This window comes from Miscanthus floridulus, chromosome 5, assembly GCF_019320115.1.
Source record: "Miscanthus floridulus cultivar M001 chromosome 5, ASM1932011v1, whole genome shotgun sequence".
Classification (NCBI taxonomy): domain Eukaryota; kingdom Viridiplantae; phylum Streptophyta; class Magnoliopsida; order Poales; family Poaceae; genus Miscanthus; species Miscanthus floridulus.
This window is the reverse complement of record NC_089584.1, coordinates 144,612,837-144,666,760: the sequence shown is the minus strand read 5'-3', so window position 1 is coordinate 144,666,760 and position 53,924 is coordinate 144,612,837. Positions and strand designations below refer to the sequence as shown.

The 53,924-nt window shown below is 45.3% G+C and overlaps 4 protein-coding genes and 3 pseudogenes across 4 annotated transcripts; 5 read left to right on the top strand and 2 right to left on the bottom strand.

Annotated features, from left to right (window-relative positions):
• Window positions 1–10,629: 10,629 nt before the first annotated feature.
• On the top strand, window positions 10,630–11,413 carry LOC136453972 (protein LURP-one-related 11-like). Its single transcript, XM_066454527.1, has 2 exons — window positions 10,630–10,911; window positions 11,008–11,413. Exons 1-2 carry the CDS (start codon window positions 10,630–10,632, stop codon window positions 11,356–11,358), a joined length of 633 nt encoding a protein of 210 aa, XP_066310624.1. The 3' UTR covers window positions 11,359–11,413.
• Window positions 11,414–14,782: 3,369 nt separating this feature from the next.
• Window positions 14,783–18,246, top strand: LOC136451062 (thiamine pyrophosphokinase 1-like). Its single transcript, XM_066451803.1, has 5 exons — window positions 14,783–14,793; window positions 15,023–15,098; window positions 16,309–16,403; window positions 17,794–18,044; window positions 18,131–18,246. The coding sequence occupies exons 2-5, from the start codon at window positions 15,054–15,056 to the stop codon at window positions 18,244–18,246; spliced, it is 507 nt and encodes a 168-aa protein (XP_066307900.1). The 5' UTR covers window positions 14,783–14,793; window positions 15,023–15,053.
• A 582-nt stretch (window positions 18,247–18,828) lies between these two features.
• On the top strand, window positions 18,829–24,134 carry LOC136451059 (uncharacterized; annotated as a pseudogene).
• Window positions 20,596–21,667, top strand: LOC136451219 (uncharacterized; annotated as a pseudogene).
• A 183-nt stretch (window positions 24,135–24,317) lies between the features above and the next one.
• On the top strand, window positions 24,318–29,374 carry LOC136455549 (uncharacterized). Its single transcript, XM_066455527.1, has 16 exons — window positions 24,318–25,050; window positions 25,148–25,292; window positions 25,396–25,590; window positions 25,685–25,941; window positions 26,050–26,078; window positions 26,617–27,012; window positions 27,130–27,206; window positions 27,301–27,416; window positions 27,501–27,618; window positions 27,749–27,865; window positions 27,954–28,045; window positions 28,207–28,273; window positions 28,374–28,455; window positions 28,564–28,655; window positions 28,739–28,882; window positions 29,090–29,374. The coding sequence occupies exons 1-16, from the start codon at window positions 24,698–24,700 to the stop codon at window positions 29,234–29,236; spliced, it is 2,427 nt and encodes an 808-aa protein (XP_066311624.1). The 5' UTR covers window positions 24,318–24,697; the 3' UTR covers window positions 29,237–29,374.
• A 17-nt stretch (window positions 29,375–29,391) lies between these two features.
• LOC136455548 (uncharacterized) lies at window positions 29,392–30,168 on the bottom strand. The gene has a single exon (XM_066455526.1). It carries the CDS (start codon window positions 30,166–30,168, stop codon window positions 29,392–29,394), a length of 777 nt encoding a protein of 258 aa, XP_066311623.1.
• Window positions 30,169–30,536: 368 nt separating this feature from the next.
• LOC136451061 (tropinone reductase homolog At5g06060-like) lies at window positions 30,537–31,809 on the bottom strand (annotated as a pseudogene).
• Between the last annotated feature and the right edge of the window lie 22,115 nt (window positions 31,810–53,924).

Genomic DNA, 53,924 nt, shown 5'->3' with positions numbered 1-53,924 from the left:
TCCTCCTCAAGGAAAAGCTCGAACTCCCTATGCCAGTTGGGACCGCCATGCCCCCAAAGATGGAAAGTGAGGGAGTAGCACTGGCAGGAGAAGGAACGCAAGTTAGAAATGTAGAATCCAACTTTCTTGGAGTAGACGAAGAACTTGAAAGTGCGGTTGGAGAGGAGCGAAACATGAAAGTGCAAAGATGAGCCCCCAATGGTGGCCTGAAGGATGGAGCTCATCGAAGCAGAGTCAGGACGGAACCTGCATCTACCAAAAGCCACAACTAGAGCAAAGGAAGAAGAATCTAGCATAGGAAGGGAGATAGGCAAGCCTAGTGAATGGCCAATGTCTTCCTGAACCTTAAGTCCTGAAGCAAAAGAAAGTCCTAGCAGAGCCATGGCAGAAGGAAAACCAGCAGAGAGAATGCAGACTCACTAGTAGGGATGAAGACGGAGGCTCAACACCTCGAGCAGGTCAAAAGTCCTAGCCGCCATGGTCGGTTCAAGCTTGTCACTAGAGTCAACAGCAGCTTGATTTAGCAACGGTTAGCCCTGGGCCATCATGGTGGCTGGCGGCGGCCACACGGCCAGGCGAGCCTTCCCCTTCTCTTTTTCACGACCACCAATGAGCGATAGGATGACACCTTGGATCCTTTTACCCACCAATCTGACTATCTGAGGATCATTCCCCTCTTTTTGGTGGATGAATCTTCTTGCATCCTATATGGTCATCAAATTCTAATGTTGTACCTATGTGTCGGCAAAATCAGATGGTAACAAATATACATATTTTTTAGTGCACACACTTGAACTTATATGATTGTTTTTCTCTTAAATAAGAGGAAAATTCATGGCCGGTCCTTCAACTTGGCACCAGGTGTTATTTTGGTCCCTCTACTATGAAAATGCTATTTCTAGGTCCATTAACTTGGCTTTGGGTCTTATGTGAGTCCAAACGAATCTTAGTCTATGCACCTGACATGTGGGACACAGCTGTTAATCACTTTTCCTCTCTTCTTCAACCTCTCATAGTCCAATAGAAGCGCTAGGCACACCACCACCCCACGCCAGCCCCACCACGCTGCCCCACACTGGCGGCTCGACGACTCCAAGGACCAGTCGGAGGATGACGAGGATGAGGACATAGGCACCATGGGAGCAGTTGCGAGCTACAGATGGTAACTCAGAGGCATCATGGGTGCCGGCGCTAGCAACGATGCGCACACGGGCGCCATGGTGGTGTGGGTGAATGGCTATAGCAGCCCTGTGGCATGCAGCTTGTGCTTGGTGCGGGACAAGATCGAAGTGATGCTGTCGACAGCGATGGGGATGAGATTGAGGCACTCACCGACCTTAGCTTTCCTCCCCATCAATAGAGACCGTACCGCTCCAACTTGGCCTCCTCCGCCGACCTCTGCTGCCAACGAGGACGACTCCATGTCCTCCATCGATGAGATCGACCTACTGCCTAATGGGTACGACCACGAGTGCACGATCTGCTATCCTCCATCGGCAAGATTGACTAGCTGCTCGAAGCCGTCATGGATGTGGGTTGCTACCGAGAACATCCCCCACCCATAAATCCTCCTCCATGGCTATAGCCTGGCGCGCAGCGTGCAGCGTGGCTACGGCGAGTGTCATGGCTGCCTGCAATGAGTGGCGCAATGAGCGCACGTCGGTAGTAGCGTAGTGCATAGCAGAGCTACCGCTAGGGCCTAGGGCCTCGCTGCCTCTCCACCTTGGGTGTGGTTGCCCTTGCGTAGGCCATCGACGGCGGGCGTGCTGCGTGCGGACAGAACTTGGAACAATAGCGCGACGATAGATGGCGGATGGGGAGTCTGAATCAATGCAGGAAAAACAAATAAAAATAAAATAAAGTTATACTCGACCTAACATTTGGGCCCCCAGTACAGTCAGCATGCCACGTCAGCATTCAGAGCGGGTTATGACCAGTTTGGACCTAGATGAAACCCAAAGCCAAGTTTATAGACCTAGAAATAGCATTTTAAGAGTAGAGGAACCTAGATGATACCTCTCAGCAACTTAGAGGACCATCCATGATTTTTTTCTCCTTAAATAATTATACAAAGGACTTTACTTCTCGGTGTGTGCTTCGTCCGGGCATGTCTGTTCGGACACCCTATTCCTAGGCCTAGCGCAACGATAGGGCATAATAAGGCAATGGGCCTGCTCCCCTCCTATGGGGGATATACCTCCGGTACCCACAAGACAAGACATGGGCTGCGCCCCAAAGGTGGCTCAACCCACAAGATCAAGGCATGCACCGCAAGGCTACAAGAAGATATGATTTATTATATCATACCAAATAGGATATTTTCCATATAACCCTACCCCTCCAGAGTATATAAGGAGAGGCAGAGGTCCCATAGTGGGCATCTCCACATATCTTAATGCAATACATCAGAACATAAGACGTAGGTATTACGTCATACTAACGGCCAAACCTGTCTAAATCTTATGTCTCAGTGCTTGTATTATCATCTAGTTCATATCTCGCATATCTCCATAGATTCATCTACTACCATGGGCATACCTCTCAGTAGACTGCCAACCAGATTTCATTGATAGTGGCGCACTAGGTAGGGGATGTGCGTGCTGATTCTATGGCAAACTAGATGGGAATCTTTTCTTCAATCAACGTCACCGGCAACTCAGCATTTGTGGGAGAACCGCCTAATCTAATGCCCTCTCAAGGATACTTGTCCTGCATTAGACACTAAGTACCCAAGAGAGTGCACTAAATCATGTTGTTCCATCGAGCACACCCCTAAGGGAGAACTCAAAAATCCACATTTTTCCATTAGGATCATAAATGAGAGAATAAAGCTTACAACATTCTTAAGCCATTTCTTACATCACTTTATTACAGTAGCATAATATTACCTCTATTGATTATAACAGTGGAATATAACAATGTTATCAGAGTTTTCAGCGAAAATGTATATAACGTCAAGTTTAAGCGCTAACATGAGGAACATTTATATACATGGAATGATAACAAGTTGTAAGTCTTTTTCCTTGCAAAACATTTTGTGAAAATTTTGTATAAACTCTACGTCAGCAATGTAAGGAAATCCTCGCTGAGCCCACCAGAAGGTTTTCACACAAAAGCCGCCTACCATCCCTTGGTCACCTGCAACAGGGGGAATAATGTAGCAGAACCGACCAATTTATAAAAGCACAAGTACAATAACAGCCCGTAAGCGGTCGCACTGTCATACTTGAGCCCATATGAACCCGGCAGTCCATCGAGTACCACGATGGGTCTCGATTAACCATCAACATACAACCAAGGTCGTACATGATTCAACATACATATCACATGTAACATAAGGTTCATAAATACAGTTCATTCATCAGAGTACGAATTAAGGTTATTACAAACCAAGTTCAGCCAATAGTAGTGGAAGCAAATTAAAGTTTGGAACTAACATTTGCCATCATAATTCAAATACAGTGCCAACTTGTGATCACACTCCAACAAAAGTATATAAGAAGGATTAATGAGAGATGCCTGCCCAAGGCTCACTCCTCGTCCATGGCGGGACAGAAGCAGTTCTTGCAATAGCCATGATAAACTATACCATCTACAACAATGGTAATAAAACCCTGAGTATGAGAAGGTACTCAGCTAGATTTAACCATCATAAACCAAAAATAAGGTGACTCCAAGGATTATGCAAGGCTTTATAAGTGAAGGTAGCTTGACAACATTTTGCATAAAAAGCGACTAATTCAGTTGTACAATTATACTTCGGTCATCAAGTTAATTATAGCTATTCATCTCTAGATTAGCAACTAACCTATGCCAAACATGTGGTATATCATTTAGTAGCATACAATAGTAACCATAGCCAATGTAGTAATTCCATGTTCATCCGAATCATCAAATTCTATAACACGGTTACTACGATGTTGGTACTAGCCAAGTTTCTCACTGTCCGGGAGAGACTACGATTTGAATTGATTTCAACCAGCTAGGAATTTATTCCTAACACAAACCTAGGCAGATCAGATCAACGGTCACCTTGGGTCATCTTTGGTACAACTCAGGTACACATTTCGTGGGTTTGACCAGTGCCGCACAATCAGGGATAACTAGCTGCCATGACGATCAGGACTACCCAGCCTATGGGCTCATGTCTGGCTCCCCGCACATCCTTACTACCATCTAGAGTGCACACTTTTATATAATAGGGTCCGACATGAGTTGAGCTACTTGACTTCGTGGTCGGAATGAGTTATCCGGCCAGCTAAGTGATAGGCATACGTTCAATCTTGTTAAAAGCACCAACAACGGTATGGTCCTTAACCGGCATAGACGGAATCATATGAGTCCACCTACACATAGACTCCACCCGGCCTCCATTTACATTACCCCATAGTTCTTTTCCACGATAGAAAATATAGCCAACCATGACTCGGTATCCACCTATATCTCGCAGGTGATAGAAAATCACCCGACTTCTATGGGTCTAAGCATGGCTAAGCATATATTCGGTTCTAGACCTACACAGGGTTAAAGGTATATGTAACTAGACAAGGTAGTTCTATGCATCAAGTGTTTCCAATCAACTCTTATAACCTAATGCATCAAACATAAATGACTCAAGTGATATTTTGTAAAACATAAGACTTAGAATGCTCTAGGGCTTGCCTTTGAGGAAAGAGATTGGCCGATGATCCAAGCACTCAGGGAGATCTTTGAGAGTTTGCTCCTCTTCTCCTAGAGCTGTGGCCTGAGGCATCTCCTGCTGATCCTCCTCTTCTTCTTCATTGACTCAAACAGAGTTATTTCTTCGGACGATCCTATATGCATAAGAATGAAATAAGATATCACGAATGCATACATAGTGACATGTATAATATGATATGATGTGATGAATGCATCCTCCCAAATGTTTTCAACGGCTTTGCATCAAGTAATAACAAGTTGTATCTTATTTTACTGAGTAGGTGCTTATCTCTTCTCTAATAACTAAACAAACACTTATGTAATCATTTTCTGGACTACAAGACAACAGCCATTTGTTTTGACCATAACTAGAGTTATACACAACAAAATAATATGATTATGGACATTATGGAAATGTTATGAAATTTCTTACAACTTTATTTTAATCATCTTAATTTGATTCAGCGGTTATCTAAGTCAAACAATTCAATCATTCAAATCTATCTAGAGAGCAAGCATTTCGGACAACAGACTTCTAACAGCCAAAATTCTTAAACTGTAAGGCCTATGACTACGAAAATTTAACACAAGGTAGATAAATAAGTTATCTATAACTTTGTTATTAATAATTTTTATAAAAAAAAGACCATTATCATCATGAAATTATCATCACAACTGAAACTATATATGCAGCCATCTAGTTGAATTATAAAGCAATAATTAACCAGTTGCATACAACCAAATGCTTTTAAGCCTAACTAATAACATCAACAGATCATATGCATCACAAGCATCACAGAAAACATCATGGTTAAACATAACTAAATTATTTATATCTATTTATTAATTTCCTTAGATAATAAGATGATTTAGAGGACAAATATTTTCAGTACTTGATAAATTCTGAGAAAATTACAGTAGCCCACAAATGACCTTAATAGTCTACTGTACAAATTTTATACCATTTGGATAAATATAACTACCTTTATAAAAATCATACATAGGATTGTTTTAGCAAAAATAGTTTAGCCTAGTAAAAAGTGTCAAGCAACAGATTTAATATTTTTCATACATTCCTCCAAGCATAAGAATATTGTGTAAAAATTTGCATGATCATATGTTATGTACTTTTACCCTAATTAATTTTACTAGAAACTAGCAATTAATTAGGATTAAATATGAAGATCATATTCAAAGTATGCTTACTATAGGTTTAATATTTTTTCTAGCTAGAGCATGTCAACACAAGATCAGCAAAATTGAGATCACAATTTTATCACCTTCCTAGCTCAAGTTATGCAATTTACAAGATAGAAACCAATTAAAAAGCATTTATCTAGCTATATTTTATTCTCCTAGGAAAATACCAGAAATAGTGTATCTCATATTTTTATCAAATACTACACTTTATGAGGAACCCAATAAAATTTGGTTCACCAAAATTAGACACTCCTAGCTTGAGATATGAATTTTTAAAACATGCATTCAAATCTGTGAAATAAATTCAGAAAATCACATCATATCCGACTGATAGTTGGGGCCCGCGGTCAATGGGGACCCACTCGTCAGCGAGTCCAAAACAGAGGATGACACTGACCGGTGAGAACTCATCGACGACGAGGTCTTCGGCGATAGCGTCTTCACCACTGTACTCTCCTCACCCCCGCGCATCGACTGGTAGTCTTAGTTCGCTCGGTGGCTCGCTAGAGCAAGCTCGACGGAGGCCATGGCGGACAGCGGAGGTCTGGCGGCGGTACGCCGGCCATCTCCGCCTATGACACACTCAGGCGAGGATGGCTACTCCATCTTGGTGACCTAGCGAAGCTACACGGTGCAGGTGAGGGTTCAAGGTGGCGTCGGTGAGCTTGGCCACGTGCATGGCCATGCGGCGGTGCACGGAGCACAGCGGTGCTCACGCTGTTCCGGCTAGACGGCGGCGAAAGGCGGATCTCTGTCATGCCACTAGCGAGGTCTAGAGTTACTCGAGCTAAGGCGCGAGAGAAAGGAGGAAGATGGTGAACCAACTCGACGGTGGCGAGCTCGAGTGCCACGGCGGCCATGGCGGATGCGGGTATTTTGTTTATTTATCTTAGCTCACTACTACAAAAAGGATTTGTAGCAACGCCCTTTTTTTATAGCCGCCCCTACAAATAGTGCCCAAACGAGCCGTCCCTATAAATCCATGTATAGAGGCTGCTGGTGTTATCATCCGACCCTATAAATGGCTCTATTTGTAGGAGCGACTCTATATTCAGCCGCCCTGCAAATTGGATTTATAAGGGCGGCTCAATATTGAGCCGTCCCTATAAATAGACGTGGAATAGTAAAATTTAAGCACTAAAATTTGAATTTTTCAAACGACCTCGGATGTAGAAATGATCAAAATAAAAGTTGTAGATCTCAAAAAGTTATGAAACTTTATTGTTTACAACTTTTTCATTTGAAATCATTTAGTACTTCAAAATATTGTTTAAAATTTAATTTTGAAATTGTTGAAGAACTCTGATTTCTCTTTTTAATCTCTGACTAAAACTTGTAACTAGTCTTTCTCCCCTATACTAACTTCAAATTTGATAATATTTTTCCTAAAATTTTCTAAAATCATGCTCTGTCAGTTTATTGTGTTGTTATAGCTATTATTTTGTCCATCTTTTCATGTGACTGTGTTTTATCTATTTAAATTTTAAATTTCAAAAAATAGCAACTTCAAACGTCATTTTAAAATATTAAATGATTTCAGCTGAAAAAATCATGAACATAAAAGTCGTAGAACTCATCAAGATCTACAATTTTTATTTTGGTTATTTCTTCATCCGATGAAGTGGTAGTAAAATTGCTCACAAAATTTACATATCTCTTTTGTAGTTACATAAACTATAAGAGGGATATGTAAAATTTATGAACAATGTTACTATCACTATGTCAGATGGCCAAATAATCAAAATAAAAGTCATAGATGTTGGAAAGTTATAGTGTTTTTCTCTCATGACAAATCAGCCATGGTACAGTGTTTTCTCTCACAACAAATCAACAAATAGTACTTTTTAGCATGGCTTTTCAGCGAAGCGAACATGGCCATATGGTTGAGATATCACTGCCATAGGTTGAAACTGATAGTGAAAAGCTTATTTTCCTTGGGATATCACTGCTGCCTTCAAACATTTTTTTAAAACAAGATAAGATTAAGTTTGGATTGCAGGATTGGCAAAAAAATATAGAACTATATAAATTGTTGTAATCTGAAGAAGGCTGAAACACTGCTATAAGCCGGAGATATCATAGACGTGGAAATGCACAATTGCACATATTTTATTATGCACAATTGCACAATTGTACTATTTATTTGCCTGATTCAAAGGTTGAGATGTCGTCTTCTTTTCATTTTATTTTATTTGCAAGAGAAGCTTGGAGACATAAATACTTTGGAGAGAATATAGAAGGGATGATTCAGTCAAAATCTTTGGCTACTTATGCATTATTCAATCTCAGCGCCGTATATATATATGCTGATATTCAATCCCCCTAAAGATTCCTTCTGCCTTGTACAAATTTTAATGCAAGCATGGGTTTCACGCCCAGGAGATAATATTCGTGCAAAATAAAATTTGAGAAGTCTTCCATCGATCGTATCCGGTACAGCTACATGTGCATTATTATGACCATGTTTGGTAGCTGTTGCTGATAAAATGCAAGCACGTACAGGTCTACCAATTTCTGCTAGAAATAATCCGTTGTTTAAGCTGGCGAATCATCTTATTAGATTTTAGTTTGTCTACTCAACGACCATGTGTTTTATACAGTTTCAACACATGAATTTTTTTCACCATAGAATTAAGATCCAACAGCCTTCATCCTTCTTCTACCTCCAGCCTTCTTCTACCTCTACACAATCACAAATCACAAGATTACAGATACATAGATCACAAGAAATATTTTTTTTTCTATGGAAGGATAAATCACAGATACCTAGAGCCGGATCCGTTCCGAGTCACTGCGCGCCAGGTATACATCGGAACTGCTGCCGAGTCACTGCACTGTGCGACGCCCTGCACCAGGCCCGAGGCGCTCACCTGGTACCCACCGATTGGTAAGAGAAAAAATCCATGTATTTTTTATGTTAAAACATATGTGTTGTATAGCATTTCTGTAGATTATATTATCTCGGCGCTTGATGGAAGCTATTTTAGGTAGCAAATTCAATATTCCACATACACGTATCCATTTTATTCCAAGAGCAGAGAAAAATGCAGTTCCCGAAAAGCAGGAAACGCTTCAAATCAAAGAAAAAGAAAAACAGGGGCAAGAAAGTAGACCTTTGCTCATTATAACAAGGGAGAAGTCTATTATGGCCATCCAATTATTATCCGAATTTGTTTTTCTTAACTATGTACAACTCTAAAACCAGAAATCTTTGACCATCAAGCTATTAATACTGGACAAATTTAGCCATCTAACCGGATTCAAAGGTGGTTTTGAAATTTTTTTACAAAATAAAAATGGATTATTTTCAAAATGCTCATAGCTAATTCATTTTAAGTGTGTAAGGTATGCATTCATATTGCGCATACCTTACTCCGATCCTTTCAGAACGCACAAGAAGCATGCATCCACAAATTAATCAAACTGTGTTCATCTAAAGCCATCCAGTACCATGCACCCAGGGACTATCTAGAACGTCTTGGGCTCTTTGGCATGCTTGCTATGGACAACCCACACCTGAAGTTCTGTGCGTGTCTCATCGGACGTTCGGATACTAACTAGGAGAACTAAAAATAAGCTAATTATAAAACTAATTGCACAGTAGACTAATTAGCAAGATAAATCTATTAAACCTAATTAATCTATGATTAGCACATGTTTACTATAGCACCGTATTGTCAAATTATAGACTAATTAGGCTTAATAGATTTGTCTCGCAAATTAGTCTCAATCTGTACAATTAGTTTTATAATTAGTCAATGTTTAATGTTGTAAATCAGTGTCCAAAACATCTGATGTGACAGGAATTAAACTTTAATCCCTCGAACCAAACGGGCCCTGAATTTCTGTCACCTACAGACCTACTGTGGCATTGTTAGATTATCTTTTTAAAAAAAAGATCTGGTTGCCCAGCTTTATATTATAATAAGTACAAGAAGCAAACAGTCACTACAAAGCGCGAGTAGCGCTGCTCCCCACAGACTAAGCTACGGGGAGTTGAAAGAAAAATAATGGTCTTATTAGAATTGTTAGATTATCAGTAGAAACTCCAGCTACACTTGGTAAACGTGACTATTAAGTTGATCATAGTGCTGACTCCTTTTTTTTAGAAAAATGGAAAATACTATATCTCACTAAGCGAATGAAAAAGGTCCCCAGCCTCTACCATAGAGCTGACTCCTGCATATAAATTAAAGCTCGCTAGCTACTTATCAACTAGAATTGGTATATATAACACTAATATATACTTATATCATATCGCATGACGCGTATGACGAGTACGATTAAGTACCCAGCTACACAGCTACTCCGTCCGTTCTAAATTATAATTTGTTTAACTTTTTTTACCCTAAATTTGATCGCTCGTTTTATTAAAAAAAATTATGCAAACATGGTCAAATTTAAGTTATTCTTGGAAAACTTTTGTTAATAAAGCAAGTCACGACAAAAGAAATGATGTTTAGCATAAATTTTTGAATAAAACGAGTGGTCAAACTTAAAATAAAAAAAGTCAAACGAACTATCATTTAAAACGGATTTAGTAATTTTTAATCTATGTCTCTGAAAGTGGAAAAACTGAACATCACAAACACATATATAAATATACACACGAGAGACCTAGCCACTTGCGTACCATTCTAGCTCATCATCGATCTTCACCATATGCATGATTTGAGCAAGCTATAGCTATTAGCTACCAAGGGATCGGAGGTGGAGCAAGTAGTAGTCAGCTCCTCCACCCCGTCCACAATGGCAAAGATCAAGCCATGGCCTGCAGGTTTGTCGTCAGCTCGTTCCTCCGTCGACGATGATGACGAGTGCCAAAGCTGGCAGTCGCAGGGCGAGCAGAAGCAGGCAGCAGCAGTGTACACGGTGTGGATGAAGTCGCTGGTGTTCAACGGCAACGGCTGCACCGTGTACGGCGCCGACGGCCGCGTCGCCTACCGCGTCGACAACTACGGCTGCCGGGGCGGCCGTGAGGTGTTCTTCATGGACCGCGCCGGCAGCAACCTCATCAGGATCCAAAGAAAGGTAGGTTCCGGTTAATTAGCTACACAACGAAGTTACTGTGTCCGACAATCGCCATTGTTTAAACTAAAAGCTCTGTCGCCATTGTTACGCATGCAGAGCTTTTGTATGTTTAGGAGATGGGAGGTTTGCCGGTGCTCCGACGACGGAGAAGAAGAGGCGAGGCCGTGGTTCAGAGTGCACAAGACATGGAAGGACGGCTGCGGCGCCGTCGTGAGGATGCAAGGCAGCGGGAGAACGTACAAGCTCGAGGGGTGCTCGCGCAAATCGGACTACAGGATCCGCAGCGCAGACGACGGTGCGATCGTGGCGGCCGTCGGGCGGAAGCGGACGTCGGCCGGGGTTGTGCTGGGGGAGGACGTGCTGGCGCTGACGGTGGGCTCGGGGACGGATCATCTGCTCGCCCTGGGCCTGGTGGTTGTGTGTGGCCTTATGAACCGCCGCTTGTGATGGGTGGGATCGCAACGGCCGATCAAGAACGGAATTAGTCTTCTTTTTGTGGGTTTTTTTTTTGGAAGATAGTTTGATCCTTAGGGGGGTGTACGTACATTACTGGTGAGAAGAAGAAAATTTATTATAGTATAGTTGGTGACTTTTGGTGAGCTAGCTAGAGTTTGTTCGTGGAGAGGGAACAGTTTGGAACTTTTTCCCAAATCAAACCGAGGGTAATTTGCACCATATTTGTGGAAGATTGTCCCTTTTCAATTAACACTATCAAAGCTGTATGTATCTGGATGTTTCTTCTGTGTCATGAGTAGTAATTCATCTTGTAATATCAAGTAAACTTAACTGCGGCTGTAGCTGGGTTCTCTATCTGGCCATGCTTTACCATGAGAACTGTGTAACTTAATACTCTACTTTCTCTTAGGTGTCGTTTGGATCTCTTTGTTTTAGAGGAATTGAAATTTACTTGATAGATTAGACCATTTGGCCTGGAATTTGATATTCCATAACTTTTTCAAACTCACAAATAAGCCTATCTCAAATTTATAGGGTGGAAGATGAAAATAGATTCTATAGATCACCATGATATAATTCTACTCTCCAACTTATAGCATATTTTTCAACTCATTTCCCTAAAATAGAAATACAACATATAAATATGTCCCTTGTATGCCTAACAATAAATATATAAATATATTCTATATACAACTATATTAGCTTAATTAATTTATGTCTAAATTGTAATTATTAGAATGAATTTAATTCCAAGAATCCAAACGGACCCTTAATAAAATATGTATCCATAGAAATGTGTAGCCTTTTTTTACTTTTGGAAAAGACAAATTCTAGTAACTAGACATTCCTGTCCACAAAATCCTCTGGAATAGCTATGAAGCTTACTTTTGGAAAAGACAAATTCTAGTAACTAGACATTCCTGTCCACAAAATCCTCTGGAATAGCTATGAAGCACGCGAGTAAATTTTGGTGCAATAAAAACTATACAAATCGATGAGCAACCGAAGACTAGTAGTATCATTGAGTGCCATGCTTGGGCTGACAAGCACGAAGGTGGGGCATCGGGCCATAGATCGTGCTAGTGCCAACTGCCAAGTAAAAGGGCTTATCATGTTGACAATGACACCACGTTTCTCATCTGTCTAGGCTCGCTTCGTTTAAAGTTATTTCTCTTGCTGTCATTTCACACATCCAAGCACCACACGGTACGGCGCAGATTTTGTTATAATCTACTGGATCGTGTAAGCTCGGATCTTTGTAAACAAATATATATGACAGTGACCTGTTTATACTATATGACAAAAAGTGCAATACGGTATGAAGGTGCATGACAATTACACATACAAAGAATTTTTGTTATACGTTGTTGGCTAATAAGAAGTTTGGTGTGAGGGCTTTTGAATGGAATTTTTTTTGATAATTCACGATGGAGGTGGTGATGTATTTATCTTTTATTAAATATACAATTGCCACCCCTGCTCTAGCCCTAGGAAGCGGTGTAAGTTGGCTCTCTAAACTCTCATTCCTCTTCCCCTAAAACTCTCATTTCTACGAAACAAACAAAAGATCTATAAACTTTTACATTCAAACTATCATTCCCTCTTTTCAATTACTTCCTAACTAAACTAGTGTAAAATTCCCGCTTTCAATTCCCTTAGAACAGTCCCCACCCAAAAACTATGAGATAATTTATATACTTGCCAAGTCATATAGAAACTACGTAATAAAAAAAATAAAAGAAATCATGTTTCCAATAGATAATATTCAAAATAGAATTTTATTCAATCACTAACAATGCTTTGCCCATATTTGTGGAGGTAGTGTGCACGCATCCGAAAACTTTTCATTTCTTGTACTCTCACTATTCAAGTCGTTCCAGCTATTATAGTGGTGCTATTCACGTTTGTGGATGTAGTGGTGCTAGCTTTGCCCATGTTTGTGGATTGCTACATATATAGAACTATGTACTCTCACTTTTCAAGTTGAAATATATTACTCAGTCTATTTTAGATTGTAAGTTATTTTAGCTTTTTTTTTCTAGAATGACTTACAATCTAAAACAGATTGAGAATGACTTATGATCTAAAACAGACTGAGTAATATATTTTTGTGATATCTCTTGTCCCCCAAATATTTTCAGTTTGTTTCTCATAAATAAAAATTTATACTGTCTCCAATAAATGACCTATAATAAGGACACCCAAACGCAAAATGGGTCTCCAATAGTACTGTATCGGTCTCCAACAGAGTACCTATACAGGAGACATATTTTGGATGCTAGGAGAGGTACAAGCTAAATCTGAGTATCCTCTCTCCAGCAGACCCATTTGCTGAAAGAGTTCTCTTTTGGGTCTTGTTATTAGATAAGACCAAAAAAAAAAAGATATTAAAATCTTTGTCTGTAATACTACCTAAACGTGAAATACATCTTGTATTTTGGTTTCTCATCGTTGGAGATAATCTTCAAAGTGTTTGAGAATCTCTCTCATTTCTCCCATTTAAATTAACAAAAAATGATTGGGAAAACCACTGCCACGTCAGACCAACGAAACGTAACACGCCTTCGAAGCGACGGGGCAGGAAAAAGCGGACTCTGACTTCTCGTTCCACGTTCGTCGTTCTCGAAGAAAAAAGGAGAAACTTTTGAGCCTGCTTCGCCAAAAGTTCCTATTCCATCGAATGTTTAGACACATACATAGAATATTAAATATAGATTAAAAAATAACTAATTGTATAGTTTGTAACTAATTTACGAGACGAATCTTTTAAGCCTAATTAGTTCATGATTTGATAATGTGGTACTACAGTAATATATGTGCTAATAATAGATTAATTAGGCTTAATAAATTCGTCTCACGAATTACCGATGAATTCTGTAATTTATTTTTTTATTAATATCCAAACACACATGATATGACACGTCTGCCTTCTTTAAATTCAGGTCGACTGGATTGTTCCTATTGTGCTCGATGGAATGCACCAGAAACAACGATGTATCCTGTTGTAGTTGTCTCCTTGTGCGCGGATGCGCCGCGAGAGCGACGGAGCTGCTCGCATGGCGCCAAGGGCCTTGCCTAATCCAGTTTCCAGTTGCGTTGATTCGGAAATATGTTTATTGCGTGCAGCATCTGCCTTGCCACTTCTTTGGAATAAATGGTTTAGCTGTTGCTGTTTTCACTCTTGATAAAATTGAAGACGCCCTCCCCATTGTGCTGTAGTTGCTATATGTTGCTATAGAAGGTCCTTTTTTTTTGTGCGTCCTTCCTCTGATAAGGAGTAGGAGACAAGCAACTTGCTCTTTCAGTTCAACGAAAATTTCTAGTGATGTTAAGAATTATGCTTGTTTTCTCATGCTATATATGTGTCTCAGAACGTCTTTATGGGCCACTCTTTTGGCTTTGGTAGTTTGCCATAAGTTTGAGAAACCTCTATGCATTTCTTCTCAGATTCAAAATAAAATGTTAATCCAATCAGTATTAGTCAGCTGAAGATATTGTGTATCTGGGAATATTCTGTCAACTAAAGGAGCATGGTTGGTTGGTTTACCAAATTACCATGCCTGTATTAGTTGGCATGAGATGTATACAGTTTGGTTTGTTGGTACAGTTTGGAAGGATTCAGGGCAGTTTTAATTTAATGTATCTTATCTTCTTGCAGGTACAAGCCAGATGTAATTAAAGGGGACATGGACTCAATAAGGCCAGAAGTGAAGGAGTATTATTCCAATTTGGTAACTCTTGTCTTTTTAATATTTAGCATTCATGGATGAAAATGACAGGCTAATGCTTGGTAGCTCGTACATGAACCATATAGTCCTCCTACATTTAACAACTGTCAAGGACAGTTTCGAGTGCACATGTATAATGCTATCAAAGTTTTGCCATCTGGGTCCACGTGAATATGTTTGGAAGTTCTCCTTTTTTTTTTTTGACATCATTGGAAGTTCTCCTGGGCTGCTGCTTTTGGCAATAACAGACTGTATATCAGACCTTGATCTCTGCTCCCTCTGGTTTCAAATGCAAGTTGTTGTAGAACCTCTGTTTGTCAGATATTCAGTTTAACCATCAATATGTCAATGATTGTGTAGATTGAGAACATAGAATTAGTACTCCTAGATACTTTATTAGAACATAGAATTAGTACTCCTAGATACTTTATTGAAAATACCATTGCATTGTGGGAAGGTTATGTGGCTGGCTGGTCACAGGAGGCAGGTTATAGTGCTGCTCCATGAGGTTGTGAGTTGGTTCAAGCAGGTAGCAATATTTAAGACTTCTCCAAAGGCCAGGGCTCTCTCCACTCCTACATTTAAAAATATATATATATATATAGCATATATTTTTTATTGAAATTACATATGTTCTTACAAATCACAAGTCAAAATGTCACATTTAGGACTGTGTCAATGGCCTAGATGACCTACGTTTGTAATTGAGGTGTTTGTTAAGATTGCTTTATTAATTATAGTAGTATGTGCAGTGAAAGAGAAATGCTGAAATTACTTGCATAAGTTAGGCATATCAACTGTCCAAACTTCCTAATCTGGAATAATATGTCTTGTTTTGTTTTAGATTCTTGTCCAGAGAATCTGTATCTGGAGAAAGAAGTATATAAGACATGCAAACATAATGCTCTATTGTTTCATTTGTTGATTGTACTTTGAATACTGCACCTCCGTTATTCATGTACTTTGAATATCCTTGGGAAGCTCATGGGCTAAGAAATTAGGCACTTTGATATCCCCTGTATTTTGTTTCCGATTTACTGCCTTTGGAGAAAATTCACAGGAGCCATTGGTAAACTGAGTGTGCACACGCTGCTTTTAAGATTCTGCCTCCCGTTCCTGCACCCTTGATACTGCCTTCATACTGGAAGTTCTTTTGTTGACTGGGACTGGAATCTTTCATGACTTATTGATAGTCTTCTTTGATTGAGTGCAGAGCACCAACATAGTTGATGAATCGCATGATCAGGACACAACTGACTTGCACAAATGTGTATCATTTATCACAAGCAATCTCCCTATCCCAGAGAAGTCTAATGTAGTCTATTTATATTGATTAGAAAAACATCCATTATAACTAGGATTAATTGGATCTGTGCCATTATAACTCTGCTGTTTTTGAAACACACCATTACTATTCGCGAAACTATGCCAGTGCCATTATAATTCTTACGAAAGCCGATACATGTCATTATATACGTATGTCGCGTCTTCGGGCCCATGTGCAGGTGTATGGACAGTTTTGTATTTCATATAGACTAAAATACCCCTCTACTCTATCTCACTTACAGGTGGGCCCAATGTGTCATCCCCTTCCTTTCCCATGTCATCCCCTTCCTCTCCCCTGAGCTGCCGATGTCCAACGCAGCCGTCGAGGAGCTCGGCCTCGGCTGCTGTTCCGTGCCCCAGCTCCAGCGCCCTCACTCACTTGTGCTCTCCCTCTTGCTCGCCCTCGCCGCTCCCCATCGCCTCCCTCGCCCTCTGTCCGTGAGCGCAGTCACGACCGCCATGGCCGTGTAGTAGAGCTTCACGACCATCGTTCATTTCCCCACCACCGGCCTGTCGCGTAGCCCCAGCCACCACCACCACCAGCTCCACGACCCTTTCCTCTCCCTCGCGCACTCCAGTTCGAGCCGGCATCACCGTGCTGTGGATTTGGCTGCCCCTGTCCATGGTCGCCAGGAGATGTTGTGCCCCTGACGGGCGCGGGCGGGCTGTCGCGTCAGTCCAGCCGAGCCGTCGCGGGGCGAGCGCGTGCACTCTGCTGCGCCGCCACCGACGAGCAGGCGACCGCACCATGGCCGGCAAGTGCACGCGGGTGGGCCGCTGCGCTGCCGCCGGGTGAGAGCGCGGGGGCTGCCTCGTCGGGCGAGGCTGTGCGCTGCTGTGACGCCACCGGACAAGGAGGCAGTCGCGCAATTGCCGGCGAGCGCACGCGCTGGCGAGCTGCTGCTGCCGTCGGGCTTGCGCGTGGGTGGGTTGCCGCTGGCGAGGGCGCAGGTGGGCCACCACGCCGCTGCTGCACTGCAGCCAGGCGAGCGTGTGGGTGGCGGAGTCGCGCGCCCACTGCCAACAGGTGACCGGAGACGAAGAAGACAACACAGAGAGAAGGTGTGCAAGGCTGACGAGTGGGCCTCATGTGTCAGTGATTGTGAGAGAGAAGAGGAAGGGGGGCAATTTTGTCCATACGGATATAGAGTGCTCTTCATACGTCTGTCAGTGGGCCCAAGTCATCTTCAAGCGTACATAATGGCGTATCTCAAACATCTGTAAAGTTATAATGGCAGTGGCATAGTTTCTTAAATAGTAATGGTGTGTTTCAGAAACGATAAAATTATAATCGCATAGATCCAATTAACCTTTATAACTATGCTATGCAATGTCAGCTTAACAAATTTTACTCTGACTTCTCTAACTGCAGCTTGTGTATTCTTGTTCTTGGTGCACTCGGTGGAAGGTTCGATCATGAGATGGGGGAACATCAATGTATTGTACCGCTTTTCAAACATCAGATCCTCCTCCTATCAGATGACTGTTCAATCTTTCTGCTCCCCAAGACACACTCTCACGAGATCCATGTTGAGAAATCGGTTGAAGGTCCTCATTGTGGTTTGATTCCCATGGGTGGACCGTCAGCTATCACCACAACCACCGGGCTCCGGTGGAATTTAGGTAAAAGCATCACACCCAATAAATCCTTTTTCTTGTATAGTTGTAATGGCAACGTCTAAAATCGTTATACTTCACTTCCTCTTCAGATAATTCGAGCACGAGGTATGGTGGATTGATAAGCACATCTAACATCGTGGATGACGATAAAGTAACCGTGACTTCAGATTCTGATCTGATTGGGACCATATCGCTTCGGAATTGAGCTCAACTTGCATAATTTTGCATGATTCCATGCCCTAATTTTGTCACCTCAGAGTCGCATGTATTCAGTTCAAATTATTCTGTAACGTGGTGTGATATTGTTTCCCCCTGCATTTTGCAGCTGGATATGTCCGTATGTGTGAACTTATTCGGCCTGTTCGCTGGTTGGTTTCTGGGCTGGCTGGTGCTGGTTTATTGTGAGAGAAAAACACTGTTGGTTGACTGATTTGGGCTGACTGAAACCAACAAGCGAACAGAGTGATTATTGCTCAGAATTTAGGAATCCATATGCCCCCAATCTATTCTGCTGTTTGGGCATCTGATCACCAACTTTGTCGAAGTGCATGATTGCAAAAATCTCTTGCATTCCTAGGCCGTTTTGGATGCATTCGGATGTTTCTAGATGAAGAGCCACCATCAGCTCCTGGGACACGCTTTTGTGAGCTACTAGTAGTCCTTATCCAATCACAGCTCGGCTCCATCCTCTCACTGTCACCGGGCCCAACTATTGCATCAGGCTGGACCCACCCTCATATTTTCCGGTGACTCTCGTCCTCTGCACCTGGGTCCCACCACCTTTCCCTCCCGCGCTTTCTTCCTTCCTCCCCAAGACCGCGATTAAAATTTCGCCTAATTCGATTTCACGCAGCAGCAATCGCAAGCTCGAAGCTCTAAAATAATATCTTCACGACGCCTCTGGAAGGTCAGCAGCTAAACCCAGCTAGCCTCCAGTGCTGGAGCCGTACTCGAACCCTAACCCTAGCCCCCAATGGCGGCCGGCGGCGGGGCTCCGTGGGCGGAGCGCGCGCGGGTGGTGGGGACGCAGATCCGCAACAGGTTCCGCGTGGCGCCCGTGGACCACCGGTCGCTGTGGCTGCGGGCGGACGGCCGTGTCGCCACTGAGGCGGTCCGGCGGTGGTCGGATCGCGTTCGGGCCCTGCTGCAGAGGGACCGGGGCTCGGATCGGAGCTCCACATCGACGGAGACATCTCCTGAGGCGGCGGCGAAGCCTTCGTCCAGTGCTTTGAGATTCTACAGAAAGAGAGGTATAGATAAGTGGTTCAATGTGGTGTGCGGCAGTTTTGCACCTGTGAGTTGATATCGCAACTGTTGGATCGTCTTGACGCTAGTGTGCCCACTTCAGTATTGTAATGGTCGCTGGACATAAATGTGTACAGCTTCTTTTAACATTTAGTATCGGTCTCGACTATTGGAACTGCAACTACGCAAAATCTGGTTGCTACAACTTATGTTCTAAGCTTCGATTATGATCTCATGATAAAAATAAAAGGAGATTGTACTGATGAGTTCTTTGTTATTTATCAGTGGGCAAAGAAGTTAATGGGATTGAAGACTCTGTTATTTTCTGGTCGCTTCAAGCATTGGCTGTTCCTCTTATTGGCAGTGCATGCTATGTTTTTATGCATGGCCTTAACTCTGTTCAGGTATCCTAGTTAACAAGAGAACATTTGAGTACTCTGGTCTAGTTGTTTCGCTTTTTCTAAACTCTGAAGATGTGCAGGTTTATGGTGCAGAGAAGCTTCATTAGGCATTACAAGGGAGACCTAAAGGCAAGGCTCTTCTAACGGTATGGAATATCTTTATTGCAACACATTACTCTTATGCGTATCGTAGGGATGTAGCTAGTAAATCTAAAGGTTTTCAGCTATGCTCCTAGTCATGTAATTTTTTATCTTTGTAATTTTCGTTTTCAGGTCAGCAATCATGTGGCAGCAATGGATGATCCATTTGTAATTGCCTCCCTTCTACCACCATCTGTTATGCTGGAAGCACAAAAGCTGAGATGGACACTGTGTGCGACTGATCGTTGCTTTACAAATCCAGTTTTGTCTACATTCTTCAGGTCTGTTAAGGTGTTACCTGTTTCTCGTGGTGAAGGCATCTACCAAAAGGTATCCATCTTATTGTTACCAAGAATTTGACTGTATGGTCTAAACTTTTTAATGTTGATGAACCGATTTATCCGCGTAATTCATATTGTGAAAGCATCAGTATTTTAATTGGGGGAATTATTTATTTGGCACTGAAACAAACCAGTGTTTCGTATTTGGCACTCGAAAATTTGAACTTTCTTATCTGGCATCAAGTTGAAATTTCCTTTCGTAAATGGCACTGCCGTCCATTTAGGACAATAACGGTGTTAAGTGGCTGGCAAAAAGACACGAATACCCTTGTTTATAGTAGAAACCCACGATGCCAAATAGGGAAATTCAAGTATTTTCGTATGGACGGCGCCGACGAGAAGGCAGCGCACCATGGCCGGCGAGCGCGCGCGAGCAGGCCGCCACGCTGCTGCCGGGCAAGCGCGCGAGCGAGCTGTTGAGCCGCCGCCGGTCTTGCGCGCAGGGGCCGGGGGCGCTACTGTCGCGCAGATGGTGGTCGGCCTCGCCCCCGGCTGGCCATGGCAACGGCGAGCGCACGCGCCTGGAGCTCCGCTCCGCCATGGCCGCGCGAAGGTGAGCATGGCCTACATGAGCACGCCTGCTCCACGCCCTTCGTCAGCGCGCCATCCAGCCCCACCCGTGACCGGGACCCGTACCCGTCCCCGTCCCACTTCTTCTTCAGCGCGCCGACCAGCCCCGGCGGCGGCGGCAAGGACACCATCCCCGGCGTCCTCGACTTCGACTTCTCCTCGCGCTTCCCGTCGCCCTCCGCCGCCGCCATGTCCTCCGCCGACGAGCTCTTCCACAACAGCCAGATCCGCCCCGTCCGCCGCGCTGCTGCAGCCGCACCCGGACCCGGCCTTGCTGCTGGACTTCCCCCACGCCGCCGCGGACGCGCGGCGCGCTGACGCCGAGCGGGTGGAGGAGGAGGCTGCCGACGACCGCGGCCGCGTCCGGAGCCGCTCCCTGCGCCGGAAGGCGCGCTCGATGTCCCCGTTCCGCACACACTGGCGGACCGCGTCGCACGCGCCTGCACAACCCGTGCCGGAGGCCGAGTTCGCCGACGAGGCGCAGCATCCGGCGGCGGCGACCCCCGCGGTGTCGCGCTCGTCCTCGTCCTCGTCCACCGCCTCCTCTGCTTCCTCCACGTCGTCCTCGTCCTCCCGGGGATCCCGCCGCTGGGGCGGGTTCCTCAAGGACCTGCTCCACCGCAGCACGTCGGACGGCGGCAAGACCACCCACCACCTGCAGCAGCATTCCCACCACGCTGCTCCAACTGCGCCAACCGCGGCGGCGAAGCCGAGCGCATCGTCACCATCTCCGTCTCCGTCACCCGCGAAGGGGAGGGGTGGGGCGCCGGGGCACCGCGGCGGCAGGAGGAGGTCCGCGCACGAGCGCCTGTACGAGGCGCGGCGCGCCGCGGCGGAGGAGAGCCTCGCACAGTGGCACAGAGCCGGGGAAGAAGGTCCGGGATCTGGGATTACGGGGGCTCGGCCAAATTTCAGGTTTCGTATCTAGCAGACGGATACATTGGACATACAGAGAAAAAACTGACACGGTCGAACCAGTCAACCAACAGATGACCGATGAAAACGGACGGTAGTGCCATTTACGAAAGGAAATTTCAACTTGATGCCAGATAAGAAAGTTCAAATTTTCGAGTGCCAAATACGAAACACTGGTTTGTTTCAGTGCCAAATAAATAATTCTCTCATTTTAATTTAGTGAGTAGTGTCGTCTTGGGATTTGCAAAGGGCAGAGATACTCTTATGTGCCTTCACTTGTCATTTTTTCCTGCTATACTTCTGGGGAATAACGGTGGCAATACATAATAAAATTCAACACCAGGCTTTGCTACATTTTGAATAGGGAAATTGCAACAGGCAGAGGTGTGCTATTTTTTAAACAATTAGCATATGTGGATTTGAGAATTATTCTTAGATAATTCCTTGGTTTAGTAATTAGATGAGAAGTCTCTGGTAGTTAAGGTACTATAGTGAACCCTAATAAGGTATTAATATATTGGTATTCCCTGCTGCATGGGTTCACGCACTTCCTTTTGCCCTCTTCTCATTTATGCAATCATACAATGTTATAATTCCTTCATGCTTTGAATATCATAAGTCATCTTTTTTCTGATCTAAAATCATGGAGTATGATTGATTACATTTGGACCATTGAATTGGATGCATCACTGGATTCGCTCTTCACTTGTTGCCTTTTTTTTTCTTTGTTCAGGGAATGGATATGGCACTTTCAAAGCTTAACAGTGGTGGATGGGTTCATATATTTCCTGAAGGAAGCCGTTCAAGGGATGGAGGGAAAACCATTGCTCCTGCCAAGAGAGGTGTTGGAAGGTTAGAAAATTATTTCCCTCCTATACTGTCCTTTTTCTAAAGAATACTGGACCACAGATCACCATCAGTTTGCTTCTGTCCTCATAGCAAAACCTGCACTCTGTTTAGACATATACATTATAGCCTTGTGTTTTAAGGTTCTTACTTATTGATCAGTTTTGTGTTTTAATTAGTTTGATTCCCTCTTGTTTTACCAGATTGGTAATGGATGCTGACAGCCTTCCAGTTGTAATACCCTTTGTCCATACTGGGATGCAGGATATAATGCCTGTTGGAAAACGCATCCCCAGAGCAGGAAAAAGGGTGTGTGCCCCTAACCTACACGACTCATCAAATGCTGTCATAAAATATTTGCTAAATCATTTACTTGAATTTCAAGGTGATTGTGGTTGTGGGTGACCCAATCAGCTTTGATGACCTGCTCATTGACAACTGTGATGACACCCAACATATCTCTAGAGGGATCTTGTACGACAAAGCAACAGAAAGAATTGGGCAGCGATTGCAGGAACTCAAGGTCGAAGTTGACAGACTGGCTGCAGAGCAGAGATCTGAGCTCCAAAACCACAACGTGAGTGATGATGGATACCGACTGTGGCAGCAGGTTGATTGGGAAGGGTTTGGCATAGGGAGTTCCATGTTGTCATCAGAACCTTCAGCTGTCCAAGTGCCGTCAAAGGAAGCCGAGCCAGAACCGCACCTGGAAGTGGAACGAAGCGCGTCTCCAGCCCCAAGTGCATCAACCTCTTACAATGTTGCTGTTCCTCACTGGTTCCAGCGTCACGTGGATCCTTCTGAGCTCATGGGATTTGCTGCGCGTGGCCTGATCAAGAATGGCAAGTTCTTAGAGGAAGGTTACAGGGAACTCCAACAATCGGCTACTACTCTGAACACCTGGTGGATTTCTCGTGCCAACAACAGCCTGTTCGCTTGCTCGTAAACGATCGTAAATTTTCAGCCGGGAACAGTGTTTTTCTCTTACACCAAACCAGCCAGCAGTAAATAATCCACGATCGTTTACGGCCTCCCGAACAAGCCGAATGCTGCACACCGATGGAGCACTGCTTGACTGAGGACACACCCTCCCTTTGTACATATATAAGCTGCGGACAGTTTTGTTAGGTTCCAATTTCGCTCAGTTCATGGAGTCCATGAAAATTGGAATTAGGGTTATGTGTTGACTGTACAATGTCTTACAGAGGTGGTAAGGACTCGTTTGGCTCAGCTCCGCATGGCTCCGGCTCCGCCTGCCCATGCCCTTTGCACCACTGGGCGGCCTGTAGCAGACAGTGAGGAGCCGGAGGAGCTAGGGATTGGGGGTTCCGGAGCCGCCGGAGCCCTCCAAAGAGGCCCTAAGTGCCACTTGTGCTCTAGGCGTATGATTGTACTTTAGGTAAATGTCAAGGGATGTCATCTTCCATCTACGCAAGAGGAGGAATGGGCAACACGGTATTTCAAGTTATAGGAGACCTCGAGGTTTTGGTACACGTGTACCTGATCATCGTCATCTACCCAAACGCGACACAATAGGCTGTTACCAAAATTCTGAAGTTTCGTCACTGTTCATCTTCCGCCACCGTGTTGTTACGGCACATTTGGCACGTTTTCCCCCCATTGATTGAGAGGGAAGAACATTTTTTTTTCATTAAGAGGAATGGAGGTATGAAAAGTTTTTCATCAACGCTAGGCATGAATCCAAACAGGGCCTAACAGGAACTTTCGTGACTGTTCATGTCTTTACTTTTTCAGCGGTTCAGCAGCGCTAGGCATGAATTCAAATAGACCAAAAACTGCAGAACTCATGGGCCATAACTCAATCTTGTACTTTTGCTTGTTTTTCTTTTATTTTAAAATCGTTTATTTTATCTACCAGAATTTATGGCAACGGCATTATTTTGAAATCGTTTATTTACCAGAATTTATGGCAACGGTAGAAAGGCAGCAGCATCACAATCACAAGCTCCCAACGTTCACCACGCGAGTTTAAACATTTTATAGCCGTTAGACACAGCCGCCCCTTCCCCACCCTCCGCATTTAAAATTTCCAACTCCGCCTCATCTTCTTCCATTCCCCCATTCTCCACTAGCATCATCAATCGCCGCCGCCGCCCATCCTCCAGCACCATTCCAACAACCGCATCCGCCTGCGAGTCCGACTCTGGCGAGCGAGCGCGACCAGTGACAGCGACCCATGGCCCTCCGCGCGCTCGACAACACGATGCCCGTCGCCGTCGAGGAGCGGACCAAGAAGGTGGCTAAGGTGGGCGTCCCCGCCGCCGCCGTCAAGGTCGCCTCGCCCGGGAGCGGCGGCAAGAATAAGAAGGGGAACGACGAGAACGCGGCACCCAGGGCCACGGCCGCGGCGGCGGAGCAGGCCGTCGAGTACATCCCGTCAGAGGAGCTGGCGGCGGCGGCCAGCCCCAAGGCCAAGGCCGTGGGGCTGGTCGCGGACCTGGACTCCAAGGACTGGGTCAGGACCTGCGAGGCGCTCAACGACGCGCGCCGCCTCGCGATCCACCACCCCACGCTGCTGAACCCGATCCTGTGAGTTCGATTTGGTGCTGTTTACATTCTCGTCCGATTTCGATTTCGGAAACTTTTTTGTCACTCGTTTTAATTCGCGTGGCTGATCTTGCGGCAGAGAGAAGGTGGTGCTGGCGGTCGTGAAGACGATGAAGAGCCCCCGCAGCGCGGTGCTCAAGACGTCCATCATGGCCTGCGCCGACATCTTCAGCTCCTTCGGCAACCTCCTCGCCTCCGTCTCCGATATCGCCTTCGACAAGCTGGTACGTGTCGTGTCGCCCTCGCACTAGCACCCCTACCCTCAAGGGGACAGTTACAGATCCCAGTTCGCAGCTGCTGACTGACTGAGCTCGTCTCCGTTCGCAGCTGCTCCAGCTCCTGCTGAAGGCGTCCCAGGACAAGCGGTTCGTGTGCGAGGAGGCCGAGAAGGCGATGCGCGCGATGGCGGCGTCGATGCCGCCGCTGCCGCTGCTGAAGAAGCTCAAGGCGTACGTCCACCACGCCAACCTCAGGGTCAGGGCCAAGGCCGCCGTCGCCATCTCCCACTGCGCCGCCCGGATGGTACGCCACGCGCCCACGCCACGCCAGCAGCTGAGCATAGCCCGCGACGCGCCACAGTTCTTGACTCACACAGCTTCCTTTGTTTGGCACACAGGACATCGAGGCGATGAAGGAGTTCGGGATGTCGGCCCTGCTGCAGGTGGCGGCGGAGCTGCTGAACGACCGGCTTCCGGAGGCGAGGGAGGCCGCCCGCGGCGTGGTGGCGTCGATGCACGCGGCCTTCGCCAAGGATGCCGCCGCGAGCGGCCAGGAGGACGACGTGACCGCGTCCTGGGAGAGCCTCTGCTCGCTCAGCCTCCCGCCCATCTCCGCGCAGGCCGTTGCCAAGATCACCGCCTCCTCCTCCTCGCAGTAGCCACGCATGCGTTGCTGCGTTGTTTGGGCTCGTCTTCCGGTTCGGTTCAGAAGTAGCGCTGCGTGAGTGAGTGAGTGACTGAACTAGCCTAGCCTTTTTGCTAGTTTGTCGCTGCTGCTGCTGCCGCGGCCGAGTTTGTTTGTTTGCTTTGCTCATTCGTTTGTTTCTACACCATGCTATCTCGCATGGTTAGTTCTGTTTATCCCTTCGTGTTATTACAAGAAAAAAAATAACATATCAATTCACATGGCTTACTGGTGTGGTGTCATAACATCAAGCAAAACTTGAAAAGATTCTGGACACATGGAGCAGCAGCAGATATGAACAGGGGCGAAAATTCAGGTTCATAAATAGACAAGCCGGAATAATCTTTGTCCGATCTATTCGCTGAAGTGTCTGTCTACTAGGGAACGGAGGGACTCCTAAGATGGGGTCAAGCTCATCCAGCAAAGCAACCAAACAAACCCAAGCTTCTCTCAATCCCCAAATCTGTCGCATCCATCCATCGGAAAACGACGTCAGAATCGTCCTTAGCCGAGCAACCTTCCAAAAGAAGAGAAAAACAGTCCGAGGCACGTTCGGTCGGTCGGTCGGTCCCCCGCCGGTCAGATTGTCAGCCTGTCACTGCCCAAGTGCCCAGTGGGTTCAATCATTCGCCGTGTGAGAGTGAGAACTGAGAACCCACACGAGCAGCAACATTCCTAGTCGTAGGCGAGCAGCGATTGCTTCAAGGAATCGGAATCCTCCTCCCATCTCTTATCCATACACCCGTGACCCCCCGTCTGCGTCACGCAGGTTTTGGCTACTTGCACGAGCGTCCATGGACGGGAGCAGCAAAAAGGTGGTTGAGCTCAAGGCGCACGGCGACGTCGCGGAGGAGGACCCCGCCCGTCGCGGCGGTCCGGGCACGGATGAGGCCTACGCCAACGAGAAGGCGCCTCGCCGGAGCAGGCGGGTTGCTTCCCTCGACGTCTTCCGCGGCCTCACCGTCGCGGTAAGTGACTCTCTCCGGAGAAGGGTAGTCATAAGAACACTGAAGCTGCTGTTCTGGGGCATCCTGTTGCAAGGTTATTCTGCTGTATATATACGCCTGCGCTTCGAATCGTGAATGAAATGTGTTTTGCAAGTCTATAGGCTCGTGCAACAAAGCTGATTAGCAATTGGTGAACGTGTTTTGTGTTCAGGCGGTTACTCCCATGCTCCGGACGAACTGACTTATGGAGTCGACATGAAGCACGTAAGATGGGGAGGAATCCTCCAGGTACGAATCTGAATGTAATTTTTTCCTCATCTCTGAGCCTGAAAAAAAATGGGGATGCGTGCTATTCAAAGTAATTTGGTTCTTGCTCCTGCAGAGGATAGCTCTTGCGTATTTGGTGGTTGCAGTTCTAGAGATTGTTACAAAAGATACAAAGATTCAGGATCAGTCAAGCTCAGGCTTCTCTATATTCAGAATGTATTTTTCCCAATGGTATGCGAGGTTTGGTTTTCTTTCAAGTTCTGAAAGGTTTCGTTTCGACACACTAACAACGTGTTGTGTGTGTGCGTTTGCAAGGATTGTTGCATGCTGCATTCTAGTGATCTACCTGTCCCTTGTCTATGGTATTTATGCTCCTGATTGGGAATTCAGAGTGCGAAATGTTGACAGCCCAAACTATGGGAAAGTTTTAACAGTACGTGGTTCCTCCAGTCTTTGATGCTGATGGACTCCATTTCTCGCGTTCCGAAAGTTAGCTAATTACCTTTGTTTTTTCCTTTTTTGTGAAATACTACAACTCATCTGCAGTGTTCCCTAATGTCTAGGTGACGTGTGGTACAAGGGGGATACTAGACCCTCCTTGCAACGCTGTAGGTTACATTGACCGCAAAATCCTTGGGATCAATCACATGTACCAGAAACCAGCATGGAGAAGGCACAGGGCTTGTGTTTCCTGACAAAACAAAGCTTTGCTGGTGCTTACTGTTATTTTCAGTGCTTAATTCAGTAGTACTATGGTGGTCCATGCAGGCCTGCACTGATGATTCCCCACATGAGGGTCCTTTGAGAAACGATGCCCCAGCATGGTGTGTTGCGCCATTCGAACCTGAAGGGATACTAAGGTACCTGTCATGCTACATCTGTTACCGTAGCATATTCAGAGTTAAGTTCCTACAGTAGCATTAGTATGTGGTAACTCAATGTTAAAGGTAAATGTGCTTGTATTGGCCTGCTGAATGGCTACCAATTCAGGCTAACAGTATTGCTTTTGTCGATTCCGCAGCTCACTTTCTGCGGTGTTGAGTACGATCATAGGTGTTCACTATGGGCATGTGCTTGTCCATATGAAGGTGATATTATCTCTCATTTTCAGCTCTGTTATGGTGTCATGTCAGAAAGCAGAGGTCGCAACACGCTTAATGACATGTGTTGTTGTTTCTGAAATTCCAGAGTCATACAGACAGGCTGAGGCAGTGGGTTACCATGGGCATAGCTCTTCTTGTCCTCGGAATCATTCTACACTTTTCACATGGTATAGATAAAAGCATACAGATGACCGAAGTGTCATCTTCCATATGAGTTAGCATTAGCACATCTGAATTCCGCTTAACAAGCAGCTTTTTTACACGTTTCCTTGCAGCAATCCCACTTAACAAGCAGCTCTACACATTCAGTTACATCTGCGTCACCGCCGGCGCTGCTGGAATCGTCTTCTCCGTGCTCTACTTCCTGGTAAATGCCGTGTCCACGATTCCGCACATTCTGTGCCTGAATGAAGATTGCTTAGAAAAAAACCGGAGAACGCTTGTTTGCAGGTTGACATCCTGAGCCTGCGCTACGTCTTCGCGCCGCTGCAGTGGATCGGCATGAACGCGATGCTGGTGTACGTGACGACCGCGGAAGGCATCTTCGAGGGGTTCCTCAACGGGTGGTACTACGAGGGCACCAACAACACTCTGGTAAATAAAAGTTACCCCGTTCGTTTTGCTGAAAAACCATGGCTGAAAGAACAGTTCGCTGATTCGTTGTGAGAGAAAAACAAATGTTCGTTCGCTAAAATAGTACGGCTCATAAGACAAGCGAACGGGGCTATTAATAAACAAAGGAGGAGACCCCACCGGCCTGTTCCGTTGTTTATGCTTCGGATGCGACGTCACTTGCTGCAGGTTTACTGGGTGAGGAAGCACGTGTTCGTGAAGGTGTGGCACTCCACCAGGGTGGGCATCCTCCTCTACGTCCTCTTCGCCCAGATCCTCTTCTGGGCGCTCGTCTCCGGCGTCCTCCACCACGCTCGCCTCTACTGGAAGCTCTAGCGAGGATCATACACAGACAGTAGCATGTTCTTGTTTGAATCATATTGGAATTGAACGTGATACCTCAAACTCAAATCAGATGTATATAAGTTAGTGTCACGGTTGTTGGTAGTAAATCACATGCCTGAATCATACGACAACGAATCAAACGACTACTACAAATAGTCTGGCAAACTGTCAGGATCAAAGGCCATCGAGTCATGGAGATCCCGGTAATCTGGCGGGAGATACTGCAACTGATCGCGCCGGCACACCGGGCACGTCGACGCCTTGTGGAACCACGCGGCGATGCACCAGGGGTGGAAGCCGTGCGTGCACCCCGGCAGGTCCGTCACCTCGTCCGCTTCCCGCGACATCTCCTCGAAGCAGATGGAGCACGACGGCGCCTCGCCGTCGCCGCCGTTCCCGCTCCTCCCGGCCGGGTCACCGCCGTCGTTCTCGGCGCACGACAGCAGCAGCGCCTTGGCCTCGCAGTACACGAACTCGAAGCGGACGCTGATGTCAACGATCACCTCGAACGTGGCGCCGCCGCCGCCGCCGTCGCGCTGCACGGCCACGTCGAGGGCGCGCTCGACGCCCCGGGGCACGGCCTTGTCCCAGTAAGCCGGGGTCAGGTAGCGGTACTCCTGCTCCTCCCTGAGGCTGTGCTTGATCGCCCGGCCGATGAGGCGGCGGCAGTCGTCGCCGATCCGCAGGTAGTAGGGCCCGCCGCCGGAGGAGGAGGGGTTGTCGTCCAGGGGCAGCCATATCTCCCTGCTCATGCGCCTGGGACGGCGGACCCGCCCGCTCCGGCCCCCGATCCCGCGCCACGTGTGGCACTCCGTCATTGCCAGGCGCAGCACCAGCTCGTGCCGCGGGCCGCCGCCGCCGGGCGGGCGGGGCTCCAGGTCGAGCCGCGTCGTCTCGGACGTGATCTGCAGATCGTTCGGCATGGGCGGTTCCTGTTCTTCGTCCATTGCTTGCATGCGCGGCGCCTTGAGCTGCGGCGAGCTTGGCTGTGCGAGATGCGGCGTCACGGCTGCTGTTGCGCCCAGGTATATGTATACAGTATACTAATGTAACGAGTCAACAACGGATTCCGATTCCGAGTCACCCGAAAGCCAAACGGTTTGACGGAGCCTGAGAGGAAATTTTCTGGTGTTTTGGTTGATGATGAATCCGTCAATCCGATAGGATTTCGTGGCAGGTGGAATCCAACGCTATTGTTAACGGATTGTGGACGTCTTCGCCTGTCAGCCCGGCTCTCCGCGCTCCCGTAACGCTTGCCATTCACACGACATGCGCACGCCGCGCCATCACCAGTCGCCATCGTCCCCGCACGCACTTTGCTGATGAAGTTCTTGGGAGAGAAGGGTACACCGTACACAACGAGTCGTTTGATTCCATGATGAAGCGGTTCCATTAATTTCGTATGACAAATTGAAAATAATCATGGCAAGATGGAAATACAACGAGCAGATTTATACCATACGAGCAGTTTCGTCGATACAAGGCAGGGCCGTTGTTTGTTGAGTCGGCACGTACGTAGTACAGCTAGCAAGGCCGTATGCCCCCTACGCAGCTATGGTGCGGCCACCGTCGGCGCAGATGACCTGCCCGGTGACGTAGGACGCGGCTGGCATGCAGAGGAACGCGACGAGGGACGCGATCTCCTGGGGCTCCCCGAGGCGGCCGATGGGCACCCGCGCCTCCTCCGCCGCCACCATCCTCGCCTCCGTCTCCGGGTCCAGCTTCAACCCGTTGTTGCTCGAGATGTCCGTGCGGACGCCGCCCGGCGCGACGCAGTTGACGCGCACGCCGTCGCCGGCCCACTCGGCGGCGAGGCTGCGCGTGAGCTGGTTCAGCCCGCCCTTGGTCGCCGAGTACACCGCCAGCGCCGGGTACGCGACGAGCCCCGCGATGGAGGACACGTTCACCACCGAGGCGCCGCCCGCCTCCACGAGCAGCGGGTGCGCCAGCTGCGCGAGGTGGAAGCAGGACTCGAGGTTGGTGGCCATGAGGCGCGCGTAGTCGCCGGGCGCCGTCTCCGTGGCGCCGCGGAACATGGTCTGCCCGGCGTTGTTGACGAGGATGTCCAGCTTGGGCCCCAGCTCCGCCCGCGCCGCGGCCACCAGCCGCTCCCGGTCGCCCCGCACCGACACGTCGCAGACGGACGCCGTGACGCGCCCACGCGCGCAGGCAGTCGTCAAGGTCGGCGGCGGTGCGGGCGCAAGTGTGCACGCGCACCCCTAACCCCGCAAGCTCCTCCACGATCGCGCGGCTGTCAGTCAGAACTCAGAACCATGAGTAACCCAGCGACTGAACGTATGTACGCAGGCAGGCATGAGGCGCGCATGCGTGGACGTGGATATGTATGGGCATGTTCGGAGGAATTCTGGAGAAATTTGGATGGTTTAGAGGAATGCTGAGGGAATTTGTGAGAGAAAAACACTGTTTCAGATGAAAAAAGAAGCGGATCAAGCCAAATTTAAGGGCACACGAAGTTACCCGATCCCCTTGCTTCCTCCGGTGACGAGCGTCGTCTTGCCGGCGAGGCTCCAGCGCTCCTCTCTGCTCCGGCTGGTTGCCGCCATGGGAGCTAGCTCGCACTCGCACATGATTTATCGGCTCTATTTGTGCGTGAGACGAAAGATAAAAAGTCTACTTAATCCCTCCACATATCAACCATGGTCTATTTCACCCACAAACTATAAAATTGTTTATTTTACCCCCTGAATTTTTCAAAACCGTCTATTTTACCCCCTCGGACGGTTTTCGACGGTGGTTTTGCTACAGTAACGGTGGTTTGCTACGCTACCTGTGGTTTCATCTTTTTCTTTTTTTATTTATTTTTGCTGAATTTTTGAAAAATCATAGAAAAATCATAAAATGGAAAATCCAATTTTGTTGTACTCCACATGAGTAGATCTACATAGTTAACATATAATGTGGTATGCTTTAGTACAAAGGTTTTGCTGTACCTTTAAATTAATTAGAAAATCTAATTTTGTCTGTAATTAATTAGAATTTATCTATAACTAAGTTATACATGGTCCAATGAGTACGAAATTTTTACTATAGTTCAAGCATACAATAATTAGCCTACCATAAAAATTTCACCATAATTGGACCACAGAAGCTGCAGCTATGAATTGTTCCAATTAATTACAGACAAAATTGGATTTTCCAATTAATCTAAAACTACAGTAAAAATTTTGTACTAAAGCATATTATATTATATGTTCATTGTGTAGATCTACTCATGTGGAGTCCAACAAAATTAGATTTTCCATTTTATATTTTTTCTGTGATTTACTATGATTTTTTAAAGATTCACCAGAAATAAATAAAAAAGACAAAGACAAAACCACCATCAATATAGCAAAACCACTATTAATGTAGTAAAACCAACGTCGAAAACTGTCAGGGGGGTAAAATAGACGGTTTTAAAAAGTTCAGGGGATAAAATAGACAGTTTTATAGTTTGGGGTGTGAAGTAGACCATGTTAATAGATGAGGGGCTAAGTAAACTTTTTCCAAAGATGTATATATCCCATTGTAGTCGCAGTCCGCGGAATATTTATGCTGAGATTAAGATTGATACTGGCTACTGAGCCTGTGAACGGCACTAGCCAGTGTATTGGATTCTCCATCACAGGATGAAGAGAGATGCCTACTTTGTTCGCCTTGTCTGACGTGCCTTGTGAATATCTACCGTGTCTGTGTGCACGGTGGCGTGTTTTCCAACTCCAAATGCACTCACGCAGGTGGCGTGGACCGTGGCCCGTGGATGCCGCCCGCCCGGCCGGCACCTCTGTTGCGTTGCGGTTTGTGACCTACTTTTCAGTCATGGGGTGTTTTTTTTCTCATAATAAATCAGCTCTACAAATCAACTGCAACAGCAATAAGTCCTGCCGAACAGGGCTGGACACAAGGTCGTTCAACTCGAGGTCTTCTTCTCCCGCGTAGCTAGGCAACATTCTTCAGGTTCGCCGTGGCGTGCCGCTGGTGCCAACGCCGCGCGCTTCACCGACCCGAAATTCCTCCAAGGGCTCTGATCTGTCCGAGGCAGAGAGGATTCATGCCAATTGTGAACAAGGTAGAGAGGATTCTGTGAGCACTGAGCATGAAGGAAATCAGTAACCACACTTGAAAAAAGCAGTTTGAAAAATCATTACCTTGTGTAGTAAACATCACTTATATTAGCAAAAGGTAACAAACATGCATTACTACCATCGATTTAGTGAAATTAGTTCAGAATTATTAGTGTGTATGGCTTCTTTTAACCTAAAGAACTCTCCTCCTCTAGTTTTGATGTGGATAAACTTGTGAGGCTTGCTGAAATTATGCTGAGAATTTTGATATCGATGACCTTACTATTTTGCCAAATGAACTTAAAGCCTTTATGAATTGTTTTAGAACTCAAGATTTTTTTGATGCACTGAGCTTGGAAAAGTTATCGAAAAGACTAAAATGGACAACTTATCAATTGGTTTATCGTCTCATAGAGCTAACATTGATACTTCTAGTGTCAATGGCTTTAGTTGAGAGGACATTTTCAGCCATATATATCCATTATAAAGACATATTTGCGTAATAAAATGGGCGATGAATGGCTCAATAACTTGATGATATGCTACAATGAGAAAAAAATATTAAGAAGCAAATAATGAAAAAAAAAATCATAAAGGATTTCAAGAGATGAAAAACCGATGTATGTTATTGCCTAAAAAATTAGTGGTACGCACTGTTCTCTTCTAATTTCATAATTTGGAAGTCCATATTTGTTTGACTAATTAATTCTCTTTTTTGTGTAGATTGCTTGTCACAGTGAATAATGGCCGTCACCCGTCATCTATTAGTTTGGTAAATTAGCCTTTCCATATGGGAAAACCGCATCCTTTATTTTTCATGATGTATTTTATGTTTTGATATAGAACTACTTCAAACTGCTATATTTGTCTTCCATGAGGCCAGGTACACGTGTCAGGTAACCAAGCCATGCATGCATGCAGTCCTCGTGGATACAGTTTGCACTCAATTTTTTTCAGTGCCCACGCCCTCTGTTCTCGCTATGTAGCCGCTCTCCACCCCCGCAGACCAGGCGCCGCCACCCCCGCCCTCAGCCGACCACACCGTCGTGCAGCGTGCTCCACGCCTCACTCGCCCTGTGCTCGCGGCCACTATCGTCAGGGGTGGATATGGGCCTCCTGCCACTAGGGCTGTGGCCCTAGGCGTGGCCCAAAAAGTCTTCTTACCTCTCTTTAATTTTTTGGCCCAATATCTCTCTTCTCCCAGCTAGCCAGCCCAGCAAGGCAAAGCCGTAGAGTCATCTCCTGCCTATCGGCGTACGGATGTGCGCGACTCCTCCGTCGGCCGGCTCCTCCGTCGGCGCCGTCCTTTGCCGCTTCTCTCTCCGTCTATCGTCTCTCCTCTCTACCTTGAAGTTGGAACCTAGGCATGACGGACCAGTAGCGGCACAACAAATGGAGCGGGGCACGGCCGGCGATGGGTAAAGATTCGCTGAATTTTGCCTCGGCAGCTGGCTGGGTGCCAAATCAAATGCATGGTTCGTTTGGGTAATAAGTCGTGGCTGAAAAGAATGTTGGCTGATTTGTTGTGAGAGAAAAATATTATTCATTAGCTAAAAAAATACAACTTACAAATCAAGCGAACTAGCTGAAAGCATTACTGTAGGTGGAGGCCACGGGCAATAGCTGCTAGGAAGTGACCCGCGAACCCGGCATCACGATGTGGGTAGGGCGCAGCCTGTTCGGTTGGCTGGTTCGTATCGTTGCTGGTTTGTGAAGAAGTATTGCTGGCTGGTTTGTGTGAGAGAAAAATACTGTTCTAGCTGAAAATTTACGATCATTTACGACAAGCCACAGCCAAACGAACACGGAGTGGAGTGGCGCCACGAGCAACACACAGCGCAGCAGGGTGCTACCGCCGGCCTGATACAGTGATACACTGCACACGACAGTGTCCAGAGGTAGGCATAGCAGTAAGGACAGTCCCAATGAAAGAAACTAGTAGTTTCTATAACATAGGATACCGCACCAAAAAAGTACTGCTTTCAAACCCATGGTTTCTATGAGTAATAACTATTTTCTCTTTCTCTCTCCCAACTCTATCTTTTCCTCCAATGGGAGTGCGACACGAGCTCGCTAGAAACTGGTGGTTTCTCCCCAATGGCAATTTCATGGTTTCTTGGTGCATTGGGTCAAGAGTAGACCTGGTTTCTTCATGAAGAAACCATTTCTATGATTTTTGCTCTCTTTCTTCATTAAATACGTTGCCATATCAGCGTTTTGCCTACGTGGCAAGTCATTTAATGAGGATAGAAACCATCATCAATACACCGTTGGGACTGCCCTAAGCAACAACTAGTAAATTCCCCGTTCCCAAATCCCAACTATTTCAGCGTTGAACTCTTCAATCTAAAAATCCTCATGCAATTCCCAAGAATCATTATGTGCCTGCCTTCCTCAGTTTTCAGAATCATCATTAATTACATATTTTGTACCACTTTTATGTTACGGAATTATCAAGTATGTCGTGGATCTAATTGTGGAATTACAATATCATCTACAGTTATGTAGTCATTAATGATGTCGGTACTGGATACAGTGCCGATGTTTTACGCACTTGCATAGTGGCCCTAGGCGTGAAAATCGGCTAGCTCTGCCACTGACTGTCGTCCACACTCATGGAGTCATGGGTGTGCTGCCACCATCCGTGCCTCCCGTCCACACCACCGCCATATCTGAAGGGGAGCTCGTGGATGCTCCACTCCCTGAGCCTATATATGCTCTGATGGAGAGTAGAAGACACCTAGCTCGATCACTCGACAACGAGGAAGTAGGGGAGAGACCGCCAAGCTCAAGCTGATGCACCGTTGTGGCTGGACCAGATGACTTTCTCACAAGACGGCAGCGACAGCGGCAGGGCAACTACCCATTTGGGTGGATAGACACGTGGAGTAAAAATGGCATAGGAGAGTGCAGCTCACGGAGGACGAAGGTGGTGGGCGACGCAGGCAACCATGGCTCACAGGGTGCGGCTGTTCGGTTGAGAGGAAGAAGAAAGAGGTAGTTTGGGCAATACCAAAATAGAGGCGCCTACATAGGAAGTCAGGCGTACAAAATGGTAAATTTAAGTACGTTGCCAATTTTAATAGCAAGCTTTCAATATTGCAAATAGTAATGATAGATTTTCAATCCGTGTTTAATGACATGGGCACAGCCCGCCTACCAACCAGAAAGGTTAATTAGACAAGGTCTGCCACGAGCCCTACGCTTTAATGGCCCTGTTCACTTCGCTGAAAAAATAAGCCGAAACACTGTTCCGGCTGATTTGTTATGAGAGAAAACACTGTTCCGGCTCTGAAAAAGATGGATTATAAGAGAAGCGAACAGGACCAATAACTAGATCTATTGTGATGGAATACATAGGATGGACAAGGCTGTCACCACTTGCCAACTACCACAATCTATTCGGAGGCCAGCCGTATCCACAGGTAATCTATAGCCTAAGCACCACGCTTAATCTATAAACTTACTACTTAAGTTACAACGGTAATTCTGTACGCTTGCAGATTAACTCTGTACATGTTAAGAAATACCAACAAATTTTCTGGCACCGTTGCCAGAAAACGGTCGTTGTATTATGTTCGAACCTAATTCGTCCTCGTATCTTTTATCTTTTTTTATAAAAACAAAATATTTTTCTTTTTATCTTTGTCACCATGAAGCCAACTTACGACTAGACTAAACGAGAAACAATCCTTGCAGCTCCTCGCCAGATATTGAGGAGTGCGGTGGCGGTGGCGCTGGCGGAGGAGACTATGACTACCGATACATAATGCTAATTATGATGACAATTGATTACTCAGTTTAGCGATTAGCCAGGCAAAATCATGGTATAATGACACTATGTAGTGGCACTAGTTCGTTTGAATTCATTCACTGTGTTGTTTATCTACTACCTCATTCCACTATTGCAACGGTCACCTAACAATTAATATTGGTGTGCCTTGCGACGAATTATTTTGGTGCACTTTGTATGTGCAAGGTCACCACAGGTCGTGCTAAGTGAAGGGATTGGAGAGGTGGGCAATAAAGTCTTTTCATAAAGTCTTTTCGCATGCACCGATTTCCTCTCCCCTTTCAGTTCTATATAGGACCGTTAATAAAAATGAAATCTCAAGAGTAGCCATTTATAAATATGGCAACAAAACATACCCTCTCTCGTGAATCCTAGCCACTACCTCCTCTCCCTTGTGAACACCCTCCCTCACTCTCTTCCAAATCCAGCGTGACAACTTCAACCAACGGCGACGGCGGTCGTCGGCAGGGGACGCAAGTCAATTCAGTCTTCTCTCTCTTACTCTCTCAATCCCATATCTAAGGCATGCTAGTGGTTGGATCTCATTAGCTAGAGTTGAAGAAGAAGGGTTAGGTTTAGAGCGTGTTTCTTCCTTTGCTATTGCTATCCTCATCCATCGGCCAAAGAAGGTAAGTTTCCAAGGGGGCGTTTGCTTCCTTTATTACCATTACTCATCGCACCTCACATCTTGGCTCGATCTGGCGACAACTGAGATCGATTTGGTGAGCCTTGATCCAATGATGGGGGGCATCGATTCGATGTTGGCGTGCTTAATTTAATCGGACAACTGTAGAGCTCAATTCATTCTAGGAACCTCAGTCCAGCGACGGTGGAGGTCGATGCAGTAGCATGATGTCGATCTAGCTTGGCTACACGGGCAAGAATTTCCTCACCCAGGCGAGCAAGCTTGCTGGGGAAACTATACAGGCGAGCATCTACCAAATTGTTAGCCTTAGCCAGTGACATGACGCCGTCGGCGCACAAGGAATCTAAACACTTCCTTAGGGTTTGTGGTTTTTCATTATTAGTTTGGTGTTGGGGATATGGAGTTTACGGTGAGCAACATCTTTAGGCTTCGTTTGGATGGGCTTGGATCGACGGGGATTGTGGGAGGATCCTAACCTTTGATGGAACCCGACCCACGCGGGGGCTCCACACATGTGGATGCACAAAATTGCATTTGGGTGCCGCCGGGTTGAAGAAAAGCCCGCTCGATCCACTTCAATCCAAGGGAGAAGGAATCATCTTCACCCGAGCCGGGACTCGCACTTACGAGTCGTGAGCCTCTCTCCCACTGCACGCGACTCCGCCACCGCTCGTGCTTGAAAAAGGTATGTTCTCCGCTTCCCCCAGTCCTCCTCGGCCCCATCCCCTCCTCCCTCCCCTTCTCCTCAGCCGATTTCCCTTGTTAGGGTTTCAGTACACTGCGGCGACGGGCGGCGGCGTTATCAGTTCCTATCGGCTTGGAGGGAGACGGTGGCAACTTTGGGTCCTAAGGTGCGGACCTCCTCCTCTCAATTCCCTTCTCCCCCTCTCGTTTTGCTTGAACCTGCTAGTACGACACTGGGATGTTTGAACCTGCTAGTATGGTACTGTGTTCCTAGGATCTGTGCTGCTATTTCCTCCAAGATCAGGATCTGCGGTGCTATCTACTCCAAGATCTCAACACCATCTCGACTAGGGCACTTTCTTTTTTAGGTCCGGCTTGGTCTCCCTCCCACTCCACTCTCTGTTGTTGTGTTGCTAAGTTCTTTGTTGTGCTATTGACCAATGAATAGTTTTCTTGATGCCATTTCTTGCTTGTGATATCTTGCATGTGATGCTATGTTTGTACCTGCATATTGTTCCTAATTTCCTGTTGCCATTATTTTTTCAGTTCCTTGTGTAGAATAGTAGCAGCAGAACGTGTTTGTCTGTAATACGTGATTTAGTGGATTTACGATCTGTGACCAAAACAATGCCTGCAGTTGTGTCTTTCATAGTTAGGTATTAATTCTTTAGGTTTCATATGAGATGTGTTTTTCCAAAAAAAAAAGCATAGCTAGGAACATTTTAATGCTCTGTGAGATGGAGTAGCAATTTATATACACATAGGGAGTAGCAATTTAATGCTGCATTTGTGTGACTTTGGACATTAACTGCTACTTCAGCTTTGCTTTCACTATGCTCTCGCGGCAATGTGATTTTTGAATACCTTCTAGGTTACTATTTGATGGCCTCGCTGGTTGAGGAAAAAGGTTCTAAATTATAAAGTTTGTCTTGGTAGCTTGAAAACTGAATGTATTTTTGCTTTTCTTGTTTCTGAAGCTAAGAAGTGGCACCAGTGCTTACATGTGTTATGACTGTATTATTTGAGATAGCATGAGTGAATTGTTCCCTATTCCTTATTACCTGGATTGTATTTTTGCTTTTTTGTTATGACTGTATGCTTTTGTGTTAAGTCATCCTTAGCAATCAGATACAACGCTGCACTACCTTACACAGCTACTTTTTTGTTTGGGTAAGCTGTTACTTCTTAGCATTGCACTTCCTTGTTTCATGGTTGATGTCTATTGCTATCTATAGTTGGCACGTTCACTGTTCTATTACTGCTATCTCTAGTTGGCATTAAGCTATATAGGTCTTGCTTTCCTAGTTATTGTTCTATAACCACTATCTCTGTTTTTGGAGAATGTGCTAGCTTGTTGCAATAATACCATCCGTAATCCATCCAAGCCAAATAAAAGACCTTTTTGAGAAACAGCCAAATAGAAGACATGGGAGGGGAGTAGTGGAAGGGATAGGGTAGGAGCCTGTCAAGGGGACCAGGTGGGCGCGCGGGGATCACCCAACCCCGATGTGGTTTTTCCTTCTCACGTGAGTTTTCATCCCTCATTGCCAAACGAAGCCTTAGGAGTAGTGCTAGCTGCGGGAGAAAGGGAGAGCAACACGGCGATGAGCTTGCCACTGGCCTGGGCACTGGCAGTTCCCAGGCGTGAGTTTGTTGCATTGCATGCCAAGTGTGCTGAATGATTACTGTCACGAGTGTCGTCATTGTTGTGAGCTCTTTTTTACTCTTTCAGCATGGATGCCATGGCGGCTCTACCCAAGGACCCCCTCATCGAGATCTTCTCTCGCATGGACAACATCAAAGATCTCTTCATGTTCGCCGTGACATGCCGGTGGTGGCTACACCATTTCACCGACCCAGCCTTCCTCCATGAGCTCTGTCGGGGTAAGGACGAGGGCCACCACGTGCACCTCCTCGGGTTCTTCTTCTAGGAGACAAGATTCAAGCGCTGCAAGAGGACATTCAAGTTGCGAACGAGACAAAACTCCTCGGTCTCCGTGCCTACCTTCTTCCCAACAATGGGATCGCCGCTTGGCCCTACGGGTCGCTCACTCACTTCTTTCTTTGCTGGTGCCGCTGACAGGACCTTCACCTACGCTGAGCCCCTCGTAGCGCGCCACAGCATCATACAGATGAACCTCATCCCACGCACCTTCCGTGGCGCTCATCACAGCTTCAAAGACACGAACTGGCCATTGCTCGTTGGCTTCTGCAATCCTATTAGCGGCAAGCACCATGTTCTCCCGCCTCTGGAGTTCCACGATGCCAATGTCTACTTTAGCAAGTTCGCCATCATCACAGCAGCCGACAGCAACGATGGAGAGCAGCGGGGCAACATGTTCTTGTTAGAACTATAGGATCACTAGGAGCATAGATCTAGCCGGGTACTTGCTATTGAATAGAATCATGAACCCTAGAACATCTACTTAGTGCAGTAACGGTAGGTAGAACGAGAGAAAGGGAGGGGTAGAAGTTGGGCGTGTCAAACCTGACACCGCAGTGGAGGAAGATCCGATCGCGTGCGCCATGGATTCGGTGTCTACACTAGGGCAGCGACGGTCGGTGAAGACTGCGTTGGTGATGCACGGTGGCGACCGACGGTGAAGGCAGTGGAGTCCGGTGACGTAGTCCGGTGGTGGCACGGCTGGTGGCTTCCTGTCACTAGCTGCGCCCCTCTAGATCAGATTAGGGTTTAGGTGTCGGTGGGGAATTGTAGCTCAGGAAAACCTCGTAACTTGAGCCACCGGCCCACCACCTCTATTTATTATGTAGTGTGACAGGGGCCCTCCAGCCATAGTGGGCTGGGCGCCCCCGATCAGGGCATGGATCAAAGGCCCAACTGGCCCATTGGGCCCAGTTTGGGATTAGAGATCAACCTAACAATCTCCCCCATGATGTCCTACCATCTTTCAATTTTATATCATTTACTTTTGTTCATTCCATTACAGATTAGCGCATAGAGCATGTTTCATCGTCACGGCCAATTGCCGATAGATTTAACAGCTACAACACATCACTTTGTTCTGAAATAGATACTTATCTTTGGGCCTTCTTTTGTCTAGGAATTATAGGCTTTCCCTTAAACCCATGCCGACTACATGTTCTCTGAACACGTTGGGTGGTAAGCATTTTGTAAGCGGATCCGCGAGCATCTTTTCGGTACTTATATGCTCAAGACTTATGACATGATCCCGGACTTTATCTTTCACAACATAATACTTTATGTTAATGTGTTTGGCAACACCACTTAACTCATTGTTGTGAGCATACTATACTGCTGGATTATTATTGCAGTATAACTTAAGTGGTCTATAGATGTCGTCAACCATCTTTACAACTGGGTATGAACTTCTTTAGCCAGTTCACCTGCCCCGTTGCCTTATAATACGCTACAAACTCGGCATACATTATGGACGATGTAGTGACGGTTTGCTTTGAGCTTTTTCATGAAATAACTCCCCCTGCGAGAGTGAATACATATCTAGACGTAGATTTTCTATCATCTCCCGCATAATCAGAATGTGAATATCCCACTATATGGAGTGAATCAAATCTTCTATACGTCATCATGAGGCCTTTCGTTCCTTGCAAATAACGCAAGACTTTCTTTACTAATTTCTAGTGTCCTGTTCTAGGATTGCTCTAGAATTTGCCAAGTAACTCGGTAACAAATGCCAAGTCAGGGCACGTACATACTTGAGCATATTGCAAGCTTCTGACAGCTGAAGCATATGGAACCGCTTTCATTTGATCGATCTCATATTGGTTCCTGGGGCATTGAAAATCCCCATATCTGTCGCCCTTGACTATAGAAGCAGGTGAGGAACTACATTTGTGCATACTGAATTTCTTTAAGATTCTTTCTATGTATGCCTTTTGTGACAGTTCTAATACCCCTTTACTTCTATCTCGGTGAATCTCGATCCCTAGAACGAATGGGGCTTCACCAAGATCTTTCATATCAAATTTTGAGGACAAAAACTTCTTTGTCTCCAGTAGTAGACTGACATCACTACTGGCAAGTAAGATGTCGTTCACATATAGGACAAGGAAGATAAACTTCCCATTTTTAAACTTTGCATAGACACAATTGTCCTTAACATTATCTTTAAACCTAAAATTCTTTATTGTCTAATCAAACTTCAAGTACCACTGTCTTGAAGCTTGTTTTAATCCATAAATGGATTTCTTTAGGCGGCATCCCATTTGTTCTTTTCCTTCCATGACAAAACCTTTCGGTTGTGCCATGTAAACATTTTCCTCCAAGTCTCCATTGAGAAATGTCGTCTTTACATCCATCTAATATAATTCTAAATCGTAATGTGCCACTAATGCCATTATAATTCTGAAAGAATCTTTACATGAGACTGAAGAAAATATCTCATTGTAATCAAACCCTTTTCTTTGCGTAAATCCTTTTGCCATAAGTCACGCTTTATATCTCTCTATATTCCCTTGAGAGTCAAGTTTTATTTTGTAGACCCATTTCTAGCCTACTGTTTTGGTTCCTTTTGGAATTATTTCCAAGTCCCAAACTTTATTGGCATTCATAGATATCATTTCATATTCCATGGCCTCAAGCCACTTTGATGAATGATCATTTCTCATGGCTTCTTTAAATGAGGTGGGATCATCCTCTATTTGAAATTCCTCAGTATTGCATACTTCATAGTCAGCAGGAATAGCTGATTTTCTAACTCTTTGAGACCTTCTAGGGGCCTCCACATTTGGCACATCTTCTGTTTGAGGCTGTTGTTGCTCCCCCTCATGTGTGGCAATAGGTTCTACAGGATCCTGAAGAACAGGTTCCTCATTGTCATTCATTATTGCCACAGGCGGAATAACAACAGGTGCTGGCACCACAGTGTCTTACACTATCGGTGCAGCGATAGCATGTAGTGAGAAAAATGGCTCATAAATCAACGGAGTGGGCGCATACACTCGCTTCTCTTCAAGGTCAATTTCTCGAGCTACCATGCTCTCCCTCATCATTTCATCCTCTAGGAAGACAGCGTGTCTCATTTCCACAAACTTTGTATGTCTGTCTGGACAGTAGAAACGAAAACCTTTTGACGTTTCTAGGTAGCCAATGAAATGGCAACTTACTGTTTTGGAATCTAGCTTCCCAATGTTTAGGTTAAATACTTTAGCCTCAACAGGACTCCCCCACACACGTAAGTGGTTTAGTGAGGGTACTCTTCCTGTCCACAACTCATATAGTGTTTTGGGAACCGACTTACTTGGTACTCTATTGAGTATGAATGATGGTTTTTAACGCCTCCATCCACAGACTCAATGGTAAGGTGGAGTAACTTATCATACTGCGCACCATATCCATTAGGGTACGATTGCGTCTTTTAGCTACCCCATTCTGCTGAGGTTCACCAGGTGTAGAATACTAGGCTACTATGCCATTTTCCTATAAGAACCTTGCAAAAGGTCTAGGAACTTGGCCATATAGGGTATGCCGACCATAGTACTCCCCCCTGAAAGGACCTAGGATGCCGCCTAGAGGGGGGGTGAATAGGCGTTCCGGATAATTAACACCTTTAAATGTGGAAACGATTAGTAAAGGGAGTTTCCAAAATGGAAACTCCAAATAACGATTAGTACCACCCCTCACAAGTTAGCCACAGAGTATATAAAAGATACTAAATAAATCTAGGAGCCAAACGTCTACAACCAAAGAGTTAGAACACAACACAATTCAGTTTGGCGCAGGGGCTAATACCAGACGTGTCCGGTATGTATACCGAACGTGTCCGGTATTCACGACTTCAGTGGAACAGCCCCGAATTTGCTCCTTTTGATTTCTATCTTCAATCCAAACTGCAGGAAACTATTAGAGATAGTAATATACACAGAGTACCTACAGAATAGCTAAAGCAACACAAATATCAAATAAAATGCGAATTGAGACACGATATTTGTTTTACCAAAGTTCGGACTCGTTTGAGTCCTACTCTCCGTTGAGGGGGCTGCGGGTGACCCAGCAAAGGTCAGCCCTAGAGGATACCATGAAGGTCACTCTAGCCGGAGACTTTTCCAACTCCTTTTCCTCCTTCCACTAAATGATTCCGAGGCGGCGGAATCGACCGTTACAAACTTTCCAAAGCAACCACAATCTCTCGGTTGCTCTCCGGCGACGCCTAGCCGTCTAGGACCGAAGAGTCCAAGAGTAACAAATGCGAATCACGAGATTGACAATATGCACAAGTGCTCAAGTGGTGGCTTGCTCTCTTTTTCAAATTCTTTCTCAACCCACAAATTGATTTTGCAATTTGGATCACACACTCACTAAGAGAGGGTTTAGGAGAGTTGGCAAGGCTCAAAAATGTGTGTCTATCTCAGCAGAATCAGCAGCCTCCAAAGGTGGAGGCTTGGGGGTATTTATAGCCCCCTTGAAAAACTAGCCATTTTATAGCCGTTACAATACCAGACATGTCCGGTATGCATACCGGACACGTCTGGTATGACTCACACTGCGCCAACGGTAACTTAGTTACAGTGAAGTTGTGAGGCGTCGGAACTCCCGGTGAATGCCGGGACTCCCGACCGTCGGAACTCCCGACTCACGTCGGAACTCCCGACCCTCAGCATATTTGGAAAAACATGTAACTAAGTTAAGGTTAGTGAGGTGTCGGAACTCCCGACGCATGTCGGAACTCCCGACCGTCGTAACTCCCGACTCACGTCAGAACTCCCGACCCTCACGACTTTTGAAAACTAGTCGTTGGCCTCTGGTCATCCATACTGGACACGTCCGGTATGAATACCAGACACGTCCGGTATGACCAGGATAGTGAACCCTCCAAGTCAGTTGAAGTGCGACACGTCGGAACTCCCGACCCATGCCGAGACTCCCGACCGTCGGAACTCCCGACGAACCAACCCGAGAACAACAGGTTTACAGCTGCTGGACAAATACCGGACATGTCCGGTATGAATACCGGACACGTCTGGTATTGCCAAACCAACAAAAAAACCAGTCACCTCTTTTGTCGCTCAAATACTCAAAACTCACATGGGTTGGCTTGAGCACTTATGAAACATTATCTATCAACATGATGCATCCCTTTTAATAGTACGACATACCTATTAAACTCAAGATAAACGGAAATATGAATTTGTACCACTTGAGTTGTTCTTTTGAATTGATGCCGTCCCTTCCAATCTTCATCAAGTAAGGGTGCTAACAAGTTGATGTTGATCTTTTCACTTGAGCATAGCCATCTTGAGCATGTGACTTGATTCCATTCATCAAGTTTGAATAATCCCAAATGTATCAAGTCACTTCCATCAAATACTTCATTATAGATTTGATCCTTCACATCAATATGACCATCTTAGCTTGATTAGTACCTCAACTAAATGCAAGTACTTTCTTCTTCACCCTAGCTAGGTTCTTCGGCCGCCAAGCCATCGCTTGCCCTTCACCCTTGCTTAGTACCTCGAAGCCTTTTCTTGCTATCTTCACCATCTCAAGCCATCAAGTCACATCTTGTGTTGAATCATCTATTCATATGTATTGTTATCTTTTTCATTTTAATTTAGCAAGCTTCAAATATGAGACCATTCCATATGCAATCCCTCATGTCTCATTAACTAATAATCATGAGCTTGCTTTCACATAGTACATGGAAATCCCACAAGAAATAAGCCTTCACGTGAATTCTATTTGCATTGTTGTCTTGTGCTTGAACTAGATTGTTTATACAACAACACATCATTTTGGCTTTCATTAAGTACCTGTGAGATAACCTATTACCTGTTCACACTTAGCAAACGGGTTAGTCCTTTAATCACGTTGTCATTCAATCATCCAAAACCCACTAAAGGGCTAGATGCACTTTTAATCTCCCCCTTTTTGGTGATTGATGACAACTTGATTAAAGCTTACAAAATGATATAAACATTTAAACTTTTGGGTTCAATGATTTATGAGAGGCTCCCCCTTAATATTTGCTTATGATTAGAATTCACAAAATGACCTCAAATATCAATTGCACATACTAAAACAAATAGGAGACTCCCCCCTTAAATCATTGCATCCATGGGGTGCATGTGTGTGTGACAAAGTGAAACCGTGATGCATATGATAAGATATATCACACAAGAATAAATATAAAAGCATCACATCAAATATTTTCATTCTAGCATGCATAGTCCTTATGAAAATAAATATGACATATGTAATTCACACATAGCACTCATTACAAATCTTCTCAAGTCCAGAAACCACTGATATATATAGATAAAGATCATGTCTCAAGAGATACATAGATAAAGCATAAGTCTCATCTCTCACAAGATATAATCAATGAAGCTTAAAAACAAACTACAGCCTGCAGTTAGGTACAAAGATAAGCAAATGAAACTACCCTGAAGCATTAATCAGTCTCTCTCCCCCTTTGTCATCTATCACCACAAAGGTCCAACAATGACATACTAAGGACAAAGGGGCTACAAGCTGTCACTAATCTCTGGCATCACTCATCATCATCATCGTCTCTCCCAACATCTTCGTCATCAGAGCGGGTAACACCAGCCAGACGAGAACCACCGGCACCAGATGGGTCATAGCCACCAGAGCCATAGTAGCCGCCACCACCTGTCAAGTCACTCCACCAATCTGTAGCATAGTTGTTGGCAGTGCTGGGATGTGGCTGAGAGTGAGTAGGCACACGAGCCTGAAGTGGTAGAGTGTTAGAGTGCTCAGGTGCCTGCTGCTGCTATCTCTAAAGGAACTCAGCATACTCTCTGTCATATCTGGCCTACTACTGCTCCTCAGTCTCCTGCTCACTAGCTGCCTCATCTGATAGTGAAGACCTAGGAGGATCAAGCTCAAGCCTAGAAGCAATTTGCTTCAAGGTTCGAGTGTCCTTCCTCCTAGCCTTCCTCTCCTTCTGCTGCCTGGTCTAGATGTCATGGCACATCCCAAATATGGAGCTGAAAAGCCTACGGATAGGCAAAGGAGGACTGCCACAGCGTGAAGTAGAACGTGAAGGAGCACGTGGTGAAGGTGAGGCTTCTACTGGTGCACCACTCCCAGGTGCATCTGCCTCTGGTGCTGCTGCTGCTCCTCCTTGTCCTGCTAGAGGTAACCCTGTCTTAGACAGATCTACAATAATCTTTAGGGCCTTGTGAATCTTATCATACTCGAATGTGTGCCCTATCACCTGCTCAATCATATGCATGATATAAGGAGCAAAACCACAGCCCTTGAGGGGCCTCTCTCCAACACTCCTGATCTCGGACCAAATAAAATCAAACACGCTAAAGGGCCGAGCATCAGGTGCCATCCTGTGGAGTAGGTTCCTAGAGTAATCAGCAATGTTGCCCTTGTCTCCACCCTTGCAGTCAATAGTCTTCCTGAACATCCTGTCCAGGTACCTGTAGGTAGGGTGAAGACCTAGAACCTTCCCCACAGCTCCTCTCTCACCACTAGGAGGATATATATATGCGAGCTGCTCAGGGGGTAACACCTGCTCGGTGTGGATCCTATCCCTCTAGAGATCATCCTCTAAGAAGCCAAGGTGGGCGGCAAAAACATCATAGTCAACACTGTACCACTGGCCCTCAAGCATCCAGTGCATCCGTCGCTCATCCTCCTCAACAAATAGAGTAGCATAGAACTGAGCTACTACCTCTATGTTCTAGTCATACTGGAACTCCATGATCTCATAAACCCTAGTGCGCTGGCAAATGGTAATGGCATGATCAACTAAGGCCTTCTGTAGCTCTGTAATGTACTGCCAGTCAATCCACTGAGACCTGGCAATCACAGGGTTCCTGGTTAGAATAACACTAGAGTAGAAATCCAAGTGAAAGGCTGTCTGGAAGCGGTGATCGTACTGAACCTTAGGTAAGCTCCTCGGATCGACCCTTCTCTCATCTCTAGCCTTCCTGGTCATACCCTTTCCCCTGTAGTCAACTCTGGGAACATAGGAGGGCACATTGGGCAGACATGTCTCAAGAAGACCATAATGCATCCCCTGACCAGGCTGGTGCTGAACTGGAGGAACTGACTCCTCCTCCTCAATCTCCTGCTCCTTATCTGAGCTGTCACCATCTGATCCTCTGTCAGTGCTCTTCCTCTTTCTTTTATCTCTAGACTTCACTCTGAACTCATCAGTGTCTGTGTCAGAAGAAGAGCTCCCAGACCCCTCTGCATACTGAGCTGCTGCACTAGAGGCAGCCCTGGTGGACCTCCTGCTGGTCGGCTGAAATCTGGGATGCATATCCTGTCTCGCCTTCTTGTACTTCTCAAGTGCTGGATCATGCCTGTGCTTGGACCTCGGCTCCTATCGTCCACTCATGGCTGCTGTCCTGTATCTAAAGATTTCCAAAGAATTTTAGATACATGCCCATACCTTATTCTTGAATTGTAATTAGATATAGATTCTTTTATCCAAGGTTTTACAATCACCTTGACACACCATTGTCACAAGGTTTGCAAAACATAGATACAGAAGAAACTGTGCCTAATATACAATTCTAGGATAGCATTGAATCAAAGGAAACAGAGAGCCTGCTCTGCTGGGTCATACCGGACATGTCCGGTAGCATACCGGACACATCCGGTATGGGCGACCAGCAACCCTAACCAGGGTTCCTTGATTCAAACCAACACGGATTAATACCAAACTTTGGGCATTGCTTCTCCACCACCAATGTAGCATATTTACCGAAGGAATTTTCAAATCATGTATTAACCAAGTAGATCGAACGAGGTCCGTGATTAGGGTACCTTGAGAGGAGAGAAGAGAGAGCGATGTGAAATCCAAATCCACGGGCCTTCAATCCTTGATCCAAGCCTTCTCCAATGCAATCTCCCTCTCTCTCTTTTCCTTGGTGAAATCCTTTGTCACCCTAGGTGGGAAGAAGGGCGTCGGCTGGTTAGTTTGGAGGAGGCAAGTCTGTTTGGGCCAAAGGGGTACGCTTCTGTTTTTATAGTCCCGCTCATACCGGACACGTCCGGTATCATACCGGACACGTTCGGTATTCACAGGCTGGCCCAAATTATTCCAAAATGTGTTTTGTCTCTTCCAATCCCCTTTTCTGTTATATCTTAGTCCAAAAAGGCATATTATCTTGATCCAAACCGAGTATCATCACTTTCCTTATCCAATGCCATAAATTGATTTTCTATTTTCCAAATATTTGGCATATACAAGATTTCGCTTACTTGAGAGAGAGAGAGACATAGTAGATTATGGACTTAAGAAAGCCATGTCATGTGTGATTAGCCAATCAAACAATCAAGGAGAGCTATAATCATCACATGACAAGGCTAGGTCACAAAGACTAAGATTCAAATAGTTTTTTAAATTCACACTTCCTACTCATGCTAGTTAGGGGTTTTGAAAAACATCTCTCCTATGTCACACAAATGCACATTCTAACATATAAAGGGCCTTAGATGCACTTACGATGTATGTATGTAAACACATACCTTTGCCTTGAGCCCACAAGAATACCACTAAGAGGATAAATAGCATGATGATCTTTATGTTGACCTCAATCGCCAAATAATCATGCTAGATATACTTTCATCCAAAGAACTACAAAGAATGCTAGATAAATTCGTTAGTTCACAATTGTGCAAAAATAGAAATTTAGCTCCCCCTTAATAAGTGCTTCAAGTAATTTGAATGACTTTCAACAAGCACATTGTTCTATTAAGAATTTGGGAGTCAGTTTTCTATTTTGAATCACAACCAAATAATTTGTCATATTTAAATTTGAGTTGAAGAGATGCTCACAATCCACTTAGATTTGGTAAACCACAAATTTCTGAGTAAATTGAGTATATATGAAAATATATGGATCAAAAACTCAGTTGCTTATTCAATTAGTGTTCTGGTTCCTACAATACCGGACACGTCCGGTAGGCATACCGGACATGTCCGGAATACTTAGAACAGAAGCACTACCTTTCTGTCCCTGGTCATACCAGACACGTCCGGTAGTAATATCGGACATGTCCGGTAGGTGCAGGACAGACAATTAATTTGCTGTTTGTGATTCTTTGTTTAGCTTTATTATTTATTGTATACTAGCATCTCAACAAATAAATTACTCTACTAGAGAGCGATCAAAAAGCATCATATGGAAAACATGATAAATTTTCAAGTGAAATTAATTAGCCACTTTCATTATTTCACATATGTACCTATTTGTGAACTATAGAACACGAAACGAACAAAGTGACTATCCTAAAAGGTTTAGGTACTTGTTATCAATGGTGATGATGAAATATATGAGATGTTCATTGAATTATCTTCGGGTCAACCATATAAGGGATTATGATAAGAATTGGTTGACAGATTGAGTGAATATTGTCAATTTTCTTGCTCAACCACCCTGATTCCTTCATCTCATCACCAAGTACCTACATCATTAACCTAAGTACACTTTGGTACCCAACTCTTGTTGGGTCCTTTTGAGTTAGTCAATAAGTGCTTAGGCACCCAAATGGCTTTAGCACTAGTTTGTGGTGAACACATCACCTTGCTAATGCTAACTCCATTTGTGGTCTTCCTAAGCTTATCATCATAAACAAATGTGTTTGGCTTAGGTGAGTTACCATTTGGGCATTCATAGCTTAGATGCCTCTTTCTTTTACAAGCATAGCATATGTGGCCTTTGTTTGCTCTATGCTTGTTTTGCTTGTATGGTCATCTATCAACCTTGTGGCTCATCTCATTGCACCCATAGCATCTTCTAGTTGCAACTTGGGTTTCCTTTCTTGCCTCTTTGTACATTGGGCATTTCTTGGTAGGATGCCCCAATTTCTTGCTCATGAGACAAGCACTTTGTCCATCACTCTTTATTTGCTTGGCCTCCTTGGTAGAAGCCTTTTGATTGGCGGCTTCAACCTTGTCGGCCCAACTCTTGTGTGGACACATAGCCCACTCATGTCCATACAATCTACAACCATAGCACATCCTTTTTCCATGTTTCTTGCTCTTGGTTATGTTGGCCTTGCTTGAGATGTGATTCTTTTGTTGGGCTTTGGAGGAAGCAAGGTTTGAACCCTTCTCAAGCTTCTTCACCATATTATCACGGTTATCTTGAGAAGGTTGTGCTTTCTCCTTACCCTTCAACCGAATCACATCTTTCTTTAATCTTTGCACTTCTTCTTTGAGCTCTATGTTTTCTATAAGATTTAGCTCAATCGAAGATTGGCTTGCTTGAGGAGCACATTCATTAGTACAAGAAATATTTAATTGAGATGGTGTACTAGTGAGCGGATGTGTGAGAGGTTGAGAGAATTTTACTGATGTAATCACAACCTCATGAGCCACCTCAAGCATGATGCTTGATTCTACTACTTCCTCATGAGAGCACTTTAGATGAACATAATTTGCTTGTAGCTCATTATACTTGTTTGATAGTTCATCTAGCCTTGCCTTGAGCTTGAAGTTTTCCTTCTCTAGTTGTGAAACACTAGAAGAGGAGTTAGTAACTAAAGCATGCTCAATTGACAATTTTTCATACCTCTCATTTATTGCCTTTAGCTCTTGCAATTTGGAGATGAGAAACTTTTCTTGATTTTGAAACGATTGCTCTTGCTTCTCAATCTCTTCTTCAAGCTCATCATTCTTTTCAACTATCTTCATGATGATGAACTTGTCTTTATGGTTGAGATGATCAAGGTTGTAGTTGTCTTCAACTTCAATATCACTCTTATCTTGATCATTCACTTGAGCCTTCTCCTTTTCTTGATCTTTCTTGTTATTCTTCTTCTTGCTTTTCTTGGCCATGAGACATAAGTGATGAGTATCATGAGATACTGAGATTGACTCATCACTTGGTTGCCACCGGGCTTGAGCATCGTTGCAAACAGCTGCTTGCTGGTCTGCTACCTCGGCCATACCGGACATGTCCGGTAGGCATACCAGACACGTCCGGTACATGCAGGCAGACAGCAGGTCATGCGCTGCTTGCACTTCTTGCTCCGGCTCGGCACTCTTGAGGTCTTATGAGGCTTCTTCGTTGTATGAAGACACAATGGACATACTTTCCATTGACTCGATCTCAAGTGCATCATCACATTTGGATTTTCCATATAAATCAAAAAGTCTAGTCCAAATGAGATGAGCACTCTCCGGAGGTGGTTGTCCATTGAATATTACCTCATCTTGAACCTCTACACTTAATATACTCAAAATGACATTAATAGCTTGAGCATTGAGTTGCACGCATATCTCTTCCTCTTTTGACAAATTTTTGTAGTTGCTCCAATCAACTATAGGAAGAGGTATGCTTGCATCCACAATATGCTCAACAAGAGGACTAATATCTCTAAAAGCATTGAGTACATTAATTGACCAAGGTAGAAAGTTTGAACCATCATTTTGGAGAAGCACCGGCTCCAACTCGATAGGCGTCGACATCCTTTTCTCACTGCGGTGAAGCTTTAGGTGAGAACCTTTCTCTGATACCAATTGAAAGGACCTAGGATGCCACCTAAAGAGGGGGGTGAATAGGCGTTTCTGATAATTAACACATTTAAATGTGGAAATGATTAGTAAAGGGAGTTTCCAAAATGGAAACTCCAAATAACAATTAGTACCACCCCTCACAAGTTAGCCACAGAGTATATAAAAGATACTAAATGAATCTAGGAGCCAAACGCCTGCAACCAAAGAGTTAGAACACAACACAATTCAGTTTGGCACAGGGGCTAATACCGGACGTGTCCGGTATTCACGACTTCAGTGGAACAGCCCCGAATTTGCTCCTTTTGATTTCTATCTTCAATCCAAACTACAGGAAACTATTAGAGATAGTAATATACACAGAGTACCTGCAGAATAGCTAAAGCAACACAAATATCAAATGAAATGCGAATTGAGACACGATATTTGTTTTACCGAAGTTCGGACTCGTTTGAGTCCTACTCTCCGTTGAGGGGGCTGCGGGCGACCCAGCAAAGGTCAGCCCTAGAGGATACCACGAAGGTCACTCTAGCCAGAGTCTTTTCCAACTCCTTTTCCTCCTTCCACTAAATGATTCCGAGGCGGCGGAATCGACCGTTACAAACTTTCCGAAGCAACCACAATCTCTCGGTTGCTCTCCAGCGATGCCTAGCCGTCTAGGACCGAAGAGTCCAAGAGTAACAAATGCGAATCACGAGATTGACAATATGCACAAGTGCTCAAGTGGTGGCTTGCTCTCTTTTTCAAATTCTTTCTCAACCCACAAATTGATTTTGAAATTTGGATCACACACTCACTAAGAGAGGGTTTAGGAGAGTTGGCAAGGCTTAAAAACGTGTGTCTATCTCAGCAGAATCAGCAGCCTCCAAAGGTGGAGGCTTGGGGGTATTTATAGCCCCCTTGAAAAACTAGCCGTTTTATAGCCGTTGCAATACCGGACATGTCCGGTATGCATACCGAATACGTCCGGTATGACTCACACTGCGTCAACGGTAACTTAGTTACAGTGAAGTTGTGAGGCGTCGGAACTCCCGGTGAATGCCGG

What these genes read in the sequence shown, in the direction of transcription:
- LOC136453972 (XM_066454527.1), top strand. Translation starts at nt 10,630, where the DNA reads ATGGCAAAGATCAAGCCATGGCCTGCAGGTTTGTCGTCAGCTCGTTCC. An exon ending in TCATCAGGATCCAAAGAAAG is followed by an intron (nt 10,912 to 11,007) that starts GTAGGTTCCGGT and finishes TTACGCATGCAG; the next exon opens with AGCTTTTGTATGTTTAGGAG.
- LOC136451062 (XM_066451803.1), top strand. Translation starts at nt 15,054, where the DNA reads ATGGACTCAATAAGGCCAGAAGTGAAGGAGTATTATTCCAATTTG. An exon ending in AGGAGTATTATTCCAATTTG is followed by an intron (nt 15,099 to 16,308) that starts GTAACTCTTGTC and finishes GATTGAGTGCAG; the next exon opens with AGCACCAACATAGTTGATGA. An exon ending in CGGGCTCCGGTGGAATTTAG is followed by an intron (nt 18,045 to 18,130) that starts GTAAAAGCATCA and finishes CTTCCTCTTCAG; the next exon opens with ATAATTCGAGCACGAGGTAT.
- LOC136455549 (XM_066455527.1), top strand. Translation starts at nt 24,698, where the DNA reads ATGGCCCTCCGCGCGCTCGACAACACGATGCCCGTCGCCGTCGAGGAG. An exon ending in ACCGCCTCCTCCTCCTCGCA is followed by an intron (nt 25,942 to 26,049) that starts GTAGCCACGCAT and finishes CCTTTTTGCTAG; the next exon opens with TTTGTCGCTGCTGCTGCTGC. An exon ending in ACTATGGGAAAGTTTTAACA is followed by an intron (nt 27,619 to 27,748) that starts GTACGTGGTTCC and finishes CCTAATGTCTAG; the next exon opens with GTGACGTGTGGTACAAGGGG.
- LOC136455548 (XM_066455526.1), bottom strand. Translation starts at nt 30,168, where the DNA reads ATGCCGAACGATCTGCAGATCACGTCCGAGACGACGCGGCTCGACCTG.